At 37.2% G+C, this 72,089-nt stretch overlaps 1 long non-coding RNA gene across 2 annotated transcripts; it reads left to right on the top strand.

Moving 5' to 3' along the window:
- The first annotated feature begins 18,862 nt into the window (after positions 1-18,862).
- Positions 18,863-51,063, top strand: LOC119088048. 2 transcript variants are annotated; one of them, XR_005091620.1, is made up of 5 exons: positions 18,863-18,927; positions 28,881-28,942; positions 31,059-31,154; positions 36,837-36,932; positions 50,261-51,063. It is a non-coding gene; the product is annotated as an uncharacterized LOC119088048 (long non-coding RNA). The 2 variants fall into 2 exon arrangements; XR_005091619.1 differs by lacking the exon at positions 31,059-31,154.
- The last annotated feature ends 21,026 nt before the right edge of the window (positions 51,064-72,089 follow it).

Below are 72,089 nucleotides of genomic sequence, written 5' to 3'. Positions count from 1 at the left end.
TGATTTGGCTTCTACTTCCAGCCCCAAATCCATCATAGAGGGAAGTCATGGCAGTAGCTCATGTAGGAATTGAATAAGAAACCATGAAGGAACAGTGTGCACTGACTTGCTTTCTGCTGGCCCATTGGTCATTATCAGCTAGCATTCCTATATACCATACTTTGGGATGGCACCCTATTACATCAATCATCAATCAAGACAATTGCTCACAGACATAGCCACAGGCCAATCTATTATGGGCAAGTCCTAAATTTAGTTTCTCTCTTTTCAGATGACTTTGTCAAGTTGACAATAAAAACTAACCATCATAGACCATCTTTAGTTGAATTTAAGAAAAAACAAGTTTTCTTCTTAACTTTTAAAATTCTGTCAATAATGTTATTTCTTATTTTATTTAGTCTTGCTAGTTGGAGGTGGTATTGAGGCTATAATAATCGGCTCATAAAAAGGTAATCTGTTATTGAAAATTATTTCAGTGCTGGGTGTGGCTATGCATACCTTTAATCCCAGCACTTGTAAAGCAGAGACAAGTAGGTCTCTGTGAGTTCAAGACCAGTTTGGTTCTACATAGCAATTTCCAGGCCAACTAGAGTTACACAGTGATACCAAGTCTCAAAAAGTTTATTTTATGTAGCTAGAATTTATAGACCATGAGTCTAAGCAAAAGGAAATTATAAATTTCAGTGAGAGATGTTAGGATCTTGGGCTGGTTGGAGATGCAGATGGATGCTGGTCTTATTAATAGAACTTGAAAATAGACTGGAAAGAGAAGAGCCAAGAAAAGCCTCCTCTGTCACATATATACCAAAGTTAATCTCAGATCACTTGAAAATAGACTGGAAAGAGAGGAGCGAATGAAAACCTCCTCTGTCACATATATACCAGAGTTAATCTCAGATCACATGACTGACAAAAGAGAACATTTTAAGGCAAGGATAGGAAAATCAAGAATCTTAATTTTGGACATCTTATTAAGCTATATTTGCTTAATTCTGATCAGGTTTTTTTTTTGTAAGCAGAAGATGAAGTTGGAATTTTTATATAAATGGTTCATTAAGGGAGAAGTTCCTGCAGCAATTGCTAAGAAAATTGAATAAGATTGCTAATGAATTGAATGACCACTGTGTACAAAAGAATGGGAAGGATGGGTAGGTAAAAATATAGTTTTTAGGCTGTGCCTTAGGGTCAGAATGTGAAGCAGAGTCCCCAGGCTAAAGTGAGAGTGGTCTTTATCCAATGAGAAGGAGCTGGCTGATTTTCAGACCATAGTACCAAAGGAAAGAAAGTTTCACAGAAATAGAAGACTAGAGAGAAGGTATAGTATTCCATCTAGGATAGGTGGGTCCTAGCACCCTGAGTAGGGCCAGTGAGGGAATTAAGAAAAGACATAGACACAGACATACAGAAAAGTTGGTATCAGGTAGGTTGTCCACACTCTGGTATTGTTGCACCAATTGCAATGGCAAGCTGGAACCTCAAGGCTTTCATTATGCATAGCACAGAAGGGAGGGGGTAGCTAATCATGGTAAGAGGTCTCTATAGGGAACAGTCTCACACTGTAACCTTTTGGGAGGACAAAGCTATAGTTGCTAGCTTTTTGTGGTGTTTTGTTTGTTTGCTTGCTTTTGTACACAGTGGTCATTCTTTTGCATTTGGACCCCTTAGGAAGGCTTTGCCATTCTTCTGAGCATTAACTGGGAAGTTTTTGTCAGTCACTCTCATGGGGTTGAAGCATTGTGGTCTTTGATATTTCCATAGAATGTCAACAATACATACTCACTCAAGGCTTGACTCACATAGGAATTCCTCCACTCCCTAGAGTATAGAGTCCACTAAGTATTCATCAAGGTACTAAACTTGTAAGAAAGCCCTTGTTGTCAGGAAAAGAGGGTTTAGAACATTCCATACTGGCAGTTCACACAGAGTGGGGTAGAACATCTATTCTGCTATTCAAACTGGAAACACTTGCCATGCATGGGGTGTTGAGTAGTGATATTCTTGAAAGTCCTGGTCCCAGTTATGGAGATAATTGCAGGCTAGATGCCATCTACAAATCATAAAGCCAAGATCTAAAGGATAAACAAGTAACAAATAACTTAAACACATCTTCAGAGGCTGAAAAAGCCAAAAGAAGCCATACTAAAAGACAAGTCGAAGGAAATGATGCCAACAGTAAAAGAAAAATACCAAATGGGAATGTGAATTTATATACACACATACTTAAATAGAGACATAGACATAAACATAATTGTGCTCCATAAATGTCTTTTGGACATTTCAGATTCTTCTGTTGAGAATTTTCTGTTTAGCTCTGTAGCCCATTTCTTAATTGGATTGTTAGGTATTTTGATGCCTAGTTTCTTGAATTCTTTATATATTTTGGAGATCAGCCCTCTTGAAGACCCATAGAGGTAAACTAGAAGATTTTTACTTATACATTGCTATGTAAATTAGTAATTCAGGATTGATTAATGAAGACTATAAATAAAGGTATTGAGGAATAAAAGCTAAAGAGCACAGCTCTATCCTTCAGTCCCGCTTCTCTTCAATCAAGACTTATTCATTTCAGATATCAAATATGAAGCTACAAGATGTATCTCCTAGCTTGTAATCTTACAGAAGTGACTTCAAATTTGAGTGTAAATAACAGTAGGAGAAACCTAGCTATCTGACAAATGCAAGAGAAGGCATGTACTGAATTCCCCACCAGTGTGTAGCAGTAGGTGCACAGCCCACTCAGGCATGCTGAAGTGGATACCATGGAGAAGTTCAATGTGGAAGAAGTAAGGCTCAAGAGGACTGCGGCGAGAAGAGAGGTGACAGTAGAGCCACCTACTGTGCTAATGAAGTCAGAATACCCTGAAAGGATGCCAAAAATCCCAGCAACTTTGCCTTTTGTTCTGTGTTGTTGATGTTTTGTGGTGGTAGTGGTGGTAATGGTAGGAGAGGTTGAACCTAAAACATAAGCACATACTAAAAAAATAGTATTACCTTCGAATTATGTCCCTAGTTATCTCTTATTTAAAGATGCTTTAATTCTGAGCATCGTTTGATTATATTCACCCTTTTCCCTCTAACTCTTCAGTGATCCAACATCCCTTCCATACCCACCCAGTTTTGTGTCTTTTTTTTTTCTTCATCCTCATGGTTTTTTCCACCCAAGAATTGTTGGATGTGTGATTTCTCTTCAATTATGAAGTCTGGACATCTTATTAAAACAGGTTACTAGCCACTATCTTATGAGCAGAAGGAGATAAGGGCATCCTTACCCTCATTAAATGGCCAGTCCTCTGTCCTTGACCTTTGTAGACAAACATGTCCAAAATGTGTTTTGAGAACATCACCTTGAATCCATGTTTTCTTTTTAACATGCATTCATTTAAATATTCATATTTAACTAAAGTTGATCACCATCATTTAGATTTTTCACAAGTTTCTCAAAAATCAGAAGCAATAATAGCAATTGCTCACTGTCACTACTATACAGAGAAAATCAACTAAAAAAAAAAACAAAACTCTTCAGGACTACATAAAAGTCATTTAATGTTCTACTCTCCTGTCTATCCCTATTGGTCTGAATGCCTTTGTATGGCTTTTTTTAAAATGGGCCAAAGAAAATACATATATTTCCCTTCAGTTAAACAATCAAAGCTCCTACACAGAAACTCACTCCCACAGAACCCAAATAAAAACATGGCGACTGTTGGTAGACTAAATAACATTTCAAGAGTTTTCCAGGTTTCTATTTCAATACACAGTCTCCTTTACACTTAGTTTACTCTCCTCTCTATTAAGCCCTGGTAATCAGAACTTATGTCTATGGGTTTTCAAAGCAATGATGACAGTTAAGGCTAAGCAGGCTCACATCAGACCTAGTGTAGCAGCAGAAGAACATGGTGCACATTATATGCTGGACTAACAGACAGCAATAGCAGGATCTCATTTAGTGCCAGCTCCAGAAGCACAAGCCTATTTAATAATCACTGGTTACATTATTATTGAACCATTTCCAAATTGTGACATATTCTGTTATTTAAATCTAAATAAAATCGGGTGAAGACAGCTAACAAAAATACAAGAATCACAGTCTCATCTACTTAGCTTGTTCGTATTTTATTTTGTGTATAGATGGCATGGTCCCATTGTGATTAGTTAAATTTCTCACAATTAAATGATACATTCAACTGCATTTATTTCATATATTCTCTTCATCTCTTCTTTCTTTAATATGGACTTTGTCCAAGAAACAATTTGAGATAAGGCAAGAAGTCCAGCCCTTTTAGAAAATGGGATAAGAAAATCTAGATTAAGAGTGATAATTCAAAGTCACATTAAGGAATCTGTAAAATAAATGTCATGAGAGAAATAATTTTATATCTTATTAATTCCTACAACTCTAGAGTCCTAAATGAGGAAAGCATGAGTGTAATATTTGGTGTGTTTAGGAGTGAAAAAGGATCTAGCTATCCCCATGAAAGACAAATCACATTATGCAACTCTGTGAGTCATATGTGGGACTTCGGGGCTAAGCAAGGGATTGATAATGGTATTCAGGAAGTCATATAAAAATTACTGAATCACAGGGGAAGGGGAACCCACCTTAGGTCAAAGTATGTAGGTCTCTTAGTTAAAAGGAAGGGCAGATTTTGTGTGTTGTGTTCATGAATGCAGTTTATAACATGGAAGAGAACAGTCAACAGAGATAGAGTATAGTAAGGTTCTACTGAAATAGCAACTTTACAAGGAAAATAAAAAGTAGTACAATGAGTCAGAATCTTCTTTAGTTGTGCACAACCCATTTCAAAGATCAGTACAGCTGCAAAAGTTGCTGAGAAAAACCTCCAATGATCAAACCACGTATTAATGCAGAAAGACACTAAGGAATCGCTGTCATCGTGAACCTCCACATACAATTACTTACAAGCTTTATAATAAGGACTATGTCTGTGTGAAATTCCCTGTCTGCAGAAGTAGGGATGTGTCTTGAAGATGTCCCCAAAGACCTTCTCCCCTTCTCCCTTATCCTCTCCTTCTCTTCCTGCCATCAGAGGCCTTCAGCATACTGGAATAACAGCCAAAACTATACTTCCAGGAGACACAGTGTGAATCTTAATTCCTAGGTTAGAAATATTTAAATATTTTAAATATTTTCAAGTTTGGTAACTGAGTGAAGGCATAAATTTTAAGTCTCATTTCTTACCTAAAATGTCCCATACAAAATTTTATTCTATTCCTAAATCATTACTTTGATGTTAAGAGCCATTTGATCTATACTTATGCCTCTTTGATCTACCACTAGCTGAAACTAAAACTCAAAAGACTTGAGTGTCAATGCAGAAGGTGTGCCTTTGGCTAAGTGTCACAAGTACCATTAATGGGTGTTTTTCAAATGTTACCTGATATAATTCAGAGCTTTGCTTCACTGGCTTCTTCTTGATGTCCATCCATTCTTGTAATAAGCATTTACACAATGGTTCTAGCTTCCTTTGAAGCACTAGTCCAAGCACAGAGGATTAATATATACACTCTACAGGTAGGTTAGGATTAACAAAGTATGTTATGAATGAATATAAGTGTACAAAATATGTAATAAAATATGGTGTAGAAAAACAGAACCAAGGAGGGGAGATATGGCATGTCAGAGATTGCTATAGTAACTCTATTTGAGCCTAGATTTGACATATTCAAGGGTCAGTCTTATGCACAGTTAGAAGAAGAGTGAGGAGTATGTAGAAAAAGAACACATGGGGAGTGTGTCTAGTGATCAAGGACTCTGCTCTGGTGTTTTAACATGGAGAAGGACAGTTGTAAAATGGGTGCCTTGGAAGTAATGGGGATAGACAGGCTACCTTGTAGTCTCTGGTAAAGACTTGGGGTGTTACCAAGCATGAAGCATAAAGAACTGGAAAGTGTTCAACAGTAACATGAAAGTAGATAAATGCAAATATTTAAGAAAAAACATGAAGAGGAAAATTGATTAATTACTATTCAGGTAAAAAGTTATGTGTCTTGAGCCAAAAACAAACAAAGAAACAAACAAACATGAAGGTAATAATGAGTTAGCATATGTATTTTTTACCTAAACCATAATCTGGAGTCAGAGGGACTTCATTCTAGATTTCTGCTGAATTCAGAAAGAACTATCAATGGCTGCCAAAGTATCACACTTCACAGAATTTACCACGAGGTGGACTAAATTTTGACTTCTTGTTAGAAACAGCCATAGTATTGGAACAGAGTGTATCATACCATTCACTTATAACAGGGTGTCCTAAACAAAATAGGGTATAAGTCCCTGAATTGTGGAATCCTTCTGTACCAGGGGACCTTATAGAGATATCACTTGTAAAACTCATTTATTTTGGTAGGCACCTTTCAACAATCAAGTAGACTACTTTTTAGTCTGTCACAGTGTAAGAGCCCATAAATGTTTTCAGTTCATAAGCCTTGGAGGGACCAATTAAATAGAAATTTCCAAATGCAATTTAATAAAGAAATTGGCTAAGGAATCCCTGAACTCTCTATTTCATTCTGCTCCTCTTCTGCCTGTGAAAGAAGTGCTATTTCAGGTGATAGAGGAAGAATATCAAAGACTAGACCAAAATTGTGGCTGAAAGTTAAGTTGTATAGTTCATTCATATGATAATATACACTGAAGTGTTTGAGATGTAAAAATCCAAACTCACTAACTCTTCCATAGCATATCTATGTCTTATTCAGCAAAGGCATTGCCTGTACCAAGTTCTATACCTGGCCCCTCACAGCAGAGCAATAAATCTGTATTGAATGAATAAATGAGTCTTACCATGCTGGAAAATGATGAATTTTTCAATTTTCTCCCTTGTATGCCACTCTTTGGTAAAGACCCTTCGGTGCTGGGGAATAGGGAGGGTGTGTGGTGGGGGTGAGGAGTGATAAATGAATTACTGACTTAAAAGTCTGTTTTAGAATTGAGAGGATCATTTCAACTATCCATTTTTCCATCACTGCAAAATTTTTGCTTCAAAAGAAGAGCAGGCTTTTTGAAATGCCTATTGACAAAAATTGGAAAATTATTTTTTCTAGGCTTCTTTTCTTTCAGGTATTTATATCAATAAATATATTAATGATAAACTACAATTCTTAGACTACAAATGTCAAACACACACATTTTCTTCATGGAGTTTGTAAACTCATTTTGGGCATGAATATTAAATACAGGTAATTAAAATGATTAAATACAAGAGTTATAGCATTGAATAACTAATTGGCCACAGTGGTACACATTTGCAATCCAAGTGTTCAGGATGCTGAGGGAGCAGGCCAGGAGTTACTGGCAAGCCTATGTTATATAAGGATTTTTGCCTCAAAGGAAAACAAAAACAAAAACAAATAAAACCAGTGTTATGTAACAAAGGACATAAAGGACCTAAGTGGAGCATTGTGTTCTATGAACACTAACTAGTTTAGTGCTGGGAAATGTGACAAAGACATTTGCTCTACTGGGAAAATTTTTCATAATGAGTAGGATTTCTCTCTTCCCACTAAATGCCAACTTCAAAGTCCTCCAAGAATTTCAGAATGTGACTATGTATCAAGATAAGGAAAGTTCATTAAAGTGAGACCCTCAAGGTGTACCATAATGCAATGACTGGTCTAAATCACCTACTTTGAGTAAGGATGAGGAAGTAGAGGTCACTTGGAACTTGTGTATCTGAGTCTACTTGAAAGGGAGACTAGGGACATTATTTCACACTTGTATGTTACTGAGAAAAGTAGGTCAGCACCTACCTTAGCTCAGAATTGGGCAATCTTTTGGGCAGATGCTGTCTCTTGGCTCAGCCCCTTCCCTGATGCCAGTTGCTTTGGGTTTCACAATTACCTGCTTCTTTGGCAGTGTTAGGTAGGCAGTCCTACATGACTGTGACAAAGCTGCCTGAGCTTGTGGGTTTTTTTTTTTTTTTTTCCACTGGAGACTTCTGAGCCTGGCATAGCTGGTGGAATACACTACGTTTTTCATGTGGCAACGTGACCTAAAACAAGCTCATGGTAGATAGTTTGGGTACAAATGCCTAAGGATGTTAGACAAATACATTGCATAATATTAAAATGATGCTCCTCAAGTTCCAGTCAATCATGGGAATGGAGAACATTTTCCATATTGCATAAGCAGTTGGATGCCTAAATAGAGAAAAAATTTAAAAGACCAGCACTCATTCAATCAACTGCCATTCATCTTAAATGTATCTTATGAAAATAGATATTTCCCACAATACTGCAAAACTTTTGAAAGCAAATGACCAAGCAAGAACTTCTGTTTATGTGAGTTGAACCTTATGTCCATAGAATAAGAAATGCTGATCATGGTGTATTTTCCTCTTTAGAGATTGCTGGATTCAAGATTTTATTTTCTTCCAAGTGCCTTTCCATCTATGTTCATGAACAATATTAAATTTTCAGGTTTGGAAAAATGAGCCTTCTAAGCCTATGATACGAGTTAGGAAGTAATTACTGATCTATAGTATTAGAATGTGTATTTAGAATATATGATATTTCTTAGCTCAGTATTTAACAGAACTTAATAGGCAAAATAAAATTGTAAATCTGATAACTTGATTTTAGAAGGTTTATAAATAAAAATTCAACTTGTTACATGAAGGTATCAATGTGCATAGTTTGCATTCCTAATATATTTAGATAAAATGTGTTTTAAAGGAGGTTGTTTGTTTGCTAACAGTGTTAAAATCATAGGCAATAAGATCATATGGTCTGTAGGATCTGTAATGATGCCCTTCATGACTCCTGATACTGTGTTCTCCTCACTTTTACAATCCAATTTTACTAATTTTTAGAAAGGGCCTATTTCCAATGTTTATATTTCTTATTTGTTTGACATCTTATTGCTTTATTGTTTGCCTTCATCTACTTTCCATGATGTAATTTTTCTAGTTTCTTTAAGCTAGATCATTAGCAATAACTTTAATCAATAAGTTTAATTTTTCTTTATAACCTCAGGATTAAACTAAAATTTAAGCTTACTCTGTCATTTTTGATGTTTCATTTCCATGACCAGTTTAGAATGATTTCATTTCTATGTTAATATCATCTTTGGGGGTAAATTGCATTCAATGTCTTTCCCAATTTCTTTTCCTCTCATTATATAACTAATGTTGAGTTCTCCAATGAACTTTTAATATTGTGTATACCTTCATATAATTCTAGAAGTTCCATTTTATTCTATGTCTCTACACCTCTTCTGACTTTCTCTGTTGCATATATTAACCGTATCTCTTCTTTTACACTCATAAAAATGCATTTTTATTCAAACTTTTTGTCACTAGCTCCTAATTCTTAAATTTCTGTAGATGTCTTTTGATGTCCTAACTTTTTCCTGGACCATGTTTTATCTTTTGTGTTCCCTCATGCTTAGTAATTTTGAATTGCACTGACTTTGTGAAACTTATTACAGAATATTTTTTAAATCTATTATGTTCAGGCCAGCCAGATGGCTAAGTAGGTTTTAAAGGCACTTGCAACAGAGCCTGTCAACATGAATTTGATCCCCTGAACCCAGATGGTAGAAGGAAAGAACAAACTCTGACAAGTTGTCCTCTGACCTCCACATGTGGGCTGTGACATGTTTGTGTATCTGCCAAAACCCTGTTGGGTATAAAGGTATTCATGTCCATGCACATTCAATGGCAGGGCAGAGGAGAATATTCGGTGTCTTCTACGGTTTTCAGCCTTATTGCCTTGTGTGGTGGTATTGTGTTCCCCAAAATATTGTGTACTCTAATAAATTTATCTGGGGTCAGAGAACAGACAGCCACTAGATACAAAGGCTAGAAAATGGTGGCACTCACACCTTTAATCCTAGCATTCCAGAGATAGAAATCCCTCTGGATCTCTGTGAGTTCAAGGCCACATTGGAAATAGCCAAGCATGGTGACACACGCCTTTAATCCCAGAAAGCCAGCCTTTAATCCCAGGGAGTGGTGGTAGAAAGCAGGAAGATATATAAGGCGTGAGGACCAGAAACAAGAAGCTTTTGGCTGGTTAAGCATTTGGCCTGGTTAAGCTTCAGGCTTTTTTGAGCAGTAATTCAGCTGAGACCCATTCCGGATGAGGACTCAGAGGCCTCCAGTTTGAGGAGACAAGACCAGCTGAGGATCCGGCGAGGTGAGATAGCTGTGGCTTATTCTGTCTCTCTGACCTTCCAGTATTCACCCCAATAACTGGCCTCAGGTTTGATTTTATTAATAAGAACTTTTAAGATTCCTGCTACATCTGGCGCCCAACGTTCGTGTTACAAATTCATGAAAAAGCTGTTTGCCTGTGGCCTTGTGAGCCCCAGCTCAGGCCCAAGTTACACTCAGCTGGTTGTGGTGGCGCACGCCGGTAGGATTTGCTGAAGGAGACAGAGGCAGGAAGATCCCGAGTTTGAGCCAGCCTAGGAGGCTTGGGAGAAGCTTTGGCCCAGACTGAACCACAAACAGTGGTGGGACCATGGAAGCAGTGGCTACTGCTCCATGTTGCCAGCTCCTTCTCATCGTGTTGGTGACTGCGGTGATGCTGCTACCTGGGACGAAGGATTTACTGCTGCTGGTTCAGAGAAGAATTGCCAGGACCATCGTGTTACAAGAAATCATCAGCAAAGGTCAGTTTGGAAAAGTTTGGCAAGACAAATGGTGGGGAAAAATTGCTGTGAAGATTTTCTGTTCTAGGGAAGAATGTTCATGGTTCCGAGAGACAGACATTTATCAGACTGTGATTGCTCCAAACCACAGAGGAGGCACAAAAAAAAAAAAAAAAAAAAAGAGTCTGCATGAAACCATAACCACGCCTAACAGTGACTTTGAAATCTTCAAAAAGATGACAGGATCCTACAACGATGATTCCACATGGACTATGATAAAGCCATTAAGCTGATTAACACCATGGAAAAATCGACTTTGGACTACAAACTGGTCAGGACAATTTTGAGATGACTAGCTGAGATAATCCAGTCTCAAAGACTACTTGAATAAGGACTTGAGATAAACCCTGAACTTTGGCATTATACACAGACTGGATAATGAAGGATATAGTTACCTCTCCTAGAATTTGACAATTAACCTAAAATTTTTCTTTCAGGATAAAGAAAACTTCGCCCATACCCAGCAGGAAGCAATTTTAAGAATATGATGCCCACATTCCCAAAGAGGTGGTGTGGGGCGGGTGGTTTTTTGGTCTTTTTAATGGGTTTTGGGTCTGGGATAATTTTCAGTATTTAGGGGGGTTGGTTACAAGTTGTTGTCAAGGGTTAGGAAAAAGGCTAAGCAAAGGAGATTAGATTTAAGGTTCTTATTAAAAAAAAAGGAAGGAAAAGAAAGGAAGAAAAGAAAAAGACAATTACTAGTTTTAAATACTTTACATTGGATTGGATTGTTTTATATTGTATACAAATTTGAAACTGATATTGTTAGAAAATGCTATATGTATATTTCTAATTGTATTTATACCATTCATTTAACAATGTAATGCAAATTTCTGATCCTTGAATGTTATTATTATCAACTATTAGGATATAAAGAAATGAAAGTTAGTAGTTAGACATTACAATAGAACTTGTAGTCATATTAGATGTTTTAAAAATTGAGCAGAGATGTTTTAGACAGGTCATCTTCAAACCCTTCAGAGATCTACAGAATATGGCATTTAAAATGTTTTAATAACTTAGAAAATTTTTCTTTTTTGAGACATGTCAGCTCCTGGCAGTACCAATCTACTTCAGAGAAAATATGGGCATTGAAGAAACTGCATATGGAGTCAACTTTCATTGTGGCAAAAGTTAGCCACTGGACAACAAAGTATCCTCGAATCAACAGGACAAAATGGACAGACAGAACACGAAACAAGGGACTACTGATTCTTGCCAAAACAAGTGTGGTTATGGCTTTATCAAAAGGCATCTTCTGAGGTCAGGACAATATGGCCCCATCCCTGAAGTGGCCTTCGCATCCGGAAAAGGTACAGTGCCCTTTTCTTCTAAGGCAGCTTAAAAGGCAGAGGGCCGATGGCTTCTGTTGTACAATGGAACAGCAGCTGAAAGCTCATGCCTCTCGAAAGTAGACTGGCATTTAATAGAGGGATGTAGAGAAGAAGGGGATGCTGAGATGAAGCCATATATACACAGCCAAGAAGAATGGACAGCTGAATTTAAAACCTGTCAACAATTTCCAGAATTTAAAATCCTGAATCATGACAGGACACTAGTGGAATTCAGGTGTTTCTGGTACGTGGACTGCTCTCACCCAATGTGAGGTTGAACTGTTGACCTTGTGTACATCCTACATCACAAATGAGTCTGTCAGATACACTAAGCCTATAGGCTGAAGATGATGTCCCAACACTGCGGAGAAACCTCAGGTGACTGCCCAGGCACCTGGCTGTTTCTGTCAACTCACAAATTTTTTGGAAGTTGCTTGCATGCACTTCCTGTTTTTATTTTTGTTAGCTAATATTATTCCCTTCTTGGGTCTCTGAGGGAGTTGAAGATTAGTTAGTTATGGTTGAAGATTAGTTAGTTATAGTTGAAAATTAATTAGGATAGAAAGTGCATTAGATACATCTTGGACTTACCAAAATAGGATAGATAATGGAATTATTTTCTCTGATTTGTCAAATACCTGTTTAGGTATTTATTACTTGTATATATTGTATATAGTTATTGTACTTTTGTATATAGTTTTTCTTTTGTTAGTTATAACCTTTTGCTTTTTTTCTTTTTATTAAAATAGAAAATGGGAAATGTGGTGGTATTCTAATTGTACTGAAATGTGATTTTGATTGTATGTTAATAAATAAAGTTGCCCGGGGGTCAGAGCTATTAGAGCCATAGCAAGAGTGTGGCGGTGGTGGTACACGCCTTTAATCCCATAGATCTCTGTGTGTTCAGGGATACAGACAGCATTGGAGACATATGCCTTTAAGACCTAGGGGGCTGTACATTCAGACAGTGACGAGGCAGTCATGTGTTTGGGTTTACAACCAATGAGAAGACAGAACAAAATACTATAAATGGATGAACAGACAGGAAATATGTCTCTTTCGGGAAGCTGGGACACCGCAGGCGGAAGGGTGAGATTTTAGCTCTGAGCTCTGACCTCTCGGCTTTCTCTTTTACATTGTTTCTGTGTTTCTTATTTAATAAGACGGTTAGTTACATCAATAGCCTTGAGGCAGGGTCTCTCACTGAACAAGAAGCTCACAGTTTCTGGTAGGCTGGCTGGCCAGGGAGCTCTGGGGATTTGCCTTGTCCATTTCCCAATGGTGGAGTTACAGGCATGTGCAATGATACCCAAATTTTTACATGTATGCTGAGCACTCAAACTCAGGTCTTCATGTTTGTACAGCAAACATTTTTATTCAAGAAATCTCCACTTATCTCCTTTATCTAGCCAAGTTGTGGTTTTTCCATTTGCAAATGATCTGGAAATCCCAAATACAGGCCTTTGGATCCTAAGTCTGAATTGTTACAGTATTCTGTTTGATTTTTAAGCTCCCTATGCTAGAGATTAGAGTATGCTCACAGGAAAAAGTCATGAACAGTTGATTTCAAAATTTCCTTGTTTTGTATTACTATATCCAGAATCTTTTTCAAAATAATCTGATATAAGTATACAGGTTCTATTTACTTGTTTCTCTATCTAATGCCTTGAAGTGATATCTGCATTTACTTTTTTAGTAGAAATATATTAATCAATCATATAGAAGAACTTGATGACAGGATGATTTCAAAATTCTAAGACATGCTGAAAAGAAAAGTAACTTCAGTATTCTTAAAATAAAAGCTGCCATAAGAATCATAGTCTAACTCCAAAACTGCTTTCATAACACACATAAAAATAAAATCATTTTAAGAATATAATATAATAGTTTCAAAGATGCTCAAAATGAGTCAGGGAATTCTTTATTTCCGTGAGAATTGTCAGAGTTTTCTTTTTTAAATAAATTCTAGGAAATCACTAAAACAACATAACAGAGTTCTCTAAAGGTGAGTGCTCCAGGTATCAAATCTAAGCACTTCATACTGACCCATTTCACATACAAAACAAGACTGTGACCTATTTCATAGCTAGGCCAGCCTTACAAATAAGAGGTATAAATCACAAGATAAGCATATAATCTTCACATTGAAAAGAAATGGCAAAGCAAAGGAGCAAAGACATGTGGCCTGGCTCTAGAGTCAGAGTTCTTGTACATCCTTAAATTCTGCTTCTTAGCCCAGTAAAAAGTGGCTTCTCTACATGAAACAAGATATCCAACCTACTAAATGTGCTATTTCTTAGGACCTGTCAGATGATGTAATATTTTCTGAGATCTATATTAATGCAAATGTGTCCAATAGGTGTACTGGTAACAGATAGGAAGAACATGGAATCCTTCATGTGCAACGTTTTCCATATCAAACACTGAAACGTATTTCAGGTTACCAAGCTCAAAGTGTTGATTCATAAGAGTTCTGAATATTCACTGTTTGATTCCTTGAATTGAGCTATCACACTACTAAGGACTTGTAGAGAACATACATGGTTGAAATGCAAATAGTCTCTCCCCACTCCTTCCCTTTCTCTCCTATCCACCCCTGCCTCATCACTGTCTCTCTCATCTTTCTTCCCCCTTCTTCCCTGGTCACCAACTCTCTCTATTTCTTTTAACAAATACAGAAATAGGCTATGGAAAATTTCTTTCAAAAGAAAATTCTGGATTTCCAAATAGAATGCAAATCAGAACTGAAAGCCTAGATTAGAGGTTCTTAAATTTTTACCTTAATGATGGTAAGAGTAACAAAAATGAGAAAAATATTAGAAATGCTGAAACTAGAGCCCACCATTTAGTAAGTTTTGTGTCTGGTTTAGTGAATTCTGTGAGTCAAAATCAACTACTCTCCTCGGTTGCTTTTATCAGGAACTGTGTCACAGCCACAAATGCAACTAATACAAATCAATGATTGAAGTCTCGTGGCACACAGAGGGGCAGGGCACGGAGGGGCAGGGCACGGAGGGGCAAGGAGTTTTGTCTTTGTTCCTCATTTGCTTGATATTTCTTTTGATTTCTTTCTTTCTGACTCAGTGCCTCACACTAGCGTGGTGACTTCTTAGACCCTGTTAAACAGTACGTTGGCTCTTGTCCTGTTGCTTCATTACTACCACAGCTATACCTCACAGCTCTTAGATGGCATAGTGTTTTATTTAGTCATTTTCCTCACTAAATTACATTGCTAGAAGTCTCTATTGTTCTATCCTCAAACTCAGATATTTCCTCAGCTGTGTCTAGTCTACTAGTTAATCTGTCCAAGGATTTTTTTCCTCATTACAATATTGTTGGGCTTGATCATTTTGAATTCTTTCACCTTTTCTCTTTAATTGGTTGTTATTCTTGTATATTATCTATATTTTTCAATGAAACCCTTTATCCTACCACTAATCATTGTCTTGCTTGCAGTTCTTGGTTTGAACCTTCCAAGACTCCCTCAATAATTAGTTCTGATCTTGATATTTAGTATGTTCAAACTATATATATATATTTTAAATTTAGTCATCCTCATAAATTTTTTTCAACAGAAAGGTCAGTTTGATTATGGAATACTAGCATCTGTTATAAATATCCACTTAGTAATATTATCATGAGGTATATAGAGAAGGAGGTAATATACAATACTGTGAGTAGGTCCCTCATTAAATGAGCCTGATGCTGATACTCCACAGTATTCTTCAAGAGTGTTTCTTAGCTTCCCATACCCTTTTAGGAAGACAGGGACAGCTCGAGGTTTCCAGAATAGTCGATTTGCTTTCCCCCAAAGAAGCAAGCAGGTGTGGAAGATAGAAGGTTAGCAGATTCTTCACTTGGGTATTTTCCTTACTCCAGTTGGGGCAGAAGTTAATAAAAGCGCAGAAGGTTAGGCTTTGGTGAAACAGCCATTATACATACCTGGCTGATGATCTTTTTAGGAAGAATAGGATTCTTTGGAATATTTCAAAATGGTGACTACCCCAATCCCCACGACAGAAACACTGAGAATTTTTTCTTCTATATTGACTAAAAATCTGGACAAGTTCTTAGAAGTAACATCATAAATGCTCTGGATCCCTGCACCTATTCTGGTGTCCCCGTAGTTACTGACCTTCACAGTTGCCACCAGTTGTGTGTGAACTCTGGTTTTGTATACTCCTGCTCACATCCTCATTCTAAAGGTGTGTTAAGTTGTGGGTCTCTCATCTGAAAGCTGTGATGGCCTGGTAGCATGTATATGTCTCTCCCCTCCAAAGGTGCTCTTGAGTTCATTTTGTGTTGGCCATCTATTTCTGGGCATAGGGCCTTTAAGTTCGTTAAAATTCTCCATGTGATTTTCAGTAAGGGCTACAAAAATATGCTCTCTCACCATCAATGTATCTATCATTCTCCACAACCTCACAGCATCTGTTGCCTTTGTATTTGTGTGTGTTGTTTTATTTTAATTTTTCATTATCTATTAATTATACACAATAATGAATTTCTTTTTAATTTGATAAACTTTATATTGTAAAAAAATTGCAAATAAATAAAGACATCACACACCAAAATTAAACAGACCCCAAAGTCTACACAAATCAGTGAACTATTCCTATACAGTTTGAGTAGGCATTCCGAATAGAAGCTATGACACATCATATTAAATGATTCACTTTCACTATTGAACATATTTTATGTACTTTTCCAGAACCCCAAAAATCATGACAGAATTAGGATTAGGAAAAAAATAGCTTTATATCTTCTTTCATGTTATGTCTGTTACCTGCATTCAGCCCTTCCTCATCTCCTCATATTTAGCCTTTCTTGTTATCTTTTCTTCATGTTATACTCTACCTATATGTATATTTATCTGGAGTAAACATATATGATTAGCTAGATTCTGCATGTAAGAGAGAACATGTGTTTTTTTTTCATTATGAGATTGTGTGATGTCACTTATATTGTACATTCTAAGTCTCTGCATTTGCCAGAAAATGTTTAAACTTCATTTTCTTTAGAGCTGAGTAGTTTTCCTGACCAAATTATACTATAGAGTGATGGTGATAACTGGTATAGGGCATAAAATGGACAGGTAGACCAATGGAGTAGAATAGGGAGGTGAGAAATAAGATGGCAAAGCTTTGCCCACTTAATGTTTGACAAAGGAGGCAAAAACGTACTTTAGAAAAAACCGTCTTTTCAACAAACAGCACCAGAAATGCTGGATTTCTACCTGCTAAAGAATGAAATTAGATTCTTATCTTTCACCTTGTACAAAAATCGATTCAAAATGGATCAAAGTCCTTAATTTGAAACCTGGAGCTTTTAGAAGAAAACACACGGGATAACCTTCAAGATATTGGGGTAGGGGAGAACTTTTAAAATAGAACACTAGCAGCACAGGAACTCACCCCAATATGAGCATTTGGACCACATGAAAATGCAAAGTTTTTATACAGCAAAGGAAATGATCAGCAGTGTTAACAGACAGCCTACAAAATGGGAGAAAATCTTTACCAGCTACACTTCTGATGAGGAACTAATGTCTAGAATTTACTAAGAATCATAAAATTAGCCGGGCGGTGGTGCACACCTTTAATCCCAGCACTCGGGAGGCAGAGCCAGGTGGATCTCTGTGAGTTCGAGGCCAGCTTGGACTACCAATTGAGTCCCAGGAAAGGCTCAAAGCTACACAGAGAAACCCTGTCTCAAAAAAAAAAAAAGAATCATAAAATTTAAATACCAGGAAAATAAAACTGACAATCAAAACTTGTCAAATAAACTGAGTGTACAGATTAAAAACAGTGGCCCAAAAGTATTTTAAAAGTTATTCAATATCCCTAGCTGTCAGGGAAAAGTAAACTAAAACTTCTCTAAGATATACTTCCCCCCAACTCAGAACAGTAACTGAAAGCACTTGCTGCACAAATGTGTGGATGTCAGTTTGAATTTCCAGCCTGATGGCCAGACACCCTGTTAGTTGTGCCATAAACCCCATCCAAGGAAGGTCTGAGGAATCTGGATGCAGATATCCACGGCTGGGTCCCTGGTGGAGCACTGGGAGTCTAATTAGTGAGAAAGAAGAGGGTTTATATGAGCGAGAATTGTTGAAGCCAAGGTTGGATAAAGCACAGGGACAAATAACCAAATGAATGGAAGCACAGGATCTATGAACCAAAGGCTGAGCGGCCCCCAACTGGATCAGGCCCCCTGAACCGGTGAGACAGTCATTTGGCTTGATCTGTTTGGGAAGCAGCTGTGTGTTGGTGCCGGGTCCTGGGCTTGTTGCATGAGTTGGCTGTTTGAATCCTGGGACCTATGCAGGGACGCTTGGCTCGGTCTGGGAGGGGGGGACTGGACCTGGCTGGACTGAGTCTACCAGGTCGATCCCGGTCCTCGGGGAGACCTTGATCTGGAGGAGGTGGGAATGGGGGTGGGGTGGGGGGAGGGGAGGGGGGCGAGAGTGGGAGAACAGGGGAATCTGTGGCTATTATGTTGAACTAAATGATGTTGTAAAATAAATTTACTTAAGAAAAAAAAAAAATTAAGGAGCCAGGAGCCAGGCATGACTGATGCCTTTCTTCTAAATGAGGGCTGAGAGAGGGATCTCTGGGGCTGGTTAGCTGACAGCCTAACTCCAGGCTCAATGGGATGCCATCATCAAGGGGAACAGGCAGGAAATGACAAAACAGGATGCTCAAGATCCTTCCCCAAGTTTACCTGTCTTCACACACACACACACACACACACACCGTAAATGCAACAGCCATGTCATACTCAGATGTCAGTATATCACATCACTCTGTTCTCTAAACTTCTAACTCTTCCTCCCCCACCCTCTCTTCTTTTGTAATAATCCCTGAGCCATGGAGAATGATGTGGAACTTCAATTATCGATGAGTATTCAACATTCTGGTACCTCAGCCTTTCCACTCTTTGATAATACCATGTATTACCACCAGGAGAACAGAAAGACGCACTTAGATACAATACAGAAATTAAAATAAGCAAGCTGGAGCTACTGTATGAATGAATAACTATTTCAAAAATAAGATATTATACAACATAATATTCAATGAAATGTCTTATGTCTTTCAAACCCTAATATGGCTTTAGTGACTGCAGATTATGGCAGAGAAGGATAGAGCTGGTAAGGGTCCATTGTATGACTGAATGGTAGGTAGCCTTAGGAAGGTTTCCATGATGGTCTCCAGAAGTTCCAACATAGTCTCGGTTAGTCTTGAGTGAAATGGGAGAATTATAATCTAAGACTGGGTATTAGAGTCACAGTTTAAAAAAAAACTTCTTTTATTTTTAAATTAAAATGGAATTATATAATTTTTCCTCTTTTCCTTTCTTCCCCTAGACTTCCCTGTATACCTGTGGCTCCCTCTTGAAATCATTGTCTTTTTCTTTGTTGATATTCTCCCTCTTTTTCCCTTTCTCTTTATCCCTCCCCCGTCTCTTGCAGGTGTGTGTGTGTGTGTGTGTGTGTGTGTGTGTGTGTGTGTGTGTGAATATATACATAATCAGCCTACTCAGCTCTTTCAGTGTTATTTGTATGAACATGAGTTCAAGGTTGACCACTTGGCAATAGACTAACAATTAGTGGGCCTGTCCCTTCATCCCCCTTTGTCAACATGCCTTAGTTGCTCGTAGTTCTTTATCTAGAGGTGGGGCCCATGAGTTTTCCTCTTCCATATTAGCCTGGCTATTGGTATTGCCTTTGATCTGGTCTTATTTAGACAGCCACATTGTGTGAAATTATATGGGTAACTTCTCTGTCATTTTTAGATGGAGACACAATCCCACATCAGACTTCTTGGTCCTCTCTGACTCTTACAATCTTTCCACACCCCTTTCTGTGATGTTGCCGATTTCTTCAGTGCAGGTGTGTTGTAGTTGTGTTGGCTATGGCATGAGACACCAGGATCACTTCTTCTTTGCACTTTGGCCAGTTGTGGTTTTCTGTAATGGTCCTTCAGTTGAAAAAAAGGAAAAAGAAAAAAAAAGTTTCTGTGATGGGAGGTTAGAGTTACATTTGTCTTTAGGTCTAACGATAGATATTTTGAATGATGCAGTTAGGAACTATACTAGTTTGGTAAAGTGGTTCTTGATATTTCTCTGATACAAGTAACCTCACTAGCACCATGTGGTTGCATAGGTTTACAGTACAAGGCATGATTTATATCATGTTAAATGGGCCTCAGATCTTGGTGGTAAGTGAGAGTTCTTTACTTTTAAGTTAGCATACAATGTAATGTATTTCGCTATGACACTGTCACATACATATGTATGTTATCTATTTCAAATATAAGTGCTAAAAAGAATTTCAAACATTTAATGTAAATTTATCGTCATTACCTAAGAAATTATACTATTATATTTATATTATAATATTCATAATTGTGGTTTAACAATGAATTATAAAGTGGTAGACATGGAAGCAAGCTCATGAGTTATTTAGCTCCATTTCTTTACTTTTTAGATGTAAAACCTAAATCTCAAGAGAGGTAAATTGTCCTAATCAAACATTAGTAGTCAGCCAAAGAAAGCACACTTCATTGTCATTGTTGTATTGTTTATCTTAAGAAAAAAATGACAAATCTTCAACTTTCTACTCACATTTTATCTTCTAAGGTGTAACTTACTTTTGAGTTCTTAACCTTCCCCTGAATAAATTTTTGTACTACTTTAACTGCTCGCTCTCCTGCATCTGTAAAATATAGAAAATCAGATTGTATCTTCCATGGATACTGTAAAATTAAGATAATCTATCCAATATATAAAACACTTCTAGAAGAAAAATGGATTGACTCTTAGTAGAAAAAATTAAATGGAGGAATGTGAGACTTTGTCCAACCATTAAATCTGTAAACTACTTGGCTAATTGGTTATTCATATGATATAGCGTCAGTTAAGTTTCTTCTGTGTTGACGATACCAGTTAGACAGTATGGGGGTAGAATCCCTTTACTAAATGAAAACTCACAAAAGTGGTTTGTTCAAGAAGTGAAATTAGAACCTCTATTTTCTGAGTTCAAGCTCATTTTCACCCTGAATACTATCCTTATGCAATTTTTGTTTCCATGTTAATTTTTATAACTAAAGATTTCATAATAAAGCAAAAGCACTATTGAAATAAAGTTAGTATTATATTGCATTGTAAATGTAAGTAGAGCATTGTATATGGTAAGTTGAAAAATACGAGATGCACACTCAATACTGTGGGAGCCCACAGAAGCTTCCTATTGAGAATTTACTCAGGGTCAGAGAATTTGAGCTTGCTTTATCCAGCAGGGCTGCATAATTGGATGGTTTAACCACAGTTACCAGGTGTTTTTGAAGGGTATACACTGGGCTGTACAGTGGGCTTTGATCTTGCAAGGGGGGGGAGGGGGTCTTTTGCCTCTCCCCTTGGTATCTTATAAAAAGCTGTTTTGAATAAATGAAGAGGCTGTTTGGTATTGACCCAGGTCCTCCTGAAGCTGTCCTGTGTTTCTGTCTGTCTCCTTATTGTCTAGGTCTCTCTTTCTATCTGATATTTTCTTATCCCTCTCTCCTCCACCTAAGATCCCTTCTAAAGGTGGAAACATATCGGAGCTGGTCTCCCTACAGGCTCCCACAATTATCCCTGTGGTCTGTTGGTTTTTTCTCTTTTGGGGGGCCTGCCACCCAGCTTCCAAATAAATCACACATAGAGGCTTATTCTTAATTATAAACACCCCCCCCCCCTTAGCCTGGCTTGTTTCTAGCCAGCTTTTCTTAATTTAAATTATCCTGTCTACCTTTTGCCTCTGGGGTTTTACATTTTCTTACTTCTGTATATCTTACTTTTAATCTTACCCCATGGCTGGCTGGCTGGCTGGCCCCTAGCATCCTTCTTTCCTGTTCTCTTGCTCTTTTCTCTTCTTCTTCTAGATCTCTCCTTCTAGCTATTCTTTCTGCCTGCCAGCCCTGCCTATCCTTTCTTCTGCCTCACTATTGGCTGTTCACCTCTTTATTAGACCAATCAGATGTTTTAGACAGGCACAGTAACACAGCTTCACAGAGTTAAACAAATGCAACATAAACAACTGCAACACATCTTTGCATCATTAAAACAAATGTTCCACCATATAAACAAATGTGATATATCTTAAAGTAATATTCTACATCAGTGATCCTTCTACTCCATGGCTCCTCATAAATGAATTGTGTATGGTCGTTCACATAATATGTTCTTGATACCTTTTGTCATTTAGAAAAGCACATGTTTTGGCTTTTTAAAAAAGCTTGCCCTTCAGCTTCTCTCAGCCTCATTTCCTGAGGATCTCTTATGCTTATAAAGCATGAAATAGAATGGAGGTATGTTCAAGACTGATGCATGAATTCAGTGTCCAGCGAACCATGAACTGAGGATAAGATATTGTCTGCTGTTTCTGTTCCAAGACAAAAAACAAATGGTAAATCATGAAATAAAATTATTTCTAAAAAGTAAAAATAGCTGACTATTGCATCAATAAAAATGTTGCCCAAAATCTTCTCTTATGAAGTTTTAAGAATCCCTTGGGGATTTGTTAACAGTAGCATGCCAGCTAAGCCTTTTCATTTTCACAATCCTCTTCAAGCTGGTGTAGTACCTACTTTTCAGGAGTGGCTCTGTGCAGCATTTATTGGCCTCCTGAAATTCATTTAGCCCCCCCTTTGAAGATACTTTAAAATTTATGAGCCTGAATGTAGCCATTATAAGACCATTAGTTATGCTCCTTATGAGCTGCTTGTTTTTCTTTACGGTTCTTAGTTGTTCTTTTGCAGAGCTGCCAGCTTAAGTCGTGCTGGGATCAAGAAAAATGGGCCTTGGCGGTTTGTGTTACTGGAGTTGTATCCACGCCAGTGGATGTCCACGTGCTCCAGAAGAGAATTTGACATTGCTGCTGCCGTTGTTGCTGTTATAGCAATTGCGGCAAACGCTGCTACTGTTTCTGGGATTACCATTTCATAATTGATTACTACAGCTAGCACAGTGGAGACCCTGGCAGCAAAAGTAGCTACCACAGTTAGTTAATCTTTCATTCTATTGGGCATGATAAAATTTAATTCAATAGTTATATACATTTCGATTGGCTTTGAAAATTATAAATTTATAAACTCAAGTTGCAGTTGCTTTTGGGATACCATCTTACAAGGACTCCAATTTGCGGTAAGGCTCGTTAAGGAAGGGAATGGCTAAGTTGCCTTTAGCTACTGGCTATGGTGGGACAGGACTTCTGTTGGTCTTTTCTGTGTCAAACACACAGATTGCAAACCCAGTGCCACTTTGAGATCTTTGGGAGCAGTTAACTCTGCAGCTCACACACAATTGATTGAGCCTGTATGATAATGAGTATTCAGAGATGGGTAATGCTTGAGGGGAGCACTCACCAAACTAAGACAGAGTGCCTCTGTGGCCTAGGCAGGTGTCTCCATGACGGGTAAGGTAACCTGTTGATGTACCACGCAACCTAAGTCAGAAGCTCATTTTTTAGTAAAAGGGGGACCTGTATGGTCCTGGCCCCTGTTTTGAGTAACCGTTGCCTTGCTTGCTGACCTTGACATTGATATCCTCCTTATGCTAATTCTCTGCTGGGTTCTACCCTCCTGAATGCTTAAGGGAAGTTCCTTGTCTGTGTACCCTGCATAATGGGCGTTAACAGCTTAGATGCAAGATTGTAAAACATTGTAAGAACTTCTGCCCTCTGGGGTTCTCCCATTATGCTGTAAGTCTGTATTTAAGACCTTTTCCCTCCTTCAATAAACAGCATTTGGCATTAAATTTAAAAATAAATAAATAAATAAATAAAAGAGCTAGTTGGGAACAAGCCTAAGCTAAGACCAAGTTTTCATAATTAATAATAATAAAAATAAAGGATCCCTTGGGGGAGAAAATAACTCTTAATAACCAGAAAAAAAAAACCTTCAAGATTTAATCACATGCACAATGTATTCATTGCTAAGAAGTTAGTATGCTTTATCTAGTTTAGTTCTTAGAACAGTGTGGGGAGGGAGTTAACATCATATCAATCTCATTTTACAAGGAAAAGACTTATAGCTTAGAGAGTCTAAGATCTTCTGTAAAATTTGGTATTTTATCTAAAAAAAACCCAAAAAACCAAAAAAGCAAGCAAACAAACAAACAAGTAAATGGAAAAACCCAAACTCATACTGAGATCTAACTATATCCCAATCCACATTTCACTTGTATTGCATTTTCTTCTTCTGATCAAATATTCACAAATTTATAATCCAGAAAATTAGTCATGTCAAAGTGCTAAATTAAAAGTCTGTTTTAAGATGCTCTAATTCTTTTCACATGTTTTTGTTTGTGTTTGTGGAATATACAGAACTCTGTTGGTTAAGAATGTGTGCCCTGCTTATCTGCTGCCACAATTGAATACTGCTAAATAAAGATCTACTATAGGTCCAAAGTTCAGTGGGTGGAGTAGGGATTTGCTCTCTGATATCTCAGCTCTCTCCCTTCCCTTAGACATATTTTTGCCAATTGTTGAGTATTAGCTGTAGCTAGAAGGTTTCTCCAGTCACACAGCTGCTTATAAAATAATCACTTAAAGGCTTAATATTATTTGCAAACTGTATGGCCATGGCAGGCTTCTTGCTAGCTAGCTCTTTCATCTTAAATTAACCCATTTCTATTGATCTATGTTTTGCCACGTGGCAGTAGCATTACTGATCTCCTGGCATTTTGCTTCTCCTTCAGCAGTGACTGGTGTCTCTTTGGACTCCACCTTTGTCTTTCCTGTCCCTCTCCTTGGATTTTAAGCCTGCCTCTAAGCTGTCTTGCTATAGGGCAAAGCAGCTTACTTATTAACCAATGGGAAAAACATATATTCATAATGAACAGACAGAAAGACATCCCCCAGCAATTAGCTCAACAAATATCATAAGAGCAATTACATTATGGAGGATTCAGAATAAATTTTTAAGTGAATCACCCAGGCCAATAAAATTTAAAGAAATTACATTTTAATATGATAAAAAAAGTTCATACTACAGGAAAATCAATTACATAATCAATTAAAATGAATTTCAAAATTAATTTGTTGGAATGCAATACTCAAACCAAATTTGACACAATTAAATTTGTAAAATATATTTTCAAATTCATAAATATTTTAAAGCTTAAAACTTTCAATTATTTATTTTTCTAATTTTAAACACTTTGAAGAATGGTTTATTTTATTTCTATTTTTATGTGTATTGGTGTTTTGTTGTATGTATATTTGTGTGCCACATGTTTACTTGGTTCCTTCAAGGGTAGAAAACAATGTTGGATCCCCTGAGACTAGAGTTATATCCAATTGGGAGCTATCATGTGGGTGCTGCCATGTGGGTGCTGCCATGTGGATGCTGAGAATCAAACTTTTTATCTCTGTTTCAAACCCATAGTACATTATAATAAAATAACTCAGATATATAATATGTTCATGGACAATTCAAGGGACCTAAAAGGAGCTTTAAATGTCAAGTGCCTGAAAACTCTGACAACTGCTGTAGACTTAAGTAGAACTTGAGTGGCCACATAAGCAAGTCCTTTGTTATACTACAGTGTTTAAAGTGTTAAGGAGTCAGGATTCCAGTGTTGAGTACCCAGATGAGACATCTTCTGGAAATTACAGATGCCTAGGAAGTATTAGTGAAACAATGAAATGAAAATGGAAACTGCTTTAGAGTATGGAATTGCTTTTTTTAAATCTTTTAATTGCTTAAGTTTCTATAGTATTAATCTATGGTGAATTCATATGTATTTTATTACATCATCACATTAAAATAAAATTGTATTTGCAAATAATAGGATTATCTAGAGTAGAATTATGAAAATTTTTCAATAAATCCACAAAAGTAGAAAACAGGATAGTTTTAGAATAACTTTTTATGTTAGTTTTAATTCTTTTCAGAGTTTTGTACATGGGTATATTTTATTCACATTATTTGCATCCCTTTCTCTCCCAGTTCTGCTCATGTACTCCCAAACCCCCTCAAATAATGACCTCTTCTACTTTAATTATTAATGTTGGATATGTATGCACACACAAATGTAACATATAAAACATATTATACATATATACCTAACTGAGTCCAGTTAATGTTGCCTGGATGTATAGAAATACATGTGCTTAGGGCTAACCACTACTTAGAATTCAAAAACCTATCAGGGCGCTCATTCCTGGAGAAAACTGGTTCTCCTTCCTTCAGCAGACATTGGTTGTCTGTAGCCCCTTATCCAAAAGTGGTGGCTTGTGAAATTTAATCCCTTCCAGTTCAGCATATCAACCGGTACTGTCTTATCAGGTCTTGTGCAAGCGTCCCTAAGGTTGGGTGTCCATGGCTGCAGTATCCCTGCCATGTCTAGATTTTATCTCATCCTAGTCATGCCACTTCTCTTAGTTAGGGTTTTGATGGCAGTGTAGAGACACTATGACCACAGCAACTCTTACAAAGGGAAGCATTTATCTACAGCCGGCTTACGGTTCAGAGGTTTAGTCCATTGTCATCACAGTGGGAAGCATGTGCTGGAGGAGCCAAGAGTCCTACATCTGGAACTGTAGTTAGCAGGAAAGAGACAGTGGGCTGGGTCTGAGCATTTGAAACCTAAAACCCGACACCCAGTGGTGCATTTCCTCCAACAAGGCCTTACCTACTCCATCAAGGCCACACCACCTAATAGTGTCAATTCCTGTGAGCCTATGGGGGCCATTTTCATTCAGACCACCACACCACTCTTCTCACTTTTACAATCTTTCTGCCTATATATGCTGATGACATTTCCTGAGACTCAGGTGTAGGATTTAGGTTGTAGATATTACATTTGATGTTTGGAACCCAAGGTCACTTATTATCTGCCTTTTGACCAGCTGTGGACTTCTGTAGTAACCTCCTGTCTGCTGCAAAGACAAACTTTGTTGATAAGAGGGAAGAGCTGCACTATCTGTCGGAATGAAGATGAGTATATGAAATGTAGTTGGAGAACCTAGTAACTTAGGGAAATGGGGTGAGTAGGTACTTCCCTAGGGATGTAAGTGCTGGGAAGAAGGAAAGGGGGGAAATTTGGAAATATTTAACTGGGAAAGGGAGAAGGATTGTAATATAGAAAAAGAGAGGATAAGTAAAGATGTTTGAAAAGATCATAGAGAAATATTTTGTTTATATTAAATACATATAAAATATAAAAATGCATATATATGTATAGATAGATAGCTAGATGATAGATAGATAGATAGATAGATAGATAGATAGATAGATAGATAGATAGATAGATAGATAGATGATAGATAGATAGATTAATACTATCCAACTTTACCTGAAAATGACACCAGAAGATCCATAGACTATCTAACAAAAGAACCCAATACCAGACAAGGCACATCTTCCTTTGAGTTGTTGGTCAGTGAAATCCCAAAGACTCCTAATAAAAGTTTTTGCCATTCTTCTTGATTGCCTCCCAGAACCTGAAAGTCAAGCACAGCTCCAGATCTAGTTTCAGTCGTTCAAACTGCATGCCAACCAATCTGCTGGATGCCCACTGCCATTGTCAAGCATAAGAAGAATGTTCACCTCCTCTCCCTCTGGACTCAAACTGGTTGTCCCACTACAGTGATCATCCTGGCTTTCTTGATTTTCATAGAAATCCCTCAACTGCCTGAAAGCTAGTAACATTCTCTATAACCTATAACCAAGTTCCAGCACACACTACTGCTACTCCCTGGTATAAAAACAAAGCAACAACAACAAAACAAAGGAAAAAACACAAAAAATATCTCAAGAGAAAAGAGTCTGGTGCTGTTCAAAGGAGAGAAGATGTCTGTTGTTTCCCTGAACATTAGGGGGAACAAGATGGTCTACTTATCCATGTTTAGCTCATCTTCAAGAACCATCTATACACTTTCAGGCAGAATCCAGGGTTAGCAAAGAATGTTGCTACTCTCCACTTAGAAAGAGTATCACCCAGTCCAGTGTTTGATCATCTTTCATTTTTGATCAAATTTTCATCCACTCACTTTCTCTGAGATACCTGTGTCCCTGTCTTTCTTCCCTAAGAATCTTGTTAGGTGGAAGTGATAAATGTCACCCTCTTTTTTGGGTGTTTCTTCTTAGACATTTTCAACCCCATCTCCTGTTCCCTGACTATAAATTCCACTTTCTCATGCTGTCTTTAGAGTAGTCAGCCTCTTCCCATCACTCCATACCCTTTTTCTATTGTCTCTATATCTATCACAATGATTCTTAACAAAATAGTTCTATGATTTAAACAAACAAAAAACAAAAGAATGATTCTCAATAAAAAGTTGTGAATTTTTCAAATTCTTTTTGTTTCTTAAATTTCAGTAAGTTAATACACTGTTTTTTAAGGAAAGACAATATAACCATGAAACAAATCTAAGGGAAAGTATCAGATGCTGTACTTCAGGAACCACGAACTTGCTGGTCTCACTGGCTTTTTTATGCTTCCTGTATCTTAAATGCTTTCAGGTGATGATACAAATGAAAGTAATATCTTCATTTTGTTATTCCAACCTTTAATGTCCAGTTATGAGACATTTAGAAGTGTTTACATATTATCTCTTTCTTTGTTCTCTATCTTAAAGCTCTCTTCATATGAGTAAACAACAAAGTGTATAAAGAAGTACTGTAATACGTGTAATATAGACATGCTATTTCTCAGAGCTTGTGAGAAAATACAATATCGGGAATGTTGCTCACTATATGTATATAACAAATATACATAATTTATATTGAATTTCATTTTCTCCTAGTGAAAATAGTATTGATAATAAAACATAAATAATTTTCTTGGCTGTTATAAATAATCAAGTTATTTCTTCTTTCTTATAGCTCATTAAACTACATTTAATACATGTGAAGTTGTTCAGAATTTTAAATTATTTTATAATGAGGTGAGTCTGGCTTTGTCCTTTTCTACTCAAATTTAGTTTATTTTAATAGCTTTATTGTGTATTAATTTTTAGTCATGCAGAATGTTCATTTTAGCTATTTTACACTAGTCTAACTTCTCTTAGCAATGTTTAACTATTTACTAAAGAAATAAAGTTTTAAGGGAAAATGCATTTTTCTACATTATTAGAAGTTTTCTTTCTTTTTTTTTTTTTTTTTTTTTTTTTTGGTTTTTCGAGACAGGGTTTCTCTGTGTAGCTTTGCACCTTTCCTGGAACTCACTTGGTAGCCCAGGCTGGCCTTGAACTCACAGAGATCTGCCTGGCTCTGCCTCCTGAGTGCTGGGATTAAAGGCGTGTGCCACCACCGCCTGGCCTTCTTTTTTCTTTTTCTTTTTGAACTAGCATGTGTCTCTGACTCTTTTACCTGCCTTTAGGAACCTTTTTCTCCCACTGAGTGGCCTCGCCCAGCCTTGATATGAGGGATTGTGCCTAGTCTTATTGGAGCCTGTTATGCCATGTTTGGTTGATATCACTTAGAAAGCTGATCTTTTCTAAAGGTAAACAGAGGAGCAGTGTTTCTAGGGGAGAGGGCTATGGGGCTGGGGAGTGGAGGATAAGAGGAGTGGAGGGAGGGAAACTGCTCTTGGGATTTATCATATGAAAGAAGAATTAAAAAAAAGTAGTCATTTTGTTAGGTTAAAAGAAACTCCTGTGATATTTTTGCACATTTTTCCCTCTCTTTCATCAGTCTTGCTATTTTTAATAAACCATGAATCTTGATAATGTTTATGATAAACTCTAACGATCAGAGAGTTGACCCCTCTTAGGCATGCACACAGGATCCTATGATTCTCTTTTGTGCTACTTACCATTCTAGTTTTTAAGTTCTTACTTGTAAAATTATTTTAATGACTCTATATGGTAAGCTTACTGAGAGAAAAATGGATATTCACTACTCCGTTTGTTTATTCTGAATTGATTTGTTGCTGTAACTATAGAACCTACCTCAGTGCCTGACATTTGGTGCTCCTTCCTTTGAACTAAATGTCTGAATACGTTAAACAGAGCAAAATAATTAAAAATATAAATCCACATGATTTTCTTGATAGGCCAGAGATGGAGTTAGCATAGCTCTGTAAGTTAATAATAGTCTGTTTGTTAAAAAGACTGTTATTCCAACTCCATGCACGCCCTTTATCATTCTGATGACATGAGCATGGTATGGACTATCTTCTGCAGATAATATTTTACAAAGTAAACATAGAAATAGTACACATATATCATACCATAGTATCAGTGTGAGAATTCATGAGATCATGAAGAATGCCAAAAACTTCTGAGTGGATGAAATATATAGGAAAAAGTTATATAAATGGTTGTTAACCAAAAATGAAATGGCTCGATCTAATGCTTAATAGAAGAAATTGAAATTAAGGCAAAAAGATAAGTTTTTACTTATCAAATCACTAAAGTTTGAAACAGTTGATGCTGTCCACTTCAGAAAAGGATGAGGTTGAAACATCTGCATCCCTGTATCCTTGGTGGCAATGTAATTTTGTGCAAGCCTTAAGAGACATTGTCAATATCTTTTAATATTTAAGATTTGTAACCAGTGATTTAACAACATCAGTTCTCAGTATTTATACTCTTAATGAATCACTACACATGCGGGATGGTGCTTGTGCTATGGCTGTATTTCATAACATTTCACAAAATAGAGTAAAATAATAAAAACGACTCAAATTTTCCAAGTTTTCCAACTTTTAAGTAAAATCACAGAGATGCACTGTTTTAAGAACCAGCTTTATCATTAAGACATCTTACTATTTCTCATCAGAACCTTGAGATAAATAAAGGTTATTATCACTATAGAAATTGTGCTGAAGCGGGAAAATGTAGAAGTTTTCTGAATCTATTTACAGTGGATGGTTTAGATGTTGGAGGTAGTGTACTCACACTGAGACTGGAGTACACAAGTTCAAAACCAGTCTGGACTTCACAAGGAGGATCTGTTTCAAGAAAACTAGTTACTTAACTAAATGAATGACTATACAACCAAGCAAATAAATAAATCCATGCAGTAGAGGATTGCTTTTGTTGTTGTTTTATTTTACAGCTGCTGTCCTGTATTTTGAATAAAAACTCATGAACTAGTACCTTAATAATCCTAGAAGGAGATACACAAACCAATAAAACATCCTTTCTCACCCAGGTAAAAGTTTAAGAAAAATACAGATGAATCATCCATTTCTGTATAATCTGTGCTTTTGCCAAAAGGTTGCCATGACTCATTTTTTACTTTCCATAGTTTTATAACTCATATTTTTAACCAAAGAAAATTCACCTCATGGTATTTTTATGATGACTTGAGTTTGTGGATGACTGGTGTTGAAGAAACAAGGTCCAGTGCAGTTTTATGTCTTGATATAACTCCACAGAACATCATCACAAACAAAAGGAGCGAGAATTGTTAAACCCAACACCTACCTTTAAATAAACACACTGTTGTGAATGCCAACCTGTCATTCATAGCCCAGGAATCCAGGAGGAAACAACAGCACTAGAATTTGAACCTGAATGACCATAATAATCAGATTACCATGTAATCCTAACTTAAATCAACACAATATGAATTGATTATTTAGCTGATATAACACTTCTAAGATCAAGTCTTTGAAGTAATATTTTATAAAACAAGTGCTTTGTTGTTCAGGAAGTCATAAACACTGGTACAGAGAAAAAGTAGCATCTGTGGAAAATTCTACGGACCCAGTAACCAATGGTTTTTTCTTTCATATAATATTAATGGAAGCAGACAAAAAGTTCATTTTCCTCAATATTTGTAATAAGAATCAACCCTTGAACACATGAATGGTACCTATTAAAAACAATTCTTTTAAAACTAATGCTCTCTTGAAGAATTCCTTAAATAAGTCAGTTTCTACATGGCCCCTAAAGAGTGATTAAGCTGTTTCAACTGTTCCTAAAATGTTAGGAGTGTTGTTTCTTAAGAAATAAGTTTTAAGGTACCGCCTCCCTCGTCTCCAGTATGGTGGTGAAAACAAGGGAAAAATGCCCTCCCCCTCCCCCTGGCCTCTACCGCTTCCATCTGGCAAGGGAGCAAAGCAATTTACCAGCCTCAACACTTGGGAAAGCATCCTTGCACCTCATCCTGGCAGCACAGTGGAACTGACTGTTGACAGGGCATAGGGTGAGCTAGCCCTGAGACTATGAGCATAGGAGGAGACCTGTTCCTGCCCCTTATCTGTCATATGACAGCATGAGCTGGAGAGAGACGCCCCTCCCCACCCAATCAAAGACAGGTGGGAGAGTTGGTCCTGAGGTCTTAGGAGAGGAAGAGCTGCCTCTGTCCCCCACCAGCTGCAGTGCTGAAGACAGTAGGCCCTGAACCTTGCCTGGGCAGCACAATAGAGCCATCCCTGTTGGTGGAGATGTGGGTGAGCCAGTCCCAAAGCTGTGAGCATGGGAGAGCTGTCCCCAGTACTCATCTGCCCGTGGCAGCATGGGAGGAGAGATGCTCTCCCTCACCTCCCACCCTTACCCCAGCCCATCAATATCTGAGGCATGTGGGAGACCTGACCCAGAGTCATAAGAGCCGGAGAGCTGTCCATGACCCCTCAGCAGCAGCAGCAGCAGCACTCTGGAAAGAGTTCCCCACACTATATCTGGGCAACCCAGTAGAGCTGATCCTGAAGGTGTAGGTATGGGAGAGACTCTTAGGGGAGAACAGGCCCTGACCCTTGCTCATTGCTGTAAGGAGTGAACTAGCCAGGGCAATGCAGAAGATCTCACCCTAAGTGGTGAGGACAAGGGAGAGCTGGTGGCTGACCAACCCTGCAACTACCTAGAACCAGAACCAGGCTTATGAGTTGGCCCACCCCAACATCCACCCCATCTGTGATCTGCTGAAGCACATGAAAGGAACCAGTCCTGTAGACCCAACGCTGCAGGATCTCCGGCACATGAGGTAACAACAGGATAACCAAATGGAGTTCCAATGAGGGCCCAGCATGCATAGTGTAGCAGAAACCAGAGGACTTGACCCAGACCAATAACTTTGCAATGAACAATTGCAAGTAAAGACAACTCACTTTGTCACACTATGTTGTGCCCGTGTCTCCCCCAAGCAAGACCACCACGGAGCTGATATCCGATGCAAAACGCACAAGGGTTTATTGATAACAAGCAAGCCTGGGCTTGGTCGATGTCCAACACTCTGACTCAGTGGGTGGAGGAGGATGGCCCTGAGCTCTCAGAACGAGGGGTTTTTAAAGGGAAACACCGCAAGCAGAGTGGTACAAGCCTTTGCGTCATAGAAATGGGGGAGGATATGTAACCTTTGGATTCACTAGTTTGGGTCCAGAGGAATTTTTCAACAGTGGTTATCAGAAGAACATTTGCAGCCCCCGGATGTTGTTTATCAGGATTGATTTATGCTAGTGAGCTCCCATGGAGACTGACTGGCCTCACGTGTTCACATTGAACCATGCACGTAGCTCTAAGTTGGTGAGGGGTTCCAGACAGTAAACAACTGGCTGAACCTAGAGCAGTCAGAGTACATGCAGAAGGGGATCTACTGCAAGGACTCTGTCAATAGCCCTCCCAGAAACTGCTTGCTTAAGTCGCAGGAAACTGAAATTGAGGCCTGATCTCTGAGAGAAGACTGAGCAGCCTGTTATGGCATCTGCTTGGTCCTTTCAACTACAGCTTCCATGACTAGACTGATACTTTCTTTTTTTTTCTCTTAAATTTTATTTTATTTTATTTTGAGGGTGCACTACAAGGGCAGAGGGTGGATACAAAGGGACCAGGAAATGAATGGGATGGAGATGAATGATGTGAAAGACACAAAGAATAAATAAAAAAGAAAGTTTAAAAAAAAAAAAAAACCTTTGATTTACCCCATCATTTCTTGGAGAACTCCTTTAGATAAGGTGCTTTAGTTTAGTTCCCATCTCAACACCATCTCTAGAAGCAGGTGTAATATGAGGTAATAAGTTGAAGCTATAGTATTTTAGGAGCAATTGAGATGGAGATGGTTCCTCCATGCTGTCTTCAGGCTGGTGTGAGCAATAGCTCGGAGATGAAAGGCTCACAGCAAAAACCACAACTACAAGAGCTCGGTTTGCCCCATGTTGTCTTCACTTCTGTTTAGAAACACGGAGCAGGGGAGCAAGTCCCATCCCTTAGTCATATTCCGTTTTTTTAAAGCTATCATATAGTTTTCTCAGAGCTGTTTAAGCTGGAAACTGAGCAGAGAAAAACTGCTATAGCATAGACAATACAGTGTAACATCGTAGATGAGAAAAATTCAAGAGCTTTTTATGAGGCAAGAGATACTGTTTGGCTTTTTGCTTTACTTTTTTTTGTCTTCTTGTTTTGTTTACTGTCATAAGTGACTATACTTGAGGGAAAGGAAATTGGGTGTGGTTACTATGCAGTTCCTGTCTTTAATAAACTCCTAAATTAGGCACCAATTGTCTTCCTCAGATACTGTATAGCTCTGGAGTCCTTAGGTAGACTAAGTAGACAATTTTAGCATAAAATTGAAGATGGTTGTGGTGGTATCATTTGAACCTGCTAAGTTTTTCAATTTCATACCACGAATCTATATCATGGGATTTATTTAAGCCCAGCTTGCTTTCTGGAACTTGTGCACTGTAAACTCCACTTGAACTTGTGAACTGTAAACTCTGTTTGAGGAACATGAACACCCAATTTTTAATGCTACTTAGGATTCAACTTGGTCACAGTGAGACTATTAGCAATATTTTTATTTAGCCATAATAATGAGAAAATAAGTAAATGATTTGAATTCTGGTCACATTTCTTTGCTAGTCATATTGAGTCCCAACTTTACTAAACTGTTTACAGATATATTTTTACAAATTAAAAACTTCACATGGTGAAGGTATGTGTATTTACTTTGTTATCTTAAGTTCTTTCTACATTCTTTTAAATTAGTGCTGTTTGTGACATTAACAGGTTCCATACTGTAGCCTCAAAGCTATATAAACATTTACATAATACCAAGACTACAGTTATTACCAAGTAGACATTACTAAGCTTGAGATATATGGGCATAAAAATGAGCACCTAAAAAAAGAGAATCAAAAACAGAAAAACCAAAGGTCAGATAAGATCTCAATGACTGTAAATCAAATATGAAGTTCCTTAAATTGAAATGACCATTTATTTTTAATAAACAAAGCAAAAAACTATTTGAGATGATTAAGAAAAAGAGATATCTCTTACATTTTTACAGTTCATTATTATTATTATTATTATTATTATTATTATTATTATGATATTCCTTCACCTTCTTCAATTCTGTTGTTTCTCAAGTTTCTGTCCTTGGCACTAAACTTTGTTTAGTTCCCTTGGGCAGGTCCTATCTGCTATAGTCTTAGATTTAAATAGCATGTATGGAACAATCCACATTGGTTTTCTGAGGTTCTATTTATATTTACCAGATACATACCAGACTGAAGCAGAGACTTGTCTTTAAATTCTATATTTACTCTTATTAGCTTTTAATTCAATCTTCATAGCAACTAGTCATTAACTATTTACCACTTACTGTATTATGAGAACTTTAAGGATGATACCCTTTCAATTTCTGCAGCAAATAACAGAGGACACGTGGAAATTCTCATTTTACAAAAAAAATAGAAACATGAAAATTAAAATCTGTTTCAAAGTAAGACCAATAATATGTGATGTAATGATATTTGAACTTAAGGTGTTCAGCCTCCAAAACTATGCTTCGCCTATTAAGCTGTTTTAAATCATCCTCTTCACCCAGAATTGAAATCTGAAACACATCTTGTTGCTTTCCTGCCTTTTAACAAGCACAATTATTTATTTGAATATTAATATTTTAAATATATACTGTTTTAAATAAAACCAATCCACACAGATAGTGCTCTCTAGAAAGTGATGCTGGTATCAAGAAGTATCTCAAGACCTGGGGAAAACTGGAAAAAAAATTTCTTCTGCAAAAGTCAATGTGTTACTCTCAGAGCTTTAGATTCATTGTGAATTGTTATGGCCAAGAGAAGCCCAAAGCATGCTAATCAATGGCATAAAAGACAGATGCTAAATATGCATGAGGAAAGACAGAAAGAGGAAGCTCTACGTAGAATATCTTCATTAGTCGTTTAGACCAGTTGAAACCATGACCTATTTCTCTTCTAATTTCATCATTACAGCATTCACACTTTGCAAGGATACAGAATTAACAGACAGTGAACAAATGAAAGAGTGAATTTACTGGTGATAGATGAATGGGTGGGCGTTTGAATGGGTGACTGGATAGATGGATGAATGGATGAGTAGATGGATGGATAGGCAGGCAGGTGAGTAGGTGAGTAAATGGAGATAAACAGATAGAAAGAGACATATGGACTCTGCTTTAATATAATAGAGCACATTAAAATTGTAAATGATTCCCCAAACTCTCAACTCCTCAAAGCAGAACTGTAACAAAGAACAGAAATTTACTGTTTATTGTTCAGTCCACAGACTCTTGGAAGGTCTTATTACATGACAGGTGCCCTGCTGAATACTTTATTACCATATCCAGGCTTGCTTGGGACTATATCCTACATGCCAGAAAATTGCCACACATTTCAGGCACAAAGGAATAATGAAGTATATGGCAAGTAAGCAGCCATTTAACAAGTCCATCAAAGCAATATATTTAACTCCCAAAGTTAAAAATGAAAACAAACCTTTAGCTTCTAAGCTCAATTACACCTATAGAGAGGGAGGTTTGCCGGGGACAACATTCTGTCTTGTCAAGGATTTCTTATCATCAAGGAAGAATAAACACTCTAATTATTTTTTGCCTTTTTGTTTGTTTCCTAATTAGATCATCCATTATTCCCTGGAATTCAAATCCACATCAGATTTATAATGGGAGGCTCCTGAAATATTGATTTGGTTATAGAAATATCAAGCTTGGCAGGTAAGCTGTCTTATTGCTACAGATACTCTCCTTTTTTCTGAATATGTTTGTAAATGGCTGATAGAGTACAATGAACAAGCAGTATGCATTTCTATTAGGAACAGAAAGGACTGTAAAAGCATTTATATAGCTTCTCTAGCATCTTCCAATTCTGTATTCTGAGAATTAGGGTGGAATATAAATCAAAGTATATAAATTCTAATCAACAGAAGATCTAGCACTAGCCTGTCATGTCTACACACCCATGCTGCCCTGAAAGTGAGACAAGAGACACAGAAATATAAAGGATGTCATAATTAGGACAGAACATGGTGTAACAGTGGAGATGCCGGTTCTAAATGGTTCTTTAATATCTACCTCTAACAAACAACATGACATGCCATCTCTCCACATACGTTAGTTTTGGGGTTAATTTACAAATAACAAAATTTTCACAAAGTGTATAATCACAAAGTATTACCCCTTAGCATTGAAGCAAAAAAAAATGACTATTTTAAAAATGCTGTTCTCTGCTTATAAAGTATATTCTTACCTTGGACAACCATTCTGAAATTCTCATATGTGCATTTTGCACAGGAAAAATACCACGAATCACAGGGGAGACATACATAAGAAATAAATGGAAAAAACGTAGAATGCCTATATGATACTTATCTTAACATTCTGGGATGTATGAAAGTATTTTCTAAGCTGGCACATGAGGCTAATCTTGTCATATGAAAACCTCTCTGCAATCTAAAGATACATACTGCATATAATTAGAATTCACAGCGAAGTCTCTCATGTTTGGTGCAGAAGAATGAGTTAATGGAAACCAGATGAAGGATGTCTCTTCCACATTTGCCCCTAAATAATTATATAAAGTCCCAGAGACTTATTGCCCTCATCCATTTACATATAAAGGGGAGTGAAGTAGTTTTCCTTAAAGGCAAACCAGTGACCCCCACCAATTCCATAAGCATTATACATGTGCACCATACAGGGAAGGGCAAGAGCTAAGCCATGTTGAATAAGCCTTAGTGAAGCTAAGTCCTGTGCTTGTAAGAGAACCGAGAGGTTAACCAGCTTTGGAGAAACAGTGCAAATTTGTCTCAGATTCAGTGGTGGGAATAAAAATCAACTGTGGTTGTCACTGTTGCCACTAGCCACTTACATGGCCGAGAAGCTTCTTACAACAGTGCTGTCTGCTAAGGCGGCATGTCAGTATGACGCTCTCAAATGTTAGTAGCAGAACGGCTTAGCAAACTAGCATGCTCTTTCCTTTACACACTTCAATCTGGTGATTCAAAAGAAGAAACTTTAATCTCACCCTGCTGATCAGCTAAGATGTTTAATGTATTAGTGCTGAGTAAAAAGAATATACTTCCTCAAAGAGAATGTCTCTAGACTTCGCTGGCTGTCTCTAAACTTAACACGGGAAAAATTAGCTGCTGGCCCTGTTTCTGCCCATGGTTTTCAAATTAAGAATGATGCCCTCGGAATTGTTGTAACAACGCACACTGCTCTTCAGGAGGACTGTGGACATCCCGTACCCCTGGCAGTGCAGTGTGAGTACCATATGCAGCATTAACCTCCAGCCAATGTTTTCTCAAATGGGACCGCAATTTCAGAGTTTCCCTTTCAACTCGCTGCCCTAACTGAATAGAATTTTCTTTTCTCTTATGTAATTCTAACAATGCGAAAACTGTGTACATTATGAGGAATCATAAATCAGCAAATCATCCGGTGTTAAAACTGTGTGTGGTTTCTTTTGTGGATGGGACATTTGGAGATATTTGACACATATATTTATGGTACAAATGCGGAAATATTAATCATACCAGCAAAATGAGTTTGGCTTCCATGACCACAGTTGTGTTGTCCAAGAAACACACACTTGCCAATGTAGAATTTCCTTTTCTTCTCTCAAAATATTTACAGATTTAGCAGAGATACAGTTTTATTTGTGGTGAGTCAAATTGTTGGTTTGTATACTCAAAGAAATATCAGAGAGATGAATAAATTAGAATGTACTCTTTGTAAAGAGAAAATTAAATTGGTTTCAACAACTATTATGTTTTGTTTGGTTTATATTTTCAAAACTAGAAAAACAAAATGGACAAAGAAAAAAGATGAAAGTGCTTTTATCATGTGTTTTGCTGTTTTCAAATTAGAGATTCCATTTTTTCTTGCCTATGTAAGTATTTTTATTGAACAAAAGCAGAGGGAAAAAAGCTAACCATCATGTTTCTTTGTGTATTATTTACAATGAGCCATGTAACATGGGACCTTATGGTTGAAGTACCCTTGAATTGAATTGATAAAATTCCAAATGCTGCACAAAATTTTCTTCTTTATACTGAGCAAGTAATTGCCAAAGAGTCCTTTGGAAATTGTAAAGCAATTTAATTCAAAGAAGGAAAAAAGTAGATGTAATTACTTATTCGTTGTCATGAGAAGTCATCTCAATCCTCCTGTGACTGTTTTTCCACAAAGCAACTGAAACTTGTTTTCAATTGTTCAGAGAAATTAAAAATGAAGTGGTAAACACTTACCTGACATTGAGTCTTCCACTGAAAAATCACTGTAGGAACAGTCCAGGATATAAACTATATTGACTTCTGTTTTTAAATAGATTAAATATACCTGATTAATGCTTATCAGCATTTTTTAATGTTATGAAAATATGAAGAAATAAATAAAAATGGAAGGATATTTTCCCTAAGCATTTCTCATAATTCATGTAGTATCAATAGCCCATAGTTTTTTCAAAGAAAACTTAATTTTCTTAGTATTATGCCCATTGCTTACTTGGAAAATGAAATATTCTCTTGAATGCTGCCTAGGGCTCAGAGTATGTTCTACTGATGAATTTTCTATGGACATTCAGCCGATGAAAATATATATTCTAGTACTGAAACTGGTGGAGAATTGGAAGAGAGCAGATTGGCAGAATATAAAGTGCTGTTTGGAGAAGGCAGCTAGCCTGTACAGAAGCATCGTTTACTTCTTCTATTTGTGTTAGGTCCTCCAAAGTGGAAATAACTCTTTTGTATCATTTTAGCAGACTCGATGACATTCATTGCAGCTGTACATCTCACAGTAGGAAGGACAGCGGGAATACAGCCAGTTATTAGCTAACTATGTGTAACCCTAGTGTGTCTGATTAATCCCAGGCTTCTCATGACAAACTTCACATCATCATTATTTGCAGGCCAACGGGGCTATTAAAAAGTATGGCCCCAACTGTATTATAAAGGCCCTAACTGTTCTTTATCCAGTTTTCAAGGCCATTGTCAACAACACTAAGGGCTGGGACTATCACTCAGAGAATAATTATCCAACAGGATAGCACATTGACTTCACTTTAAATAATCAAATGGGATTATTTTTTAAAGATATTAAGAGGGTTAATGGATTTAGAATTGGAAACTTCTTCATTCTTTTAAGAAAACTTGAACATAGTTTATAGTTGAGGTGACTGCATTCTTTTTTTCTTTTTCTTTTTTTTATTTGTTTTTGCTTTTTGAGATAGGGTTTCTCTGTGTAGCTTTGGCTGTTCTAGAACTCACTCTGTAGACCAGGCTGGCCAAAAACTCACAGAGATCTGCCTGCCTCTGCCTCCCACATTCTGGGATTAAAGGCCTATGCCACCACTGCCTTTCAAGGGGACTGTTTTGAACATCTGCCTAGTATCAGTGGATTCAATAGGCTTGAACAATTGAGTGTACAAACTTCATTTTCAAAGACTATAGCATTTGGGTTTTAGTGTAAAGGAGTCTTTAAGAATCCTAACTGCTTCATGTTTACAATTCTACTATGAATGACCTGTACCAATCTGATTCATCAATGAAAAGCCATCAAAGTATATTATAGTCTTTGCCTGCCTATCCACTATTTAAATTCTCTGCATTCTGTGTCCATAACATCCAAGATGACACATTGGAAAAATCCTGATGGAAACTGAATTAAATAAATAATTATGGAATACTCAGCATTGCAACTGATTTGGTCTTCATTGTAACAAAATCAAGAAGTCCCCCATGATTATGTACAAGGCAAAGCCCTTGTCTTTGCTGTATTTCAATCTGAATTTATGGATCATGAATAAATATTCACTGATCTCATGTGGGAGCCCACAGATAAAATAAAACAGGTTAATACAAAGTTTTAAAATGCAGTTTCTATTTGTAATCATAACTTAAAACTAAACATACAACCTAACTATGGAAGCAACTTTTTCTTAAAATGTTTATTGCTTTTCTCTTATAATCACCCGATTAAGCCATGAACAACCTCTTAAATGTTGAGTTCTCCAATAACATACCTTTTTTCCTTTAACTTATGTTGGTTAATTATGTCAACACAAGACCATATACAGTATCTAATATGTTATGCAATTAGTGGTGTTGTAAGCTCAGAAACTATGTCCCAAGATCTACTAAGTTTATTTACATCAATCATCACATGTTCACATCCAACTCTAATCATGAAGTGAAAAGAGCTAGACTTTCTTCCTTATCTTATTTTTCTCTTCTTTGTTTCATTTCAACTCTGCCTCAGTTTCCTACCTTAGCTTTTTTTCACTATTAAGCTCCCCAATGGTCCCAAGCTTTATTACATTTTTCTATGAATATTAATTACTATATTTAATATACTTCTATATGAAGAAATTCCTATTCAGTAATCTTTTTACCTAATGTATGTTCTGTCCTTGAATTCAGTCTGGAGAGCTAAAAATTCCGTTTCTGCAAACATCTGGTTTAACTACCAGAGTCAGGTAGTCACAAAACAATTAAAGGCTTAAAAAAACTGCTTATTTTTCTAAGAAAAATATCAGTTATGTTTGATTTCCATCACAGTACTCAGGAAAGGAAAACGGAGGCTTCAAGAGAAGTGAAACTATTTTTAAATGATTGGAGATTTCAGAAAGTGTTTGACAACTGAGGCATTATTATCTACAATGAGTTAATACTTCTAATGAATTTAATAAATAGGCATCTGAAGATTTTAATTAAAATGCTTTTGCAAAAACAAAAATAATTTTCCATTCTCCTAAAGGATATGTATATTTTTAATCGAGTACGTAAGTTGTACAGAAGAAAAAAAAGTATTTCCTTTGTGTTTGTAGCTCGCCCACATAATATAAATCTGATTTGATCCTTTCCAGAGCTTTGGACTGCCCACAACTTTATTTTCATTAAAACCACACTGGAGATATTAATTGCGGGAAGATAAACAGAGAGCACAAGGGTCAGTTGAATGACATAATGGAAAGTGTCAACTGTTGTGCTGTCCTGTTTTTGAAGTGTAGGGCCAATCATTTCCTGGTTCATCTCTGCCCACAGGTCTCCCACAGATGCGAGCCTGCTGAAGCTTGTGTATCAAAGAGAGAGCATGTCCCCAGGGAATGTTTTACTCTGGCAATACTGACTTTTACATTTCCCTCTTCCAAATGCTTTGCTTCCTGACCAAAATTTATTCACTTCACTTTTTTCTTGTTTTTATGAGACATCTCCAAAACAGAGTCTCCTTTAGTGAATAACAGAAAAAAAAAAAATGGAAAAATAGTGATAATCGTGGGAAACCAAATAAATGCTTATTAGGCAGATTGGGCTATAAGAATTTCATTGGTAAGAAAGGCGTTGAGCCTCAAGCTAACCTTTAAGCAATCAGAGCATTTTCCTTCACCAAACAAGCAAAGTGAGGGTTAGACGTTAATACATTAACTCAAGGACAAAGAAAGAGTCAAAATTTTCAATGGGATTTCTTGAATGTACATGAAATTGTCTCTGACTAAACCAGTCTTCACTATTTAGCTATAAACATCCTGTATTGAAGGTGAGATAAAACCAAGTGGAATGATTCACTCAATGGTCACTCTAGGTTATTTACATGGGGAAATTCTTTACTTCACCATGTACAACACACTGGAATGTTCTTCACACAATAAGACTTAACAACCTCATCAGGACCTCTCCTGGGCTCCAAAGGGTGATGATTTCTTATCCTTCCAACACAATACTTAAGTCTGCTATTTCTTTTCCCTTTGAAGGGTCAGGTTAATACTTCTAAACTTTCATGTGATCCAACATGTCAAGAAAAACCACTCTTATATGGACACCTAAACTTCTTGCTATTAACAAAAGAAACAAAAAGGACACTCCAGACAGAGGCATATATTTAAAAGGATGAATTTTATTAAGAGGCATATGACTTTCGGAGGGTTTTGTCATCGTGAGTAAATTAAAATGTTTGTGGTCATGCACAGTATTTTCAAGGTATCTAAAAATGACTTCCAATACTGCTCCATACACTTAGTCATTTACAGCCCTCTGAAAACAGTGCACATGTCTAAATTCTACTCAAAGATGAGCTCTATGCAAACACTTGGAAGTAAATTCAAGTATTTTCAGCTGTGCCAAGAAGTGGGAAAGGATATATGTGTGTGCTATTTCCGAATTTATTTGATACTTATAAACAAAAATGACTGACATGTGAACATAATAACTACCTAAAAGAAGGTCATAAAACTGTTGAACCAGAGAGGAGGGGAAACGATTTCAACCTGACAGTATTTGAAGGAATGAAGTGTCTGAATGCGAATACCTAAAAACATTATGTAAGATCAGCAGCTGTATAAAATGCGAAAGTTAACAATATGCTCTAAAGAGAATGTGCAATGATAGAACTATAAATCTTAAAATTGTTTTATTTGTATTACAGATACAACAATAGATGTGTAATCTATGTAACAATCTATGTAATGAATTAACGATTTCAGATTAATATAAATTAGTTGTCAATATAATTTGACCTAAATATTGTCTTTATATTATTATAATTTAACATAAACAGTTTATATTACATTTGGAGAGATCAAACTTACAAATTGGTCTTCTAATCTTTGTGCATGTATGTTTGTGTATAGCTATATATGTAGGTACACATTCATCTGTCTTTCCTTAAGATGTAGCCTACCTTGCATTCTGAGGCAGCTTTTCTCACTGGAACTCATCGTGTAGGTTAGACTGGCTGCCCAACAGGCCCTTGGGATCTGCCTGTCTTTTCTTCCTCAGCACTGGGATTTTTTGTGTGTGCCACTATGCCCAAGGTTTGTCCTTGGGTTCTGGGGATCAAACTCAGGTTATCATGTTTGCAAAGCAGGCTCTTTACTCATGAACGTTCTCCCCAGCCCATGCCATTCTCTTAAAACATGAAAAACAGGAAGGTGGAACAGGACAGGACAGTGCTTAGTCATTTTAAATGTAACATGCACCATGGTGACTTTTGAAAACAGAATATACCACATTTATAAATATATTCTATCAAGTTTTGGTAGTTAATGTATTTTTTGTGTAGAATGAAGTGAGGTTTGTCTGTTTACTTGACCCTAAAAATGGTAACCAAATAATGACTGAGTTCAGGACTAAAACCTCCAGTGAAAAACAAATCCTTACAGGACAATAGGACAATATCAATCAATGAAGAAATATCAAATAACAAGCTTTAGAATATCTACATGGAAAGTTACTGAATATTCATCAACAATGGAAATTGGGAAAAATAAATATAGAAAGAATGTAGCCACACAAAGATTAGAACAAATTACATCTCTAGTATACTTTGCACTTGCCTTTTAAGGAACTAGTGTATTTTCTAGTGAAAACATCACCATCAAAATCTACAGAAAGAATATTCTAGAAAATATGCAATATACTTAAGTGATCTTCTTCACACAAATGACACAAAGACTGGAAATTTTGTGTGTGGTTGCTATGTGTTGGATAATATCAGTGCTTTAAAAATTGACATGATTAAGATCAAAAAAGGAAAAATGTGGAATAAGAAAAGCCAATAAGCTCAGTGAGACTATCCCATTGAGCCTAAAGGGAAACTGTTGGCTTATTTACAGTGGAGAGTAGAAAAGTTTTATATCGGTAATGCTTGTAAACTGTGTCTTGGTGACTCCTACGTGCTGGAATAGGTGTGCTGAGTGTTTAAACAATTATCTCACAGTCAAGCATCATTGATATTTAAAACCAATACTCATGGTTCATTGAGCACCAGTACTCACTTATAGGATCCGTGTTAATTCATGATTTGAAAACTATTACATTTCACAGATAATCAAGTCCTTAAGATACATTCCTTCATTAAATATTTTTATATAGTCTCTACACACTTTAAGTTCCTCTCAAAATTTGAAGGCAGCATGAATGCTGGCTCTGAAAACTCTACTGGTGGTTTCTAGTTACAGAACAGAAATTCCAGAAACTCTCATGAATTCCTCCTTTCCTATCGTTGTGTGTTTAATATTTAATGTAGTATTCACTACAAAAGCAAGGTACATCAGATTCATATGCTTTAAAGCATACACATTCCATATTTAAGTCCAAATGTTTGAAGAATGACCTAGTATAAAGAAATGTGACAAATATTTTGAAGAAAAGGACATGGCATGAACTTATTTCCTTAAGTTACGAAGTTTCCTGTTTATTTGTCTTCTGTCCTGCTTTCCCCTTTTCTTTTGAGACTAGGTCTTGCTTTGTAGCCCAAACTGACCTGAAGCTTGTTGTCTTACCATCAGACCCCTGGGATTTTGGTGTGTCACATTTGATTTGGTTTCTGTTTAGTTTTGAAGATTATGATACTATCTCTGTGTTCTATCAAACTCTTCTAAGGATAATGCCTAACAATTCTCATAGCAGAAGCTTGAAGGAGATATAGATGGTGCTGAGATGACAATTTTTAGATACAAACTTCTCCAGGACCATCTTCACATCTCCTAAAAATCTCCACATCTCTTGTCAGTCTCAGGGGTAGAGTTGAGATTGAAGTCAATTGCCAAAATCTACTGCTCTTGTGAAAATCATAACTAGCGATAAAATGAAAGTGTAACTGGGAAACAATGGATGCTCCTGTTCATCCTTAAAAGAAATTTCTAAGTAATGACATAGCCAAGGAAAATTCTTAAGGGTTTGAAAATTAAGTGGCCTTTCAAGAGACACAAACAAAGCACATCAGACCAAATCATTTGCAAAACAGAAAGAGAGAAGGCAGATTGAACACAAACATGAACCAGGATTCTTTCTGAAACTCCCCATATGATCTGTCAAATACTGAAAAACCTTTTAGAAAAATCCATATTCACTACCAATTTCTCTGTTCTTTTTTCCTTTTAGGCTAAGTTAGATCCAGAGAAAATAGTTACTTATTTAAGCTTTTTGATTACTTAAAAGCCAAGAGAAGAGAAATTTTTAAAAAAATGAACTATTAAGTAATTTGAAGATTTTGAATACAACAACTAGTTGAACTTAATCGTATTTGACATATTCATCTGATTTAAAGATATTTTAAGGACATTATCAAATTAGAGTCTTCTTAATTTTGAGACAGTCTTGCTACATAGCTCTAGCTGTCTGGAGCTCACTCCTGCCTCAGCCTCTGCCATACTGGGATTACAAGAAGGTGTTACTATAGCTGGCTTCAAATGACAACCTTGAAATTCAGAAGCATAATATAAATTAATGAGAAAGGTTCATTTATGGCTCTGATTTCTTCAATTGATTGACACTCGGAGTGCTTTGATCCACCTCTGCTGTTTGCACTTTCATGAACAGACTTGAAGGTTTCCCTGGACACAGACAAGGCACACCCTCCTCTAGAAACTGAATCAAGCAACTTGCAAGTGCAAATTGCTTTACTGTCATACCAGCTCTGAAGTGATTCACTCAAAGCAATGTGTGTATCAATTGACTAGATATGTACATCAATTTAGTCAAAAATTACCACACAACAAAATACTGGAAGTCTGAAGATCAATAGAATAGCAAAGTTCAATAAAAATTCCTGTTTTTGACTCTTGTGTTTCATAATTTAAATAATAGGATTCAGCAAGCGTGTGCACATGATTTAGGAAATTGTTTCAGAATTTGGGTTAAAAAAACCTCCTTCAGTTCAATTACTGGAGACACAGCTGTAGTTATATTCTAAAGTAAAGGTAAGGTTTTCCATTCTGCCTTGTGGTCTAAGTCTGGCAGGCTTTCTAAAGGTCAGGATGATCCCTAGAGACAGGTCCTGAAGCTGCTTTTTGCAAATCTCTAGACCCAGAAGGTTGGGTTGATGCAAAGTAATAAGCTGTGACTGGGTACCTGGCAGTATCAAAGTAGCTCTGATCTCACAGGTGGGGACAGGAAAAGCCAACACCAATACAGCATGTGAAGCAAAAGACACAAAGAGGAGAATCAAGTGGAGTGTACTGGGTTGAAAGTCTACACAGCAGGAAGTGAATTCATGGCTGAGATTGCTTCACTGCGATGCTAGTGTGTCTTTCACATGTCACTTTGAGGACTGAATGGTAAAATGCCACAACTCTTTAACTATTTTAACTTTCTTTACAGTGCATAAAAGAGACAAAAAAGGAAAGTAAGCAAGAGAGAGAGAGAGAGAGAGAAATGAAAGAAAGAGAGAAAGAAAGAAAGAAAGAAAGAAAGAAAGAAAGAAAGAAAGAAAGAAAAGAAAGAAGGAAGGAAAGAAAGAAAGAAAGAAAGAAAGAAAGAAAGAAAGAAAGAAAGAAAGAAAGAAAGAAAGAGAAAGAAAGAAAGAAAGAAAGCAAACACCAATCTTGAAATTTTGATGCTATGGTCCAGGCTGCCTTGGACTACACAGTGATACCTTTCTTGTCTCAGAAATAAAAACACAAAGAAGATAAAAATGAATGATTTTTTTTATCTTGACCAAAAACAAAAAAGTTATTTGGTCAAGGATAAAGAGAATCTGCATTTATGGTTCACTCTATACTAACTAGAACTATTAGGTACAGGAAAGAACTGATTTGTGTTGTATTTCCAAGTTCTACATCTCTGAACCACCTTATATTCCTACTCAGTACCATATTCACTCAACTTGATACTTATCTGGAATATAAAGGATTTTTAAAAACTGGCTTATGGTAATAACCTATGCCCACTGAGGACAATTAAAGTATAAAGATGTAATTACACCTTAGTGAGAAATAACATTTAATTTTTCTTCTTTATTATTAATTTAGAGGGCTCCTTCTACTTCTTCTCATTATCACTAATTAATTTATGATTCCAATACATGAAACATTTGCTAGTCCTCATTTAGTATTCAATTATTTTATAAAATCCTAAAGATTGGAAAACACCATTCAATGTTTAATTTCATGTTGTGCCTGTCACGTTTATGCATCTAGTAGCTGTTTTATACATGGTATTTGTTAGTTGCTGCTCCATAGATGAATAGCACTAGGAACATTACTCTTTTCCTGACTGCAGGAGGTCGACCTTCTCCTCAGTTCTAAGGACAGTAATTATTTCACTAAATATAACCTGATTTGATAATAAGGTTTTCTCCATTCTAATATTAGCAGTTTCTCCTTTGCAGAAATTTATTTCTCTGAATAAAGATAATGAAATAAAATCATATGGTTTACTATTCTAATACTGTATAAGAATATTAAAGGTTTTTCCTCCCCTCTTCCTGTAAAAAATAGGAGATCCTTCCTCTGCCCTTTCTTCCTTCCTTCTGTTCTTCATTCCTTCCTTGCACTTTGTATATGTGGCAGATTCTTCTGTAGCCCAGGGTAGCCTGAAACGTGTTATGTAGCTGAGATTCTCCCTGAGTGCCTGATCCTCCTGCCTCTATCCACAGTACTGGGATTACAGGTGTGCTCTGCCATAGTCGGCTGCCTTCCAGTTTTAAATAACTGACAACAGATTTAAGGATTATCCCTAAATTTCTGTGGAGTGCCTGAGGCTTTCAGAATGCAAGTGTTTACATTAAAAACTAGTCAAGATGAAAAGGAAACTCATCTAACCCACATGGGTGGATAATTGAGTCTAGCCACACATTTTCACTCTTGGTGTTCTATGTCACTAAAACTTGATGTTTTTAGTAGAGATACCTTTAAAACATCAATGGGGCTCTATAAACTCTATGTATTTTGCCTAAACACATTGAACATTTTTTTTACTAGAAAGGATTAGACTGAAATGAACTGATTATTAAAAAAACAAGTCCTGTACTCATTGCATGAGTTGGCTGTTTGAAACCTGGAGCTTATGCAGGGACACTTGGCTCAGTCTGGGAGGAAGGGACTGGACCTGCCTGGACTGAGTCTACCAGGTTGATCGCAGTCCTCGGGGAATGTTGATCGAGGAATGGGGGGTAGGCTGGGGGTAAGGGGAGGGTGTGGGAGGGGGGAGAATAGGGGAACCCATGGCTGATATGTAGAACTGAATGATATTGTAAAATAATACATATATATATATATATATATATATATATATATATATATATATATATATAACTAATCACCAGGAAAAATGTTTATTGATTTAATTTTTTACATTTTCAGAGAGGGTCTAATTATGCTCCCTAGGATGGCTTCAAACTCACTGTAATCCCTCTGCCCCAGCCTCCTAAGTATTGGAATTATAATAATGAACCACATTGCCTGGCTGAAGAAAAAATTAAAAGTTGAAATGGCAAAAAGGATCTTTTCAGAAACCCTTCATTAAATTATAGAAATAAATTTTATGCAAGAAATTGTCATGCCTATAATAAAGATTATTTTGTTACAGCAGTAATAAAAGGTGTGTTATCTAGTTTCATTAATCTCTTTTTGATCAAATGGTCTATGTTAATACATGTAATGAGCACACTTTTAAGAAGTGAACCTGTTTAATGTACTGTTGATTAGATTTTGTTTTCATTGCAGTCAATTATGTTTGGATGTATCCTCGAATGATTTGTGCAGCTTGAATAAAATTCTCAATGAGTAAATAAACATCATACTGTATTAGAAAACTATTGAATACTTTCTCAATGGAATTTTCTGAAGTCTAACTCTTATTTAGTGGCAGAGCATCTGTAATGAGCTTTTTTTTCTGTTTTTGATTTTTGAGAGAGGGTTTCTTGTGTAGTTTTGGTGCCTGTCCTGGATCTCACTCTGTAGACCAGGCTGGCCTCGAACTCACAGAGATCTGCTTGGCCCAGCCTCCTAAGTGCTGAGATTAAAGGTGTGCGCCACCGCCGCCCGGCTGTTACGGGCATGTTTAACACACATTCACAGTTAGCATCAACTTCTTTGCAATGTTTTATTGATACTTCTATCTACCTAAAGGTAAGTAAATTGGTAAATAATAGGGATTATCTACATTCATAAAAATATGTGTGCTTATTATCAATTTTTGTGTGACTTACTAGTTTGTAGCTTGGATTTGCTTGCTCAAGATGGTTATTCAGTATCTATTTTCTGTGCCTATTTGCCATAATTTTTCATGAACTCAAGTTATGTCCTTACTCCACTCTCTTTCCAGGTATTCTTCTTTGTCATGGTAAGAGCAGATTTCTAAATGTTCCTGGACCAGCATCACCCAAAAGTTTATTACAGAAAGAATCTTCAGTTTACCACAGTCTTCATGATCCAGAACCCACATGTAAATATGATCACCAGCTCTTTTCTCTGGACATTCCACCTTGAAAAGTATAGCTATGTTGCCTGGCATCTTGCAGTTGGTACCTTCTGAACAGAGTTGTGGCAATGAATATCCTCTGCATATCTTCAAGCAGAAGCAGACACTGATTTATTTCCTTGTCATTACTGCTCTTGAGAAAGTGTATCAATGATATAACTAGGTATTGCATCTCATAGAGTTTGGACACGTAGCTCTGCAAGACTTTGGGTTGTATTAAGTTCCAGTTTTTCATAAAGACCACACAATAGTCTATACTTCCCTTGTCAGAAGCATGTTGTGAACTGAGGAAGTGAAAGTTTGAAATTCTCTGATTGAGTGCTGACTATTTTTTATTGAGATAGGGTCTTACTATCTTACTATCAAGGATGGCCTAGAACTCATGATCCTTTTGCCTCTGATTTCTGAGCATTAGGATTACAGGTGTGCAACACCACAGCTATTTGATCACTTCTGGATTCTAATGTAGGAGTGGCTGCCTATCACCTTTTAGAATGCCTCAGCTTGTTTGCCTGTTAAAGTATAGCTGAGTAGCATTATTCTCTGTTGCTGTCACTGGGCAGGAGTTTCCATTTACTTCTGACTCTGTGGCATTTCTAATAGCAACTTGAAGCAGTTTTAGGAAGATAATGGAGTAAGTAAGACATCTGGACCCCTTTGTTCTTCTCCCACATGGATACCTCGGGGAATTAAAATTATCTGTTGTCTTGTCTTGCCATTTGTTTCAATGTAGCTTGATTTGTTGACTTAAAGGTTTGATAAAGAATGCAGAGCATGTATGAACAAGGAGAGTGAGGGTCCATTTCAAGGGGCTCCTTCCAGCTCCCTCCATCCTGTTATGTTAGTTACCAACAGAAACTCTTAGGAGGTAAGTCTGCCTCTGCACTGGAAGATGTCCATCCTGACAATGCTTCAAGAATAACACTCAGTCTCAGGGCATTTGCTTATGTGTCATTCAAGGCATAAAATATTCCAAGTTTCCTGAAGGTTATTAGGTTTCCCTGACTAATGGGCCTTTTGCACCAGAGAGATGAGGTAGGTGTGCTTGTGCAGACCTATAATCCCAGCACTCAAGACCAACGTTGAGGCAGACAGAATGCTGCAAGTCTGAGGATAACCTGGGCTAGAATGTGAGTTCCAGCAAGCTAGGACTACACAGAAAGATCCTGTCTCAAAAGAAACATAGCAAGTAGCCATGACTGGAGTATTTATCATGTAAGAATACTACCTGCGCACAGGTGATGTTTTCCCTGCCTCTCCTTTCCTCACTCTATCTGCAATCCATTCCTCCATTCTTCCTCTCTAAGGGTTTACAATTCAGAAAGGTCATTTTCATTGTTAATGAAGTATGCTGTCAAACTCATTGTTTAAAACCACCTAAGCATTTTGAAGGCATTCCAAAAAAAGGCCGAATGAAAGACAGAGTGATGCCCCGGGGGCAGTGGAAAGTGAGGCTGAGCAAAGGCTCCAGCTAACCAGAAAGTGAAAACGTCACTGAAATCAATTGCTACCCAGATTACAATGAGCAATGCTCAGTTCCCACGCACATTTTCCTTCACAAAATATTTACCACTAAATTCTCTTCTCACAAGCCACAAACTTTGCTTTCTGACTGTATTGTTACAGTGTTCTCTACTTGGCATCTGATCTTTAGGTAGTTATTGCATTACTGAAAATCCTTCCTAGGAATATTCTTTAGAATTCTTTGTATATAAACCCCCTGCAAAGTACCCAGTCAAATATAAATTTTAAAACTGAAATAGTACTTTATCTCCAAATCAAATGAATAAAAAATACACTATTTAGAATCTTAACCAATAATTCGGGTTTTAGGACCATATACAGATAATTAGAGTTGGATCACAAAAATAGGTGGAACTATTTCCCCTGACACATATGCACACTCTCACACAAACATGCACACTCTCTCCTTTTGGAGTATTTGGGTGTCCGTGGGGGTGGGGTGGGTGTTGTTTCCAGTCAAGCCTAATAGAACAACTACCTCTAGAGATTATTACATCACCTGAGCACATTTTAACATAAGGAAACTGTTTCCACACTTTTCTTTCTTCTAAATAAACTTTGTAGCACCCGTATCTATTTCATTGCTACATTTTTTTTCTGATGTAAAGAGTGAACACAATGTCTCACAATGCTATGCAAGTGTTTTGTCTCTCATCAAGCTCACCCCTAGCCCTACTCAGGTAAACCTTAAGCAATTTTACAACATCTAGCCAGTCTATAAAATATGCAAAGCCCCATAAGGTCAAGATGAACTAGGTTAAGTCCTTATTCAATTTCTTATTTAAATGTTATGAAACATTCTTGTTAAGGAAGTAATTAAATATGCTTTAAGAGATGATGAAGCGTGTATTATCTTTGCCCTACAGGGTAGCAGACCAAACTCAGACCATGTTCCCATGCAGGACCCCATACAATTTTCCTAGCATTAGTCCAGATCAATTCCTTTGAAAAAAGAAATTATAATTCCCTTCTCTTAATATTATTATCTAGACCATAAGATGGTTATTTAGTAAACATCTTTTTCTCAATCATGACAGTGATTCCTTTGAAGATCTGCTGTGCAGTCTGTCCACTAATAGACTGGGTCATCTGACCATCTGACGACTCTATGGATTACCCCTGGAAATGCAAAAATCCTTCAAGATGAAGCAATTTATTTTAGCAAAACCTTAACAAAGAACAATTTTCAATATGATCTTCATTGGTTGGGAGTTTAAGCAATATAAATTCTGATTCATGTGTACACAAAATAGTTTTAGCCATGTTACCCTTCTTCAACTCAAATGTTGTTAGCTCAAAGTCCTATGGCAAGGTTGGGTAATAAAGTGTGGGGAAATGTGTCCTCAGAGTGACCAAAGAAGTCTCAGTATCTAGGAACTGAAGGAAAAGATATTATTTAATTTATTACTCAAAATTCAAGAACAGATTTTGCAGCTTATAAATATGACAGAGATTTTTATGTTATTTTTAAATTATTACTTTAACATTTACTTATTTGTGTGTGGGTATGTGTGTGCAAGTATATACCATGGTGTGCATGGTGTGCATGGAAGTCATGGGATAGCCTGGGGACAGTGGTTCTCCCCTTCTACAACCCCAGATCTGGGATTCATAAAGCCATCAGGCTGAACAGCAGGCTGAGACATCTTGCCAGCCCAAAGGTGGATTTCACTGTTCCTTTTTTTTTTTTTTTTCACTTTAAAGGATACAAATTAATTCTTGAGCCAACATAAAACAAGTTTAAAAAAATAATCCTGAAACTTATTTGAGGTAAGTGCCTCTTATCCCTACACCCAGGAGACAGAAGTTGGAGAATCACCCATAAGTTCAAGGCCAGCCTCCTCTATAGTGAGTTCTAGGTCAGCCAGAACTATATAGCAAAACTCTGTCTCAAATTACTGAAAAACCTCATAATGTATATCTAATAGGAAATATTGCTGAGGAAGCTGAGCTTACCATTGAAATAAGCAGTTTCATTTCTAAATAACAATGCCCACAATGACCAGAACCTGTTATTTACTTGAAATAGTTCAGTCAAGCAAAATTCCTACTTCTCAAGCAGCAGAAAATAGGACCATTGTGATTTTGACTTCTCTAATGCAATGGGACGCTCTTTGCAGTGAAGCAAAGATTCCAGATCACACTGTTTGCTTCACGTTATTTTCTGCCTGTTCTCACATCCCTCCAGAGCTGGCTATTTTGTGAAGTATGAGTGTGTTTTCTTAGATGAGGAGCTGTTTATAGTGCATTCCTGACTGAGGTCCACTTTCACTAGGAAACAATTAAGGTATGGAGTGATCACAAAACTCATGCATGACAGGACTAGCCTGGTACAGTGTCTCCATGCTATACGCCTTCATGAAGTTCAAGATGAAAAACACCTTTCATGTGGCTGTACTCACATACTATAGACTTGATTGATTTCATAATCTCTGACAATCCCTAAATTTTGTTTCATTTGCCACCCCTTTTGGGATTCTATTCCCTAATTTCTGACCTTAACCTTTCTTCTCACAATTACATGTAATCTCTTGTATGGCTTACCTCATTACTTATAACTAAATAACATCAAGCAGACCAATTCCTCTCAATTTATGTTTGCTCTGTTGTGATTTAATCCTTTGCCTTGCATGTGGCAGTCACTCTGCCACTGAACTACATCAAAATATACTCTTTGGTATTTTTTTTCATTTTAATTTATTATCTCTAAATAAACCCACTTTTTCTTAGGTGATTAAGACAAGCTATTTCTTCTTAAACATTTTAAAGAGATGTTTAAATATTTGTATAGGAAAATAAGCAACAAGATTTATAGAAATCTCAGTCCACAGAAGAGTTTGGTATTTCAGCATCTGTGTTTCCACGTGTTGGAGTTCCATAGAAAACTTCAGTCATTCTTTGCCCTGAGCAAGGTCTTAAATTTTTATTTATGCGTAATAAACCCAGGCATATTTAATCCGTATATTTCATGATTCATTTACACTTCAATCACTATGTTGTTATTTTGAAAAAAATCATTTGATGTCTTATAAGCCCTCTGAGCCTTTAATACATGCTTATAAAACTCAATCCCTTTCTATATACACATACATATGTACACATGCATTATTTGAAAACAGATCATTATATTTTGCCCAAGGAACAAAAAAAAAAAGTCCAAATGCTTATATTTAGGGTGTGGTTCTGGCCCTAATACTGCAGTTGGCTAGATATTATGTTCTGTTAAAAACCATTCCTAAGACATCCTTCCTGAAAAAGGCATATTTAAACTAAATGTTTGAGATAACTACTTCTGGGACTCACATGACTAACCATATAGCCATTGAAGTGATTAACTAAAAGTCTAAAAAGGAGTGATAATTTTTGTACTTCACTTTATTATCAACATCTGTAGGGTAAGGTCCATCCATCCCCATTGTTTTACTTCTTTCTGATAGACAAAATATCCATCTAGCTGCTACACTTTTCAGCATGGGTCTCAAATACATCAAAAGCATATGGACAATCAATTTGTTTTCATCTTTATAACCTTCCTTCCAAAACAGTCCTCCACTCTGTCACCACCCCTCTTTTTTCTCAAGGGATCATTCCTTCCTTTGTAGCTTTCTAACCAGCATTAAGATTCTATTCAATTGCTCTCTAAACAGTTGGCAGAATTGCAACACAGTGGGAAGAAGATTCTTGTTTCTTTTTCCAGACATCTCTGTTATGAAATCCTAGAACTTCCATCTCCTGTAGATTGCTGTAATCCACCCTTGAGTTCCATCACTTATGACTGGATTATGTTTCTAGCTGCCTAGTTGTCTCCTTGTTTCTGGTCTTAGCATTTTCCTCATATGCATTCACCAATGCATTGCCACACAGATACCCAATTAGTCTTCAAATATAAAATTTCCATCAGGATACTCTTCATCTAATGATTCTCCACTGCCATAAACCATTAACCTCCCCATACTTGGGTTTCTGTTCACTCCAGCACTATGTACTAGACAAAGGAGAAGCACCTATGAGCCAAAGCATTTAGGGAGAGAGACTTGGTTTCGGTTTATTGAGAGGCTTTTGTTATTATTGTCACTGTCTATGATTTCCCCATGAAACAAGGTACAACCATTTCTCAGTTTGTGGTGGCTCTCTGAAATAACTGTAGTCTCTGAAATAACTGTAGATCCTGGATTAAAAAGGACCTACACATTTCTCACAGGAGAAATGAAGCATAGCTTCATCGGAGTCTCGGACTGTATTTTATCAGCCAGTCAATTCATGACTTTGTTTTAGGTGTGCTCCTATGCAGTGACACCTCATTTAATGTGTATATATATATATATATATATATATATATATATATATATATATATATATAGAGAGAGAGAGAGAGAGAGAGATTATATGGCCAAAAGCCCTCTAACAAACACTTGAACAAAGCTCATCTAGCACATATTTGTTGGATAAGGCACATCAGAGCTCCCCACACTTAAGTATAGCACACAACACTGTCTCTATTCTTTGCAGACACCAAAGAAAGTAAAATCAGTAATTAAAAGCACAAGATGAGAAAAAAATATGATATAAAGGGACCACTCAGAGCATATCTGTTTATAGTTTGAGTAATGAAACAATAGGGCAGCATGTTGCCTGCTAACCCTCACTGGGAAGTTGTAGTTAAGATAGGAAACTTCAATGTTGTTCTCACTGTCAGTGCCTGTTATGTGTTCTTAAGTAAATGTGAACACACAGTAGCTATTGATTCAGGACTATGAGACATTTTACTAAACAGGAAAATTCATGGACTCTATCAACAGTGAAAAGTGAGCATAGACCATTGTCCTTAACTGAGATGTGCATCTTTGTTTTAAATTTGGATTCACTAAGTAGTTGGATAGTATCTTAGAGCTATATCTAACAGATGGAATTGGGGAGTATTGAGGGGAGGTGTGGAAATTTAATGCAATGGAAACCTCCTGGAATCTATGAGGGTGAGCCTAGTGAAGACTCCTAATAATGGAAGATACGGAGTCTGAACTGGCCATTTGTAGCCAGACAAGATTTCCAGTGGTGGGACTGGGTTACATTCAGTTGAGTTATTGGCTGAGTGGATCCCTTGGCAATCCACAAACAACCCAGGCTGATGCTATGTCACTCTCTGAACACTGAACAGTGGAGCCCCATTACTGAGGACATCCACACAGCTCATTGAACATAGGGAGGTCACACTGGTGCAGGCTTGGAGACTGCACCCCTATGTTCTAGTCTCTTTGGCACAAGAAAGCACTTTGCAGGCTACAGAAATTTTCTTTCTGGACACCAATCCAGTCACAACTCATACCACCACCACCACCTACAATCTGTTCTGCTAGCAAGATGTGCTGGGGCAATGATGGCACAGTACTTGTGGGAGTGGCCAACCAACCAGTCAATGTGTGGTTTAACTTGAGACACAAGTTGAACACCATGAGAGGGAGCCTATGTCCTATACTGCTTGGATGGCCAGAGACCGGTGACTGGATAGTCCAAGAGACCTAGAGTAGAACCAAAGATGCCTGGGGGGAAAATCAATGAAATGATTCTTAATGATATTCTGCTATATTCACAGATGGGTGCCATATTCCTAATGATATTCTGCTATACTCACAGATGGGTGCCTTGTCCAGTTGTCATTAGAGAGGTTTTCCCCAGGGGCAGATAGGAGCTGATAGAGACACACAGCCAGGCATTATGCAGAGAAAGTGTCTAAATTAGAGGTCTCTATTGAGTCCTTCCCCGAAACCCACAGAAGAGGGGGAGGAAAGACTGTAAGAATCAGAAGAGATGCAGAACACCAGAAGAACATAGCTCATGGAATCAACTAAGCAGGGCACACATGGGCTCACAGAGACTGAAACGGCAAGCAACAGGCCTGCATGGGTCTGCCCCCGGTCTTCTGCATATATGTTATGATTGTTAGCTTGGTGTTTTTATGTGACTCCTAACAGTGGGATCCAGTGTGTTTCTGACACTTTCTTCTGCTCTTGAGACTTTTTTATTCCTATTGGGTTGCCTTGCCCAGCCTAGATATGAGGGCTTTTACCTTATCTTATTGTATCCTGTTTTGTCCTGTTTGTCTGTTGTCTCTTGGAGGCCTGATTTTTTTTTCTGAGGACGGAATGGAGGGGTAGTGAATCTGAGGGAGAGGGGAGGTGTGGGGAGCTAGGAGGAGTGGAGGGGGGGGAAACTGTGGTTGCAATGCATTATATGAGAGAAGTCTATTTTCAATAAAAAAAGAAAAGAAAAGAAACCAGAGAACAGATGGTCCCAGAAAATGCACATTGAAGAGTGACTTTTCAAACTCTTTTCTCATTGGTAACATGAAAGTTGATAAGGGTTCCATGCAATTCCACCAGACCAGTGATTGTCATTGTGGACATTCTGGTTGGGTGTGTAGGGGTATTGTGCTTTCATTTGTACTTCCATAACAGTTAAGTTTAATGGTTTCTCAAGCAGCTCTATATGCATCTTTTATATACCCTGGTATCGGACACTGGAGGGTGTAACCAGTTAAATAAAAACTTATGTTCCACAGAAATGTCTGTGCATAAAATATTCATGACACCTTTATCTAGAATAGTCAAAAAACTGAATCAACCCAAATTTTCCTCAGTGGGTCAAGACTAAACATTTTCATTATTAGACAATAAAAAGGAAGAAACTATTGATAAATCAACAACTTGATGAATTTCTGAAGAATTATGCTAAATGGAAAAAGCCAACTTTTTCAGAAGCTCACACACTATATGATTCTCTTATAAACTATTCCTGAAATGAGAGATTATGGGAACACAGCAGGTTAGAGGTTGCCAAGGGTTAGGGTGACAATGGAGACCAGCAGGAAGTGGGTGTGACTATTGAGAGGCCAACAGGAAGGATCCCTACAGTAGGGGAAATGTTCTGCATCTTGCTTGGCTGTGACATTGCTGTTTTGTAAAACTCTACCATATGGGGAAGCAGACTACGTTGTATGCAGGATCCTTCCCTGTTGTTAGACATATGAAAATATTTGGTAGACCTCATGGTTTTTCCACTGGGATCACATTAAGGTCTTTACCTATTTTGGTCTGTGTAAAGTTTACACACCTGTAGTAAAGTCAACTGATGTCTTCATTACATACAGCAATAATGAACTTGGTTAAAAAAATTCAAGTCTGTGGTTTAAACTATATAGAGCAATGAGTTGATTGACTTTAGGGGATTTTCCCCATGTTTGAAGCAGAGGTGCTTATATCCTGTATGCATATCCAGAAATGATTATTCAAAGTGCAAATTAATGTCATACCCCCCACACTCAAGCCTATTCTGACTTTGGTTCTTTTGCCCTCTCACCCATAAGCACATCAAAGGCAGTTTGTAATGGAAGTAATGGAACTTTGGTAACTAGGGAAGACAAGCGAACATTCTGCAGAATACTACTCGTTAGCCCTCCCCCCTCAAAAACTACCTAAAAGCAGGTGGGTGGCTTCAAATTTAAGTATGGGGGAAAAACAGATTCTAAGAAATCAGAGGGTTTGGTACCCCTCTGGAAAGATATGGGCTATTTTTAGATGTAAAGAGGATGTGGTGGTTAACATGAGCCTAAGCCATGTGAATCCAGTTGCTGTACTTTTCAGATCAAAATGTATTATTATATGTTATTGCACTACTGAAATATAGGTAGGAATAGGAAATTAATTTTCATTTTAGTTAGAAGATGACAGTGTTAACGGAAGGCACATCATACAAAGCAGAGGAGGCAAAGTTATCACATGTCATTGATGTAAGTTATTTAAAGGGTAAAATGTTAAAAGCAATATGCAAGTTGAATTAGGCATTTGGGGGTATATGCATGGAGTATGTACATGTTCCTGGGTATATGTGTGCATGTGTGTGTGTGGAGGACAGAAGTCAATGGTAGGTGTCTTCCTTAATCACTCTCAACCGTATTTTTTGAGACAGAGTCCCTCACTCCTTCTGGAGCTCACAGATTCAGGGAGACTGGCAAATGAGTGTCAGGAACCCACTTGTCTCCTTCCTACCTCATTCCTGGGGTTATACACACACACCGTACCTGGTGTTTCATGTGAGTACTAGGCATTTAACTGAGGTCCTCATGCTTGGGAGAGAAACACTTTACAGAATGAATCATTTTCTCAACACCAGAGGATGATTCATTGAACTATTGAAAATAGCCACTTCCTAAATGTCAAACACTGAATAGAAGATAGAGAGCTAGTTTGTTCTGAGTCTTAAAAGTGACAATATACTTTGACAGTGCTAGAGGGGTGGTTCAGTGATTAACAGCACTTGCAGAGACCCTGGACTTGATTCCCAACACCCATGTGGTATCCCACAACTATCTGTATCTCAAATTCTAAGGAGTCCTGTGACCTCTTCTGACTTACATGTGTACAAAGCTGCACACATACAGGTAAAACATTCACATGTAAAATAAACAAATCTAGCAATGTGTTCTAACAAATTATAGACAGGAATTCTTTCATTGATGAGACTCTGGAGCTAGGACTCCAGTCGCTCTTTGCTTTGTAGCAGTGCTATGAAACTTGAGAAGTCCCACAAGTTCTAACCCTTGAGCATGCACTCAAACACTGTAGCCATATCTTTACTCTTCTCTCACCTTCTACCATGCAATAAAGGAACTAAGCTCCCTGCATGGCTCTGCAACTGCTTTTGCTCACTTTAAGCAGGTCTCAACTGAATAACAAAAAAATAGAGATATTCTAATATCATTTGAAATAGAACATAAACAAAAAAAGAAGAAGAAGAAAATGCGACCATTTAGCATTATAAGGCAAACTCAGGTTTTCAAATAGAAATATCTCTTAAGCCGGGCGGTGGTGGTGCACGACTTTTATCCCATCACTCGGGAGGCAGAGGCAGGTAGATCGCTGTGAGTTTGAGGTCAGCCTGGTCTACAAAGTGAGTTCCAGGAAAGGAACAAAGCTACACAGAGAAACCCTGTCTCAAAAAAACAAAAAACAAGAAATATCACTTAAATTTTCTTAGCCTTTGTTCTTCTGCAGGTACAAAATATGAGTAATAACTGATAATTCAAATTATTTGGAAGATTAAAGAGAATTTTAGAGTCAATTTCATAAGTGATGTAAGTAAGAGTGTTAGTTTGACTTATATATACAAGTTTATCAATAATGAATGGTGTCACACTGGTTCTGACAAATACTATGAATTAACTCTTTACAAAATATGTGTTAAAAGTCAGATAATAAATAAAACAACTAGCAATCCACTTACTGAATATTGTCCATGAGTCCAACTGAGACATGAGTCATTCTTTCAGAAACTGGTTCATAAGTGTAAGCACTACTTGGATTACAACTTTAATCAGAGACCTCTTTCCTTATAATTATTTCATTGGTGAAGCTATATGATCAACATAGTCAACATGTTAAAATACAGAACATATTGCCCAAAATTTATGTGCAATAATCCTTATTTTTGATGTATCTAGCTTATTTTCATGAAACAAATCTCACTTTTTACTGTCTTAGCCAAAGTATTTACAGCATTATTTCTTTCCTAAAAAAGATTACAAAGAATTAATATGAAAATGTAATACAAAATTCCCTATACTTAGCTTTGAACTAAAGGTATATGTGAGTCTTCAGTCAAAAATCACCAGGCTGTGTCACATTCTCTCTGCGTTCTGTAGCACCAGTAGAGTTAATTCCTCTTTATAGAACGTATTTTCTTCCAAAATAGCTAAGGCTTGAAATAATGAGGCCAGAGTCCTTTATTTTTTGTAGGCTGTCTGCGAATCCAAGTTCCTCAGATTGAGTTTCTCTTTTTCTCTCCTGCTACTTCCCTCCTTGACTCCCGTTTCTTCTATGAAATAGTACATGCTTCAAATCTATACATAAATACAAACATATTTACAGATCACCGGCTCTCATTTCCTTTTACTGCTCATCTCAAAATGTCAAATGACTTTGTTTACCATAAAAAATAAATCCCCAGCCAGGGATACTGGTCTGACATCCATGATTCTTGGAAACACGGATTATCTTTCACATATTGCAATATCTACCCTCACATCCTTTCTTCTAAAACAAAGAATTGCAAGAAACTCTGTCTGATTGTAGCACTAGGAACCTGTGATAAGTTTTCAGGCCAAAAACACCCGCACTCTGTTCCTATTTAGAATTGACCATTGACTGCAAAGAAGATACATGATACTGACTTCCCAATTTCTTATTTTTCTTAATGATGTAAGGGACATGTTATTTTACAGTAAAGTTTATGAATTACATAATCTAAGAACAGAAAACAAACTGAAAGAACCTAAAGGGAAAATGTGACCAGCAAACAAAACCCAAGATTTCTGCTAAAGAAAATATATATCGATGGCAACTTAACTGGAGTAGTAAAGAATGTAAGAGCCCACCACAGGCCACCAAAGGCAAATGAAATTACATACTTCTAGATTTCAGACTGGAATCTCTCCAGTTTCATTTTAGGAAAAGCATAGTACACTCCTAACTACTTCACATCGGTCTGTAACAGTCAGGCCAGTTCTTTTCTTTCAATATATCTGCCAAGCTGGGAGAGCTCTATGCAGTTGGCAATAATCTCAATAGGTTCATTTAACTAAACCATTTCCTAAACACCAGGACTAGTTTTGCTAAATGATTTTCTTGTCCCTGTTACTAAACTTCAAATGCTGGCATTAATCTATGCTTCTCCGTGTTGTATCAATTCTATGTTTCCAGGACGAAAACGGATCTCTTAGAAAGCACCACATTCAGTCGATTAGAAAATGGAGGTGTTTATTTACCTTCTTCACACTGAATTGAAGGAAAATTCCCAAGCAAAGGAGCTCTGACTTGACACAGATATTCAATGCAGAAGGCTTCCCTTCAGTAAAACATAACTACTAAATTGAATTCACAACTTGAGTATAAATGGATAGAAAATGAACATTGAACTCATAAGCTATGAAATTTAGCAAATCTAAAGTCTTTTTTTTTTAAGTAAATGAATTATGTCGTTTTAGAGAAAATGCTTTCTCTGATAAATTAGAAGTCAGGTTTCCACATTTTTCTTTTTTCTTTCTCTTCTCAACAACTTTGTAAGGGTATCTATCTCCCATTTATCACCGTACCCTCCAAAGCTTGCATTTATTTATTTTGTCACTTTCAGTACATTGGTCTGTTGACAAAGAAAAACTGTAATCCAACTCCTCTGTGCCTTTGTTTACCCTCCAAAAGAATAGTGCTTATTTATAAACCACTTCCACAATCCTTCCTGACACATTCTTTATAAAATACAGTCTTCTCGTTTGCATGTGGCACTGTTGGTGTGAGGTGATATGCCCAGGTATTAAGTTTACAGTGGTAATATGAACTAAGTTCTTTTCTAAACTCGAGGGAGACACTCAGTCGTGAAGTGGCACCAAATGGCTGGCTCCACTGGAATCGGAGTTATCAGGATACTCTGTCTGGGGCATGATAATGACTTTGTTGGTGACAGCCTGTCTACTGCCTGGTAGTATTCATAAAGAACACTGTTTCTGGGGGCAATGACCATGCTGGCATTGCTTCTCTGCCATCTGCCAAAGCATATACCCTGTAAGCTTGACTCACTTCACATTTCACACAGACAAAGATACTTTGGAAAACAGCACCTGTGGGTTTCATGGGGCCTGCCTTTGGTTTTATTTTTGAAAGAATCCTTTAAATGTTTGAAACAGATACTTATTTCTACCACCCAAATAAAATCAACAGTCGCCCATTGATATGGTTTAGCTTAACAGTGGCCAGATCTCCTCTGTCCCCAATACACTGTTCACAGTGCTAATATATTTTAAAAAGAATAGTAATAAGATAATAATAAGTTCCCATAGGCTGTGCTTGGCACACTCACCTAAACGGTGATGAAGTGCTGGACTGAGAATTTGGGTTGCAATCTCTAGAACACAGATGTTCCAAATCGCTTTGTTTGAAGTGAAACTATAACCAATGTGACTAAGAAGCAGTAGTCCAATTCAATCTTCTCTGTTCAAAACAGCTGATTTCACAGTTGGAACAATTAGTGCACTTTGTAATACTTCAAGATTAGTAAGAGAAAGTCAAGTTTATAAGGAAAACTATGAAAGACAAATACCACAGCAAAGTCTGTGTATTTGGGGGACAATCTATAAATCCAAAGAAGATGTCCTCATTTAAGTATGGAATTCTCAAACATATCTAGGCTTCATAAAATCAATCTGCAGTAGTTGTTAGAAAATACCTGAAGATTTTCCGCATTATTTTAATAACAAAGAGATTAGGTGGCTTTGATAAACTACCTAGAAAACACAAACTCTTAGTTCCATGATTTGAAAAGTATCCTATGATAATTAAATTCAAACTACTTTCTGGATTTTAAATAGAGGGGCGAAATGAGAAAAGAGAGGCAGAGAGAAAAAGTGAAGAACAGGAGAGCAGACAGAGACTAAGGACTGGTTCTTCTGGTATCAGAGGCTCATAGAGTATGCTGAGAGAGAATCTGATTAGGACTAAATTCCTGATAAATTATGTCTGTCCAATTAAATGAGGCACAGTTCACAGGCAGCTGACCTGGCACGGAGCAATTCCTACTTACCACCAGAAGGTGATGTTTTCTCTCAGGACAGAGGTGGAAGGAACCTGACAAAGCATTTGAACCATGATAAGAGCCCCAAAGAATGGCCACCAAAACAATGGCTGACAACTTGTGGGTAGAAAGGAGTCATGTTTTTCAATAATGCATTTAATACATGGGTTGAAACAGAGAAGGAAGAAAAAGGAGGATATGAATTTTTGTTCAGTGCTGAAGAGAAAGACAGAGACTGGGGACTGGCATTTTGGGGGTAAGTGCATCCATCTCATCAAGACCAGTGTGACGAATGGGGGAAAGCAGCTGAGGGAAATTGTTGGGATGCCCCTGCCTTGGTGTATGTCAGAAAGATGAATTTAAGTCTCAGAAAAGTTTGTCTCAGTGTTTTCACAGGAGAGAGAATGTTCCAGAAAATGCTGCTTTAAGATGCTTTCCATCTGCAAAAGAGAGGGGACTGCTGAACTTGGTGTTAAAATGCAGCATCAATAATCTGAATCAAGGCGCAAATGATCTACAACAGCTCTTGCATCTCTGAGTAAGCGTTAATAGCACAAGAAACCTCGGTGAGAGTAAAAGGGACAAATAAGGAAGAGAGTTTGTATGATGCTTTAAAAGAATAGATCAAAGCACACCTCACCAAGAGCCACACTGACCAAGTCAGCCTAGTATGAATTTGGAAATAAAAATACAATTCTGGCTACGCCAACCACTTCTAAGAATTAACTTAAAATTCAGCTATTCCAGGTACATGGAATCTATCCAAAGTCAGTGCACTTGCTTTTGTGTTTTTTTCAAAGCAACCAATTGCTACTTGAGTGCTTATGTCCTTACATGCTCCTTCTCATTACAGTTTACATTAGCAGAAGGTTGGATAGTATTCAAAGTTTTTTTTCATGGATAAATCAAAGTGATTTCATCAGAAGAGTCTATGCCAGACAGTTGTTGATGAAAACAAGCTGAAAGAGAGAGAGAGAGAGAGAGAGAGAGAGAGAGAGAGAGAGAGAGAAGGAGGAGGAGGAGGAGGAGGAAGAGGAGGAGGAAGAGAAGGGAGGGAGGGAGGGAGGGAGGAGGGAGGGAGGGAGGGAGGGAGGGAGGGAGGAGGAGAGCTCTACCTGATGATCTTCTAGCTAATTTACAATTTAACAATCATTTATTTCTTCACTACATGTTGCTTGAAGCCAAAATTCATCATTTTTATCATATTATATAGATTCCCTAATTCTAAATTTTAGATCTGAAATATATCTCTTTAAATCACAATTTTCACCGAAACACAGAGGATTATTCATGTACACATACATATGACTAGTATGTTGACATATTTGCATTGTCAAGTAGTTCAAAATGATATAAAATCACATATAAGTGCAATAAGATTACAATATCCAATGCCAATTTGATAGCTCAATGTAGCCCTTATATGTTCAAAAATAAGACATGTAAATGTTATTTTAAAAAGTCATCAGTGCAAGAATAAGAAAAGAAAAAAATGAAGAAAGCATAATGGAACCATGATGCCTAGTCCACCCATAAGAAGAGCAGTGAGGCTCCTGCCAGATAGCTTAGCTGATCTTACTGTTATCTGTTTGTTTGTTTGTCTTTTCTATAAAACTCATCATGAACATGTGGAGCAATGGTTGGAAACACTTGTCTTTTCCTCTTAATTACACTATTCTTGACTAATAAATCTATGAGCCAGAGCTGTGCCCTTATTTGAAATAGAATGTAAAAGTGAAGAACTATAAGTGTGGCCTGGCTTGTAATTGTGACCGATTCAAGGGGCATGGGTCCTGTCTGTCCACCATCAATCAGATTGCTCAGTTCACCCATAGAAATGAATCTATTTATTAAGTAAATCCTTCTGCATTTTGATGTGTAGTGAAAAATTATTCTATGCAAGAGAGAAATTACATATGTAGATATTGCTGAAAACATACCTATTTTAGATTCTAAAAAAAACATTTAATTATAAAGGGTCTCCCAGCAATCCTCCCTGTGTCCAACTCTGTGGAGGGGAGCTTTTCAACAGGAGGCCTAGGTGATTATTTGTATTGGTTGTCTCTTGATATAGGAGATTGGTAACTCAGCTATGTTTCTTAAAGGACTAAGTGAAAGGAAAGAGAACAAATAAAATGATGTATGAAACATGAAAAAATCATGATGTGCAACACCAAATCCTAGGTACAAAGATCTAGAGCCAAATAATGTACAAGTCTTTCATAATTTCTTGATGAATAAACTATTGCCAAATGTATTCATATTAGTAACCCCCAAGAAAAAGAAAACAGATATTTTCCCATTTCCCACATTTATCCCCATATGTGGTTTATACTTAAGGTTCTGTATTTACAGGTCATGTTCATTTCCTGACAAGATGGAGCCATTTCTAAGAGCAATGGAGTTACTATTATCCAATTTATCAATATTAAAATGGCCCCATATTACCATTGAATACAATAGCTCCAGAACGATGCTATGGTTTGTACCTTTGATAATCTATGTTGCATCAAATTAATTAAAAAACGACTCCCAGTTACTGACATGTTTTCAGGTTATGCAACGCTGTGTTAGCAGCTCACCGTGCTTATGCCTGCACAAACTTGGCTTTTGTTCTTTTTCAGCCCCACCCTTTTCTTCTTTGAAGTTATTGCCTTCTTAATCAAGTAGAGTAAGAATACTTATATAAGTTGGGCATGGCAGAAATGCTAGGTAGGTATTTATCATTTCTCTACAGTGCTCTGAATGACAGAAAGAGTTCTCTAATCCCGAGGGAGCATCACTCTCTCATGATCTGAGCTTGTCTCTGACTCCACACCCAGTTGATTGCACTTATTTTATGTGACAACTGCTTGCTAAGCTGACAGGAAGATCAGAAATATGACCCAAAGTGAAAACTGGCCATTATTCCATCCTTTGAGAGCTTATTCATTCCTGCATTCAGCCAATATATTGTGTGCATTGTTCGCATGGTCATTGCATGGACAGCTGAAAGGGGAGGAAGCAAAATCAAAGTTGCAGATCCTCTTAGAAGTTCACAGGCTGGTTAGATAGAAACACACACATGCAACAGAACCAAATCTAGGGGCTGAAGAAATGGAATCAGTTTACCAGCTGCATGACTCGGGGCAAAACTATAACATTTTACCACACACACTTTCCCACATTTCGAAGATCAAGGTGCCATCCACCTCCATCTGACTCTTTTACTGATGCAGTTACCACCATCTGTGGCTCAGTTTCAGCTCCTAGTTATGATGTGGTGCTATGATGTTTAGAGACAGCCTCTGCTGTGAGCTTAAACAGTCCATTTCATTTCAAAGATCTGCTAAAATACTTGTACCTTGCTTTCTTTGAGGTAGAAACAATTAAGAAGTTGAGGTAAACCCACTCTCTCTATTGATGAGACTAAACGAAGAGGGTCACTCAGAGAGAGGGGGAACCATGTTGTTAGTACCCCTAAGGCAGCAGAGTCTATGGAGATGCTCATGCATCTTTTGGCAGTAGCGTCTGCTTGCTGGGGTCTTCTCCACCATTCAATCATACGTGATCATTAGGAAGATTAAACGCATCTGAGAAAAGCAGAGAACATCACCACAGTTTTTTAATCTGCCACACTCTTCCCCTATTTCCAAGCCGCTTTGACAACTACATTTATTTCACATTGCAATTGCTACAGGTTAATAATATTGTTTTATCGGGAAACATTTATCTTGAGGAAGAAAGTTATCCTAATACGGCAGATAACTTATCCAAGGACAAATAGAAAGGGGGCTGTGTCTAGAGGGTAATGCTAATGCCTGGCATGCTATAAAAATAAATGAAATCTGATTAACACTACTGGAGAGAAGAATAAGTCACCGTTCCCATGAAATATCATTTTCCCGGTTGGAACCATTTCCATTTTTTTGTCAGCTTAAAACACTGTATTAAGGATGAGATGGCTTTGAAACAGAAACAGATATCTCAAGCCCTACGATTATAAATGGTGTCATAGGCTTGTAATCCTGAGGGTTTAATCTAAAGTATTTTTTCCCTAAAATTGATAGAGAAACACACTAGGAATTCAGAAGATTTTAATTAAAGTTGTTCAAAAACATTTAATGGAATTTTAAAGGCTGGCTCACTAAGTATTTCTGATAATGAGTTTAATTTATACAAGAAATTTCTTAATAAATTTGGCAGTGCCAAAATTGCCTACCTGTGCATAATATACATTTTCAGGAAAGCATTTTTTTAATTAACCAGCTTTTACTAATTCACAAATGTTAGTTCATTTTAAGCCCCATTCAAAATTGGATTATTAAATCCATAGTTTAAAAATAATGGGAGCAACTGCTTTTTAAGGAAAGAAAACAAGTCACAGAGGATGAGACAGCATTGTCTTAACCACAGAGATAATTTCTTTTTCTTTCTTTCTTACGTTCTTTCTTTCTTCCTTCCTTCCTTCTTTCCTTCCTTCCTTCCTTACTTCCTTCCTTCCTTCCTTCCTTCCTTCCTTCCTTCCTTCCTTCCTTCCTTTCTTTCTTTCCTTCTTTTCTTTAGGTTCATTAATGTGTTAAGCAAGAGCAGTTTGAGTTGCAGGCTAAGGAGGAAGGCGGGGACATGATTTATTCTGAACTGGAAAGCTGAAACACATCCCTTCTAAAATCATTCCTTGTTTTCCTCTAAAGCTGCCTTCGGCACTGGACAGAGTCTCAGAGGTTACTCAACTCAGCCCCACCAAAGATAAGTGACATGGGGGGTGGTGAGAAGCTGTCAGTGGCAGGTGGGTTGCTTACAGGTGCAGGTACGATTTCCATAATAAATCAGCTCCTAATGACTGCAGCTTGCATTTCTGTGAGTCCATTTTATAAAGGACAATGCAGTTTAGATATGCTAAGACTTGGAAGGGTGTGTTTGCTTTATTCTGGAAGAAACTTTCTATGTGCTGTGTTGACAGACAACAGTCACAAAGTACTAGGCTCCATATTCCTTATTTTAAAACTTAGCAAGGTCTAGGATGGCAAGAGCAGATCTCAACCTGTCTCCAGCAAAGATGAATGACAGGGAGGCAATTAAGGGAGGAAAAGAATACAATCAGAGCAATTTTATGGTATAGTAACAAAGGATGTTCTCTTGACTTTTCAATTAAATTTTCTAACAAACCTACAAAAATACTGAACATTTACATTCATAAATCCTAAAGAGTGCATATCAAAGATGTGAAGTGATGGGCTACTCTAGATGATCTCAGATGCATGTGCATAAATCAATAAGGAAGAGTTATGTTACAAAACTCGAATTCAGTCATCTGCAAGGTGCTGTGTTTTGAAACTGCTCATTATGTTCATTAATTCTTTGCTTGCTTGATTGTTTCTTTGTTTTAAGATAGAGGCTGGTCTGGAATGTTTGATCTTCCTGTCTTAGCTTCTCAATGGCTTGGAATACAAGAACATACCACCATGGACAACTTTTTTTCTTTTTTCTTTTTCTTTTTTTTTGTTGTTGTTGTTACTTGTTCAACTGACTGAATGAAGTTTCTTCATGTTCACAGCATCAAGAGTATCAGAAAAAAAAATATAAAACAGCAAACACTCCACTAAATTTTATGACTTGTTTGTTTTTATTTTATGTGCATGGGTGTTTTGTTTGCATGCATGCCTGTGTGAGGGTGACAGATCTATTGGAACTGGAGTTCCAGACAGTTTTGAGCTGCCATGTGGATGCCCTGAATTGAACTCAGGTACTCTGGAAGAGTCACCAGTGCTTTTAATCACTGAGCCACCGCTCTAGTTCCTATTAGGGGATTTTTAAAAAGTACTTTGTTATCATACAGTATCTAAACATTATTGATATGTTCATTATTATATTTTCATATATATTTATAATATATTTTGATCATATTTGCTCAATAGCATCTCTTGCTCACTCTCACTGATCTCCTTCCTTTCCTAATAGTTCCTCTATCAAATAAATCTTTCTTTTATGTCAGTCATTCAATAAGAAAACACTATAGTAGGGTATGCTCTCACTTGCATGCAATCTCATCACTCAGGAGACTAAAGCTGGGGGATCAGAAATTCAAGTCCAATCTGAGATACATTGTGAGACCATGACACAAACCAGTGTAAATAGCAGGGTGGAGGAAAAAAAGAGGAAAAAAAAGGATAGGGAGAGGGATAGCAGTGTATTGGTTGGAAATATGTGTATAGTTTTACTAAATATATAATTGCACCATTTTTCCCTTTCCTTTGCTCATTCTAACTCCCCACTGTCCTCGATCTCCAATTCCTTCCATCTATGTCTTATTCCCTCTCAAGTTCATGGCATCATTTCCTTTGATTATTACTATTACATATATATATATATATATATATATATATATATATATATATATAAACACTCAGATATGCAAATAAAATCAGCTGAGTCCCTTTAGTGTTGCTTATATATGTATGATTTCAGGGCCATTCACTGGTATTGGAAAATGGGGTGGGGTACATCTCTGGAGAAGACTAATTTTTCCTCACTGAGAAGTTAGTAGTTGCCTAAGTTTCTTTATCTAGAGGTAGAACTTCCTTAGGATCCCCCCATTCCTGGTTACCATGTCTCTTGTAAATGTTCAGGTCTTGATTAGGCAGCCATTTGTTGGGCTATCATGGATACAGTTTTCTTGTCATTACTAAGAGACACAATCTCACAGAGATTTACTGGTCCTCTGGTTCTTACAATCTTTTCTCGCTCTTTTCCACAATGTCCTCCAAGCCTTAGAAACAGTGGCTGTGTTGTAGATGTTCCACTGGGACTGGGGACCCTACATTTACTTGTTCTTTGCATTTTGACAAGTGGTTTTCCATAATGATCTTCATCTGCTGAAAACAAAAGAATCTTCTTTGATCAGGGATGGAAGCTATGCTTATCTGTGGATATAAGCATTTAGAATATAGTAAGGAATTATGCTGGTCTAGTAAAGTGGTAATAGTAGGTACTTATCTAAGATCTATGATTTGCTTAGCCTCGGGTAGTTGGCCAGGGTCCAACCACCATTTTCCTCCATATCTTGGTGATAACCAACAGCTCTCTAATTGGATGTAAGACCCACTCGACAAGTGCTTTTATAATATTTGGGTTGGTTTTTTTAAAAATAAAACAACAGGATTTTCATTTCTGAAGCTTTTGTTGGTACAACACATTATGCTTTTGCTCATATTTCTCTGGAGAGTGGAGAGGTCACAGAGAAGAACCAAGATGGCCTCTTCTGAAGTATAAGAGAATAAAAAAGGACAGATCTACATAGGGATTTGGATCTCTGCCTCCTCCCTATTCCCTGGCCCCAGAACAAGGTCTTTAAAAAACTTGTATCCACATTTTATTTTTATCTTATGTGTATGACATTTTGTCTGCATGCTTGTCTGTGAACATGTCATGCCTAGTGCCCCAGAAGGCCAGAAGAGGCACTATATCCCCTGGAGCCGGAGTTACAGATAGCTGTGAACTGCCATAAGGGTGCTGGGAATCCAACTTGAGTCCTCTGAAAGAGCTGCCAATGCTC

Source organism: Peromyscus leucopus, chromosome 5 (genome assembly GCF_004664715.2).
Source record: "Peromyscus leucopus breed LL Stock chromosome 5, UCI_PerLeu_2.1, whole genome shotgun sequence".
Classification (NCBI taxonomy): Eukaryota; Metazoa; Chordata; class Mammalia; order Rodentia; family Cricetidae; genus Peromyscus; species Peromyscus leucopus.
This window is presented reverse-complemented; position numbering and strand designations above follow the sequence as displayed.